The 54,363-nt window shown below is 38.5% G+C and overlaps 4 pseudogenes across 4 annotated transcripts; 1 reads left to right on the top strand and 3 right to left on the bottom strand.

The window, feature by feature from the left end:
- Window positions 1-12,572: 12,572 nt before the first annotated feature.
- Window positions 12,573-13,508, top strand: LOC306668136 (olfactory receptor 2L13-like; annotated as a pseudogene). Its single transcript has one exon. The product of its transcript is annotated as an olfactory receptor 2L13-like (transcript).
- Window positions 13,509-23,402: 9,894 nt separating this feature from the next.
- On the bottom strand, window positions 23,403-24,289 carry LOC306668910 (protein FAM220A-like; annotated as a pseudogene). The gene has a single exon. The product of its transcript is annotated as a protein FAM220A-like (transcript).
- Window positions 24,290-32,100: 7,811 nt separating this feature from the next.
- On the bottom strand, window positions 32,101-38,889 carry LOC306668909 (olfactory receptor 2AJ1-like; annotated as a pseudogene). The gene is made up of 2 exons: window positions 38,879-38,889; window positions 32,101-33,040 (listed from the first exon to the last, which is right to left on the bottom strand). The product of its transcript is annotated as an olfactory receptor 2AJ1-like (transcript).
- A 1,146-nt stretch (window positions 38,890-40,035) lies between these two features.
- On the bottom strand, window positions 40,036-41,671 carry LOC306668908 (STE20/SPS1-related proline-alanine-rich protein kinase-like; annotated as a pseudogene). The gene is made up of 3 exons: window positions 41,516-41,671; window positions 40,816-41,242; window positions 40,036-40,714 (listed from the first exon to the last, which is right to left on the bottom strand). The product of its transcript is annotated as an STE20/SPS1-related proline-alanine-rich protein kinase-like (transcript).
- Window positions 41,672-54,363: the final 12,692 nt, after the last annotated feature.

Below are 54,363 nucleotides of genomic sequence, written 5' to 3'. Positions count from 1 at the left end.
TAGCACCTTCAGAGACTGGGAGGAGGGTGAGCTCCATGCAGGTGGTCACGTGGTCAGGAGCCAGTCCCCAGTGGAGTGCCCAGAGTGCTCAGTCAGGGAATGGTGTGCAAGCTGTGGGAATCAATCTAGGTGGAGGAGATGTGTGTGATTTGAATGAGTGGGGAAAAAAAGAGAAATGTAAAATTGTTTGAAAGTGTTGTCCTGGATCAGGAAGTATTGATCTGTTGTCAGCAAAGCAATCCTTACCATGATCATAATCAACTTTTTAAAAATATAGAACAAAATTTCAAGACTAACACTTCCTGACCTATAGCACTTGATAACAGCTAAAATAATCACAACAGTGTGGTGTGAAATAAAAGTAGACACACAGATCAATGAAAATAGTGGAGTCAGTGGATGAATGCTCCTATACACCATGACATTTTTTTTTAACAAGGGATCCCAGGCCTCTCAGTGTGAAAATGACAGTGTTCCACAAATGGAGATGGAAAGACCAGATACTCAGGTTCAAAATGGTGAACCTTCATGTTTACCTTTACATCACATGGGAAAATAAAATAGATTAAAAACCTACATGTGGAAATTAAAATTATAAAAAATATTGAATGAAAAGTTAGGAGAAATATTGATGATTGTGAAAATTGGCAGTGATTTCTTGGGTATGACACCAAAGGTACAAATGACACAGAAAAAAAAAAAGAGAAACTTTAATTTTATCAGAAAAACAAAAAGGATTTTTACCTCATAGGATACTACCAAGAAGTGAAAGTGCATTGAACAGAATGTGAAGAGATGTATGTCAACCAAATCAGTTAAGAAATAAATATCCAGAATGAACTTCCTACACTCTCCCAGTCAAGAGTAAAACTGCACTGGACACCCCACAGCAGCCTGTGTAACAGCCCTGAGCCCTGTGTCCTGTGCCCCTGCACCCAACAGGAAGAGAGATCAGGCACAGCACAGCACCCTCCAGGCAGGCAGGCTCAGGCCCCTGAACAGTGCACATGAACCTGCTGGGGAGAATCCATAACAACCAGGAAAGGAGCATCTGGGCCCCAGCACTTCTGCTAGGATCCACATCTGTGAACACACACTTGACAGGTCAATCCTCATTCAGATGCATGGAACCACAAAAGACAATTCTTATGAATAACCTCAGGCAGTCAGTGGAGAACCTTGCACATGCAGGGCAGTACACCCCACAAAGGAGCTTACAGAGGGGCAACCCACAGACACTAGTAGACAACCAGTGAGTTCTCATACAAGCCAATGACTTATAACCCACACACTCCAGAGAGGGCTGAAGCCCTTCTCCACCCCCATGGGCCTCCTAATGCCACAAACAAACTATGATGCCTCTATTTCAGATCTCTGAACCCCCCACACTCCAAAATACACAGAGGGTAGCCCACATGGATTTTATAGTGTTGGATACATGGAGCTATTTTTCAAAGGGAACAAAAGACTAGAACCTCTATGGTAAATAACTAGGCTTCTAAGTCCCATAAAATTAGGGAACATCTCCTCTATCCCCAAATAAAGCTGGAAGAAACCTAGACATCAAGGACTCAAGGGGTCTCCCAGAATGGCATGGGAAGTGGGTTACTGTGGTCACTACCTTCACACTGAGGAAGACAGAGGGAAAGCAGAATAGTTGTGGGCATCTTCTGTAGGTCCAAAATCCTTATAAAATCCGAACCAGAAAGAGTCAATAAGAAATCTGTTCATGCCAATTTTGAATTAATGGATATACCCCTATAATTCAAAATTACTCTCTGCCCCTTTGTATATTTTCTAGTGTTTTAAATCATGAACTGGAATCATTCCACTTTGTTTTCCTAGCTCAGGTTGTCACGAGCTCTTTGATTCCTCTTTTCTCTCTTGCTTAACCTGCTCCTGCCTCGATCCAATCCACATGCATACTTTTCTTCTTTCTATTTTTACATTATTTGTTTCAAAATAACTTTTCTATTTCTCTTTTCCCCAATATTTTCCCCACCCTTTTTCAGGCCCTACATATTATAATAGTAATTTACTATCTTTAGTAAAGAATTTCTCAACCTGATCCAGAACATAACTGCAACTTTACGCCAAGATTAGAGGAACTGTGGAGAACATTTTCAACGAATTTTCTGTTGTTGTTGTTGTTGTTGTTTCTGTAAGGTTTATTCATAAGCGACTATAGTCTAAAATGATCACAGTCAATAGGGTTTAGGTATCCTCTCTCAAAGTGTTACTGATACTGGGAACAGCAGAAGATACACACTGAGTGAAAATATCAATACCTGGTGTACTTAGTAGGAAGAATCTCGCTAAATAGTCCACTCCATAAAAATAGAAATGATCATCATCCCAAAGTAGGGGTAGACATAAAGGCAATGTGAAAAAAGACACAGGGAACAAGCCGCACCAAACAACCCACAAGATGTCAACAACTTATCCCATTGACACCAAATTAGAGGAAAAGTCAGAGGAAGATTATCAGAAAATTCATACTTAAAATTTTCAGTGAATGAAAAGAAAATGTAAGGAATTAACCTAGAAAATACAGGAAGTGAAAGATCATTCAATAGAGAGAAAGTTCCTGAAAAATAATCAAACAAAAATTCTGGAAAAGCAAATCTCAGTAAATCAAATTAAAAACGCTATTGAAAATATCACCAATAGATTAGACCACACTGAAGACAGATTCTCAGGCCTTGAAAACAAAGGATATAAACTTTAAAATAAAGTTGATAATAAAGAAAATGTGTTGAGACCATGACTAAAATGTTCAAAATTAAAATCACATTAAGACACCAAATTTGAGAACTACTGGGGTAGAATAGTCCAAAATATAAACAAAATGATTGCACACATATTTCACTGAAATAAAATTTTAAAACTTCCAAATCTTAGAAATGAGGTGGAAATCCAAACACAAGAGGCATTTAGAACCCCAAACAGTCAATATTAAAAAAAAAATCCTCTCCTAGGTACAACTATTTATGTTGTCAATTTTTTGTATTGTTTCTTCTGTTTCAATTTCGTTGATTTCAGCTCTGAGTTTAACTATTTCCTGTCTTCTACTACTTTTGGTGCTGGTCTGTTCTTCTTTTTCTAGGGCTTTGAGCCAGAGTGTTAGGTCGTTTATTTGTTGAGTTTTACTTGTTTTATTAAATGCTCTCCATGAAATAAATTTTCCTCTAAGTACTGCTTTCACAGTGTCCCAGAGATTTTGATATGATGTTTCTTTGTTCTCATTTACCTCTAAGAATTTTTTAATTTCCTTCCTAATATCTTCTGTTAACCAATCATCATATAAAAGCATATTGTTTAATCTCCAGGTGTTGGAGTAGTTTCTGTTTTTTACTCTTTCATTTATTTCTAACTTCAATCCATTATGTTCTGATAGAATACACGGTAGTGTCTCTATCTTCTTGTATTTGCTAACATTAGCTTTGTGGAATAATATATGGTCTATTTTAGAGAAGGATCCATGTGCTGCTGAGAAGAAAGTGTATTCGCACTTGGTTGGATGGTATACTCTATAAATGTCTGTTAAATCTAAATTATTGATTGTGTTTTTGAGATTTATGGTTTCTTTGTTCAATATTTGTTTGGAAGATCTGTCCAGTTGTGAGAGAGGCGTGTTAAAGTCACCTAGTATTATTGTGTTATGGTCTATTTGTTTCCTAAAATTGAGAAGGATTTGTTTGACATACATGGATGAGCCACTGTTTGGGGCATAGATGTTTATGATTGTTATATCTTGCTGATTTATGCTTCCCTTAAGCAGTATGTAATGTCCTTCTTTATCCCTTCTGACTAGTTTTGGCTTGAAGTCCACATTATCTCAAATGAGGATGGATACTCCAGCTTTTTTGCTGAGTCCATGTGCATGGTATGTTTTTCCCCATCCTTTCACCTTTAGTCTATGGGTATCTTTTTTTATGAGGTGAGTCTCTTGCAGGCAACATATTGTTGGATCTTACTTTTTAATCCAATCTGCCAGTCTGTGTCTTTTGATTGATGAATTCAGGCCATTAACATTCAGGGTTATTACTGAGATATGATTTGTATTCCCGGTTATTTGGTTCATTTATTTAATTTAATTAATTAATTTATTTATTTATTTGACACGACTTGGTTCCTCCTTTATTTGACAATTCATTTAGGATAATTCCTCCCTTTGCTGATTTGCTTCTTTCTTTTTCATCTCTTCCTCATGGAATATTTTGCTGAGAATGTTCTGTAATGCCGGCTTTCTTTTTGTAAATTCTTTTAGCTTTTGTTTATCATCGAAGGATTTTATTTCATTGTCAAATTTGAAGGTAAGTTTTGCTGGGTATAAGATTCTTGGTTCACATCTATCTTCTTTCAGGGCTTGAAAAATGTTGTTCCAGGCCCTTCTAGCTTTTAGGGTCTGGATTGAAAAATCTGCCAATATCTGTATTGGTTTCCCCCTGAATATAATTTAGTTCATTTCTCTCACAGCCTTTTAAATTCTGTCTTTATTTTGTATGTTAGGTATTTTCATTATAATGTGCCTTGGTGTGGGTCTGTTGTAATTTTGTGTATTTGGAGTCCTATAAGCCTCCTGAACTTGATTTTCCATTTCATTCTTCAGATTTGGAAAATTTTCTGATATTATTTCTTTGAATAGATTGTTCATTCCTTTGGTTTGTTTCTCTAAGCCTTCCTCAATCCCAATAATTCTTAAATTTGGCCTCTTCATGATATCCCATAGCTCTTGTAGATTCTGTTCATGATTTCTTACCATCTTTCCTGTTTGTTCAACTTTGTTTTCAAGGTTAAATATTTTGTCTTCAATGTCTGAGGTTCTGTCTTCCAGGTGTTGTATCCTACTGGATATGCTTTCTATGGAGTTCTTAATTTGGTTTATTGTTTCCTTCATTTCAAGGATTTCTGTTTGGTTTTTTTTTTCAATATCTCTAACTCTTTATTGAAATGATTTTTTGCTTCCTGTATTTGCTCTTTTAACTGTTGATTGGTGTGATCATTCAATGCCTGCATTTGCTCTTTCATCTCATCATTCAGTGCCTGCATTTGCTCTTTCATCTCATCGTTTACTTCCCTGATCATTTTAATTATGTACAATCTGAACTCCTTTTCTGTCATTTCTTCTGCCATGCTGTCATTGGGTTTTATTGATGTAACATCTAGGTTTGTTTGGGGCATTTTCTTCCCTTGTTTTCTCATATTGTTCAGGTATCAGTGTACCACTGAGATATTACAGATTTCCTCTATTGACTTACAATATCCCTGAAGGTTTCTAGTATATCCCCTCTTAGCCTTCAGTAGGCTGAAGTCTTGGAGTAAGTTGATAGTGTTGTGCTCCACAAGGAAGCTGCCTCTCTAGGGGTGGTGGCCTTCAGGTGGGGTATATTCCCTGTTAGCGGGCAGAAGTGCCTCCACTTGTTGACCAGTGGTCATCTAAAGGGGAACTAGGTTGCGGGCTGAGGCAAGGCCTGTTTGGGCCTGTGTCTCTGGTTTTACCGTCTTTGTGGGAAAACCTCACTGGGCAGGGAAGACTCACCCATTGGGGGGGTCTTGCTGGTCAGTTCCCCTCCTAGAGGTTCCCCTCAATCTACAACTACTGCCTGCCTGGGCTGCCTTCCTCTGCAACGTTCCCAGGGGCCCAGACCTACCTCCTGTGCCTGGGCGCCTCACCCTTCACAGACGAGTCTCCTTAGGCTGCCTCACCTCAGAGAATCTGCCCGCAGTCCTGGAACCTTCACTCCGTCCCTAAGCGTGTCTCTGTGCGGCTCTTCCACCAAGAAGCCTCCTAGGTCCTGGGACCCTGCTCTGCACCTAATCGCCTGGCTATGTGGCCCCTCCTCTGAGCAGCCACCTGGAGCCCCATACCATCCTTTCGAGACCCAGCAACCAGCCGCACACCTCTTCCTCCGGACAGCTACCCGGTGTTCCAGAGCAGTCACTAGGAGACCAAGCAACTCACTGCGTGCCTCCTCCTCCCGCCAACCACCCGTAGCCCTGGGCAGTCACTCCGAGTCCAAGTGACCCGCCCCGTTCCTCCTTCTCCTCCGGGCAGCCCCCCGGGTATTCAGGAGTGGTCGCTCTGATTCACTGTGAGTCCAAGCGACCCACCGCGCTCCTCCTCCAGGCAGCCCCCCGGTGTTCAGGAGCGGTCGCTTTGAGTCCACACAACTCACCACTCGCCTCCTCCTCTGAGCAGCCGCCTGGAGCTCTAATGCAGTCACTGAAGTCCAAGCGACCCGCCGCACTCCTCCTCCTCCTCCGGGTCAGTCCCTGGTGTTCAGAAGTGGTGGCTCTGAGTCCAAACAGCTCGCCGCGCAGCTCCTCCTCTGGGAACCGCCTGTAGCTCTGGCGCAGTCACTCCAAGTCCAAGCAACCTGCCGCGCTCCTCCTCCTCCTCCTCAGGGCAGGCCCTGGCATTCAGGAGTTGTGGCTTTGAGTCCAAAGAGCTCACCGCGCAGCTCCTCCTCTGGCAACTGCCTGCAGCTCTGGTGCAGTCACTCTGAGTCCAAGTGGCCACGCTCCTCCTCCTCCTCCTCCTCCTCCTCTGGGCAGGCCCCGGTGTTCAGGAGTGTTCGCTATGAGTCCAAACAGCTCTCCTTGCAGCCCCTCCTCTGGGTAGCCACCCGGAGCCCCAGTGGTTGCTCCGAGTCCAAGCGGAGCAGTCTCCTCTAGGATGTTCCCAATTGTCTGAGTTCACTGCTCCAGCGGGGGGAGGGGTGTCTCGCCAGGCAGCTCTACTTCACAAAGTTCCCTGCGTTCCGGGACGACCGCCCCATCTGGGACGCTTCCCCAACAGGAGAGATTCACCCGGCTGCTTTGAGTTGGTCCCAAGTCTCTCAATATCTCCTCCTTTGAATCCTGAGTCCTGGAGCAACATGAAATGCAGCCACCCTCTAGTCTGCCATCTTGAAAATCCTGTCATTTTCTTATTACATATGGATTTTGTTGTCCTGGTTACAGACTGGAAGTGGAGAATAACTGAAGTGGAGTTCTTCAGGTAAACACAATGAGTTTGACTGTATACAGGGGGAGACAGGAGGTATCCACAAAAGAGAACAAGGGTAATGAAAAGCCCCTATGTATTTATGATAGATTCCCTGAGATTTAAAGCAATGGAACTTCTTTGTTAAACTTTGTACTTCATATTTCCATCTAATGGAGGGGTATAATGTCCTTAAGCTATGTTCTGATAAGAGTCTGTAGGTCACAAATAAGTAACCAAAATATCTTGAAATATACATATCTTTGGTTTACCAATCTGTCCTTTAGTAAGGTAGTAAGAGACCAGTATGTTTATGCATTCGTACTACTGCAACACACATTTTGTAGACATTTGGCATATATACATCCAGTTAGTTCCCAGAATATCCCTCCAATTAGTATTGTTTTAAAGATTTGGCAACAAACTAGTGTCTTATGAAACTGTCCCACTTCAATCTCCTAGTCAAGGGTGGATCTAGCAGACTAGACTCCTCTATTTTCCTCTAAATCCTCATTTTATCAAAAGATCTATAAGTCTACTTTCCACTTTAGTATAATTGCTTATACTAAATATAATTACATTATATTTTCATGAATCAATTTTCTACCTCTCCTCAAACTGGGGAAAGTATCTTGTCAGCATAATTTAATTTAGTCACAAACACCAACAATTTACTCTGGGAACCGTCCAGACTGTACAAGGTAATTGATTCTGCTCCAATATAACTATTTTCCAACTGAACACTCATATTCATTTTCTACATCTTGTTGATCCTTAGTCTCAACTTATAAAAGCAGAGGATTTTGATGAATATTCCTAAATATCTCTTGAAGCTAGTCATCTTGTTCTGTAATAGCTGGGTTTGTCCCTCCTGAGACTATTTCTGGGTAGCAGGCAAGAGCTGCATAGCTGAGCAGATTGGTGAATTTACTCTTAAGTTTGAACTGTGTTCATCTCCAAGTCTGCACAGTCAGGTGAAATGGCCTAGGCTTCTGTCCCTGTGGGCTTGGACATTGGGGATCAATTAGAGGAAAGGGAGGACAAGTAAGTCTTGCTGCATACCAGGTACAGTGGCTCATCCTTCTGTCCCCCTGTAGACCCTGAGGAAGTAAGTGTGATGTGTCTTATTCTGTTTCCACTTGAACAGGAGAATAGCAAAGGAAGATTTATGAGCAAAGCAATAACATGGGGAACACTGCAGAAGGTGAAGGGCTTTGTGATTTCAGCGTATAGATGATGGCTAGAGGTGGGAGCAGTGAGCACTGAATCTGAGAATTCCTTCTTGGTGGCTTTGACTTCTTACATCAGATGAGCTTAGTGAGGTCCAGAGCCTGCTGTTCAGTGGCAGAGTTGTTCGTGGCTGGTTGCTTAGCCTGGCAGATTGTGATCACTGCTTGGGAGTTTAATATTTTAAGGAATTCAATGGACTTTCAGTCACATATGTTGTAACTATGAAATTACTGCTCTCAAATTACAAACACAATAACTTCATACAAGGTGAGACTAGATGATGTTATTGAACTGAGATGATTTGTGTTAGATTTCACTAAGGGAAATATTTTGGAGATTGGTTTTCATATCATGAGAAAACACTCTGTTGCACACAGTATAGGCTATTTCATAACAAATGAAGAAGCTAAGAATGACCTTTAAAAGGGTTAAAATGTCTCTGATATGTGGACACTAACCCACAATAAGAGGACGGGGGAAGAATAGAAGTTCATTGGATTAGACAAGAGGAATTAGGGGAAAGGAAGTGTGTAGGAAAAGGAAAGACAGTAAAATGAATCTGACGAAACTTTTGTATGTACGTATATGAGTATACCACAATGAATCCTACCATAATGTACATTCACAAGACTGAGGTCCTAATTAGAGTAAGATATATTCCATGGTTGTATAATCCTATCAAGATGGATTCTACTGTTATGTATAACTAAAAAGAACCAATAAAATAAAATAAAAATGTATAAAATTTAGGTGATGTAAACCTGTTAAAATTCTACAAGGTGCTGCTCTAGAGAGGTGCAACCTTAGTTAAGGCAATGATTTCTCTGGATCTGAGTTTTTTCAATGTTAAAAGTATGGAAGGAAGAGAGGAGAGGGCACACATTCAGGAGCCTCTATGTGCTAGACACACAGAATTCACTTACTTTCATTTCTATGGTTTTCATTAGAGAATTTTGGTTTAAGATAGCTGAGGCCTAAAGAATTTGCTTACTGGTCTTGCACTGGTTATCCACAATACTTTTATCACTGTGTAATACTTGTAACTTTTGCAAGGTAATCCAGGGGTACAACACTTGTTATGATTACATGTATTAAGCCCTGTCTAATGAGGGTATTTTGTTATTTAATCCTGTATATTTAAGCTACATGCATTAGAGGAAGATCAAGGGAAGCACTAACCTTAGTCCCACCTTATAACCACCAGAACAATATTCTCCAAGAGGGTGTTGTTTCATGGGATAGTCATACATGAAATAATGTCCCATATCCAATGAAGAAAGTTGTTGGTCATCAATGGAAATAGATCCAATGTCTAACTCCAATATTCCTGATCCTAAAAGCTTCAAATCCTAGGTGTAGAGGGACTTGAAGATAACTATGATCATCAATTGCCTGACAAAATTAAAAATTTTAATTTAGGAAAATTGATTGTAAAAACTACCATCAACCTATTTTTACGGCATCCTATGCAGCAGAATGCCTGCCTTCAAAATGACTGGCCTGTGGATGTCATAAACTTACAGCAGACTGTGAGTTCAGGCCTTGGTATGACCAGAGATGCTGGCACCTTTCCTCCTCTGAAGTTAAACCTGGACTAAACTAAGGAATGAGGTAAATACCTAAGAGTCTCCATGCCCTGATTTCCAGGGCATGATAAAGATTGATTTATGAAATTATCTAGTACATTTGCTTAGTTTGGCCTGTATTACTAATTTACTTCTGAGGCTAATATGTGACTCAGTTAATCAGCAGATCTGCTGAGAGCTTACTATGCTATAGCCCCTGAGCCAGGAGGCAGAGACAGATGGTTCCATGGGTTCCACCATGTTCCTAAGCAGCACCAAGCTGTGCTAATGTACCCAGGCCTCACGGGTCCCTAGTATGCTTGGCTTCCTTTGCTTAACCCAGGGTAGCCCCTGCTCTCCTCATTGCCCAATAACCTGTCAGTGCCATACACTCTTCCTCTCACCTCTCTCCTCAACCAGAGTCTCCTGCCTGAGCTCCATGTGGGGACCTGACCCCATGACAAACCTACTGACCTCTCACCTGGTCCAGAAAAGAGTCTTAGTCCTCATTCCTTCCTACACACTTGCCCTAGTTACTGGACCTTCCAGAGCACTCTTGTCTCTGCTACTGTGCTGATGCACCAGGCAGGCTCCCTCCAGGGCTGGTCCTGCTCCTCAGTCTGTGTAGAGTGTTCTAGAACTTGAGGCTCCCACAGCTCCTCCTCAGAGTTGTTCTCAGTGCTTTGCCAAGCTGTCCCTCTGTCCTTCCTCCCTGCTCTATTCTTCCTGTTATTACTGATATCCACACACCTCACATCATGTATGAGCTGCTATTTTGTTTTCTGTGTCACCCACTAAATATGAACTCCAGCTTGTGGAATCTTGGATCTTTTAACTGCTGAAGCACCAATGAGACAAGTCAATAAGACCTGCTTCAGCACTGCCATTAAATGTGAACAGTGAACTCTTTTTGAATGGATGGATTGATCACAGTGCTAGTGATCTTGGGTTCATCTTCTCTGTGAGTCATGAGTGTTTGTTATCCACAGTGGTGGAAGCAGAGGAGCCTGGATCCTGTCCCACCTGCTGCCCAAGGACTCCTTGCTCCTGCTTGGTCCCAGGCATGCACTTGTCATGCTCAGTGTTTGTCCAGCATAAAATTCCAAATGTACATTCCCATTTGTTACAATAAGCTCTCTTTCACAATTCATGTTTATCACTGTTGTACAAAGTAAGATTTGCTTTTCAGTGACTAAATATGAATAATGGCAAAACAACTATTAATTGCTTTTTTCCTGTTGAAAAATCAATAATCCAAGTTAACTACCCAAATTAATATCTGGAACAGGATGTGACATCAGTAGTTCTTTAAATAGTAATGGCACAAAATTATAAACCAGAAAATCACACCAACATTTGATAGCTGAAGAAGTCAAGTACATATTTTGGAAATATAATAAATGTTATAATCAGAGTGTGTGCATATTTGAGAGACTAAATGAGAGAACAAAACAAGTGCTAGAAAGTATACATCTGCATAAGGAAGCCATCTCTGCTCAGATTCATTCCTAGGTGAACAGCTTAGCAGCAGAGTCACCTCCTGCCTTCATCTGGTGAAACTAAACTGCAGGACAGGAAGGGAAATGATCATCCTAAGATCTATTCATCTTGACCAGGTCTGAAGTTTGGAATTGGGCATGATCTTCAGGAGGACAGTAAAGATTACACTAGTTGAATCAAACGAGTTATTGTATGTGCATTAAAACACACAGCAACTAAGTTAAATACTTTGAAATGATTAGAAATATGAAGTAGGCCACAGACTCTGATCCCAGGCATTACTGTGTTTGAGAATACTATGCTTCACATCTTTGAATTCTACTTTAAACACCTGGGAAACAATGACAATAGTGACTAAAACCTATAGAGACAGAATATCTGAATGTGTGTATTTGTTTTATTGATAACTGTGTTATATTTACTAGTGCCAGTTTGATGCTCTGCAAAATAAAATGAAAAGTTTGCATATTATTTAATCTGTCACCTTTATCATGTGGGATTTGCTTCCAAAAACAAAAGAAAAATACATAACAATCTGTGTTTGATATTGAGTTTATAAGGCTTCCACAAATGGAGACCTCATTAGGAAAGAGACAATACTCAAATAACATGTAATAATTAGGGTGGATGTTATAGGACATACAATACCTCTACCATTAAAAAACAATGCTTTTGGGTGATGTTGCACATTTAGGACCAGCGGAGAAGCGTCTGTTGAGAAGGTGGGCAGCACAGCTCCTGGGGAAAGACCCTGGTTACTCAGTCGCAGTAGTGCCCATGCAGAGGGAAGAGCCGGAACTGAAGCTGTGGAGCAGGCAAGGTCACTGAGGATGCAGATTCAAGCACACAGGGAACTTCTGAGCCACACTGCCCAGGCCTGTGAGTAAACATGAGTGCTGAGTTGAAGAGGGCAAAGCAGGACCCGGACTTCCTCAGAAGCTTACACTGATGCATAGTCCTGAGGAATTCTTCGGCCAGGAGTAAGCAGGAAGGAAGACTCCAACTACCTCATGTTTGCTGCACATGGTTTTGGAGTTTGTATATTAAGACCTTATGTCTGTCTATGACTTGCTGAGATGTTACCAGAGAAAACTTGGTCAGGAACATTCAATTCAAGTCTTAAAATCATTTGAACAAAACCTACACTGTAGGAAGAAAAACAATTAATTCTAAACAAACACTAATACATGCATTTCCTTTTTATTCTCCTTTTCTGCTTCATTTCATGTTTAGTTCTTAGATTTTTTTTTTTTCATTTTCTTTCAAGGGAGTTAAATCATTACATTTTTATGGAGAAATGGAACCAAACAACACATGGTTTTATTAAGCTGTGGTTGTTACCCCAAAACCAAACTGGTCCACTTCTCTTGTTCTTGATTATCTTTGTATTTTTCTTGCCTTTTTGGGGGATTCAGGAATGACTGGCCTTATCTTCTTGGACCCCTGGCTCCACACCCCTATGTACTTTCTCCTCAACCAGCTTTCTCTCATGGATGTGATAGACATCTCCACCACTGTCCCCAAGATGGTTACCAACTTTCTCTCTGACCAGAACAGCATCTCCTTCCTGAGTTGTGGTGTGCAAATGTTCTTCTTTGTATCCATGGCATGTTCTAAATGTTTGCTTCTGGCCTGTATGGCCTATGACCACTTTGTGGCCATCTGTCACCCCCTCCACTATCCTACACATATGAGTAAGAGGATGTGTGTAAAGATGATCCTGGGGTCCTGAATGCACAGTTCCATCAACTCCCTGGAACAGACAGACTATGTTGTTCATCTTCCATACTGCAGGTCTAGGGCCATCAATCATTTCTACTGTGAAATCTCAGCTATGCTACCTCTAGTCTGTATTGACACCTCAGTCTATGAATACATGGTGTTTGTGAGTTCATTCCTATTTCTCTTCCTCACTTTCCTTGACATCTCTGCCTCCTATGAATGGGTCTTTCCAGTGTCTTCCATATGGGCTCAAAAGAGGGAAGAAGAAAGGCCTTCATCACATGCTCTACACATTTAACTGTGGTGACATTTTACTATGTGCCTTTTGCCTACAATAATTTCAACCCAGGAATCTCTGCTCACCAGCAGAGGATAAGAGTCTGGCAGTCTTCTACACCATTCTCACCCCCATGCTCAATCCCATCATCTACAGTCTGAGGAACAAGGAAGTCTTTAGGGCCATGAGAAGAGTGTGTGGGATGTTCATTTCCAGGAAGAAATGAGCATAGTTGTCCCCACTCCTCTGTATGACTTCTTACCATGCTAACTAGAACACTCTAGAGGAGCAGAGCTGACAAATAATAATTTAAGGTTTCCTAGTGACACATTTATAAGTAAAAATAATTTATTCAATATTATTTAAAACTATAATAATTATTAATATATTTATTTATTAGTAAGATATATTATAATTAAGGTTAATATTATTAACGATATCGATATTAATTTTATACTCTATTGAATACAATATATTATGTATTTTAACTTGGAGTAATATCAAAATAATATTTTATAGATTGCACATATTCTACATGAAATTATGACCAAAGCTGTATAGTTTGTTTTCATTCTATGAAAATGTCATAGTTTTGTGTGAATTTTAGGCTTAAAACACATATCAACTTGCACTGCACATGTACTAGTGTCCCATAGTCACATGGGGTCTGTGTCTATAGAAGTGCAGGACCATGGGTGACTAGTATTCATCTTCTTCTGTGCCACATGTGCCCACTTGTTCTGACTGTGACTCCAGGTCTTGGGACAAAACACTGCACTCTGAACCTTTATTTCTTTATAAATTTCAGTTGTAACTCTTGTAGATGTATTGCATTTTAAGCAGCTTCTATAAACCACAGTAATCCATATCTCCAATCATTCTCTTGGCATGCACTATGTAAAGAAGCTCTCCCATTGCCTTGAGAGCTGATTCTACACGTTTCTTACATTGCTGTTTTCAAATTCTTTGACCAGCATGGTCCCTGGTCCTTGACTTCACTGAGCGATTCTCCTTGGCTTTTATCGTCAGTGGCCTGCTCTTTGGGGTCTTCCTTCCTACAATCTGGGAAGTCAATGTAGTGTGTCCCTCTAAGGGTGCATGGCTTTGCTCTCCCAGCCTCACAGGCAGCCTGTGTCTGCAGGTGTCACTGTGTATCATTCATTCTCATCTGACTGCCTGGTCAGTGCCATGAGCCATCAGTCACTTGCCTGGTTACTTCCAGGAGGGAATTCTCAACCACTCTTCTCTCCACATTTTCACAGACCTGTGCTCTGTGCTGTCTTGAGGTCCCTTTATCTGAAAGTTCTAGAAAGAGCTAAAAATTTATCTGCAGCTTGACCAGGTGACATCTATATATTCTCTGTTGTGCACATGCTGGGCATTGTTCTTGGACTGTATACATCTACCTTGATTGCTGTGTGTTTCTGAAGATTTTATGGGAAACCAGATATCTCTCAATATGCTCCTTTTTGTCTAGATTATGATTATTTTGTGTTTTTTTTCCCCTTTCAATTAAGAACTTTGTCTGATAACAATCAGATCCTTCATGTCAGATTAAATGTGACTAGAAAATTCTATGGAAAGCAAGACAGCGATTGTCATGATGGAGGAGAATAATACATCTTTAAATATTTAGAGCAAGAAGGAAGAAAATATGTGTTTAGAGTGTGTCAGTGGGATGAAAGGGTTCTGCCTAAGGACTCAATATCAAGTAGTCTCTGATTAGTGGGAACCTTCCATGCAACTCTGCATCCCCTGCAATGCTCTAAATATGCTGTATTTAGTAACTGATAAAACACTTGCTCCAGATGTTAAGATTATTTAAAAATGAATAGTAGGATTGAGGTAAATCTTACAACGGGAAGTTAATCATTTATAAATTGCATATTATCACACTACTGAACCATAACTCTTGATTAGAAATACATTCATCCTTCAAAATATGAAGAAAAAATGGAGCATTGCTGCATGCCTCTAATCCAAGCAACTTAGAAGGCTGAGGCAGGAAGGTTACAGATTTGTAGTCAAATTCAGACCTCAGTGAGGCTCTAAGCAACTTGGTAAGACCCTGTCTCAAAATTTAAAAAAAAATAATTTAAAAATTGCTAAGAATGTGCCTTTGTTGTAAAATACCCCTGGATTCAATGTTGGGTACCAAAATAAGAAAAAGAAAAATAGAAAAGGATAAAATACTCATTTCTCTTTCCCTAAAGCAAACTTTCATAAAATGTTATTTAATAAAACTGTAAATGTACACAGCATGCCATGTAAATCCACTCAAATAGATAATGTGTGAGCATCTCATAGATGGAGTTTAAAAAATGAGTGTGAAGAAGTGCAAAATAATGACTATAGATTAGTGAAACATGGCCGTACAATTTGCAATGAAATGGAACTGGGGACACTGTAGGAGGAGATGAATTAGCTTAAGTCTCCCCAAGAGGCATCATTGCCAATATGCAAGATTATCTGGAGTAGATACTAATAAAGATGGTAGCAGATTATAGAAGTTTGAACAATGTTTCTTTTTCTTCTTTCTGCTACACTCCTTGTGATGTCAGGGGAAGGAAAACCTCTGGGTGCAGTCACATGATGGTGGGCACTAACTTTAAAATTCTCCTGAGCCAAAGGACCTACTAGGATTTCACAAAATCGATTCTGTCAGACTTGGAGTTCTCCATATTTGCTGGTAGTAAAGAGCTAGTGGCATGAAATATTAGATTTTCTCTGATCTTTGTAAGAAAATCACTGTGAGAATCAATCAAAAAAACAAAAATAGGGAGATATGTCACCAATAAAATTTTGTATCTGGCAATACATAACACGGTTTCAATGCAGAATACCAGTGCACAGGCTGGTGTGGACTCTGGCATGTTGAGAACACAAGGAAGGTTGAGGTGTTTATTACAAAGAGAAATCTGCACACACCATTCAGCAAGCAGGCAATCTCTGAAAAGTGGGTCTAGCAGTTATTTTGCAAAGCTAGTCTTAAGGTCATGTTTGGCAGTTCTCACAACTGTTGTTGTGAACAAAATGTATAATCTTGATAGAAAACACTGGTACAGAGAAGGTTATTCTACTCAACCCAAACTGACACTGTAGATGTGTGAGAATAGGAAGTAGAGAATTACATTGTCCATAAAAGAGAATATGACATCCAAGGTTACTGACTGATACTCAGGATGAAAATTTTTAATAGTGTGATTGTAGAAATTGCAGAATTGCCAGTTTTCTATCCCTGGATTTGACAAAGTGAATTTTCATAAGCTGTAATCAAAGTTCTACTAATGCATTTACATGTTTTTCCATGAAAACAGAGTTGGAACCAATGCCTCCTTGTCTTCCTGACTGCTGGGTAGTGCCACCAGCATCACCTTGCAAAGCTGTGGAGCACTTCCTGCAGAAAAGTCTATGGTCCCTTTGATGCCACACCTGATACTTCAGAATCATCAGTGTCCATGCACCTGCAGCCCTGACTCTGGGCATCTGTACAGGAAGGCAGTCCTAACAGTTTAGTTAGTGCTCAAATGGTGAAGCCCCCTGTGCAGGTACAGCCCCACATCTCTGTGCACACAGGGCACTTCTGGTTCTTTGCTGAGTGCCATGGAGTGATGGGAAAAGGGTAAAGCAGTGAAATCTTCATTTAGAAGGGTGTGATCCTTCCACTGACCTCTTTTCAATCCAGATGTACTTCTGGGATCTGGAATGGATAAGTGTATTATTTTTATTTTTTATTCTGTTCTGTGAAAAAGCATGGTCATTTGAGTTCAGGTGAATTCAATTACAGAAAAATAAACCTTCCCATAAGATTGGTGAGATAAGCTAAAATATAAATGAAATCAACATGAACCAAGTACAAATAAAAATCTGGATCATTATAACTTATCACTGAAGAATTCACCAACTGTTATGTGTGGACAGCAACCTCAAAGTACAGCTGGTACTGGATTTCTTCACAGAAGCAGAACTTTAAATTCCAGTTTATAGTTTTTCAAGGAAATCTGGACAAATAACCCACAGGTGTTTAATTTAATTATAATTCATTTTGACCCAAGAAGCTCTCTACATTAAGAAAGTGCTGCCTTGAACCAGTTCCCTCTTTTTTTTTTTTTTCCTTTTTGTGGTACTGGGTGAAAGGATAGAACCCAGGGCCTCACACATACTAGGCAAGTGCTCTACCACTGAGCTACATCCCCATCCCTCTCATTTTTCTACATATTCATATGCTTCCACATAAAATATTTGTAAAAGTAGGAGCAAATGAAGTCATTAATATTAGCATGTTTTCTTTAGGATGTCACAAATATCTCCATTATGTTGACTCGTTTTTATCACAAGTTAAAAAGTTATTAGGATAAATTCTGAAAGTATTTTGAGCATCTTAGCTGGAGCAACCCACACAGCTATCACAGTGTCTAAAGTAGCAAGGGAACTTGTCCTGTGACTGGGTTCTGATGTGGCAGGAGACCTCACTGCAGCCATGCCAGAGCACATTCCAAGATCTCCAGCCACAGCACAACTGCAACCAGCAGAGCTGTGTGGGTGGAAGTGACATCATCCACATGAGCCTCGAGTCTGGGTGGTGGATGCATTTTGATTCTGAAGTATCAAGTATGGTACTGAAGGTGAGAGTTCCAGGAAAGGTGGAACATATAGAAGATGACAGGGGCATTCCTCAGAACCAGCTTGGGTACAAATGATTCATACACAATTAATGGATCAAGTGAATAGTCATGATTCACAAAACTGGTCTTATCTGTAGCTGGAAAGGTGGAGTAATAACATTGGATGCTTCTTTTATGCAATTTTACTCCTTAGAATTGGTACAGAATGCTTTGTTTCAAAGAAATGATTAAAATGCTTAAATAAATATGAATGAAAGGATAACTGAGGACCATAAATAGGGACAATATAGAGGGAAAAATTACAAATAAGCCCTTTTAACGAAAGTTGACTTTCAATATTCATGATGCACACAATCTTCACATTCACATTTTTACACATACTGAATAATTCCTGAGGATTTTTCCCAGGGCTCCAACCACATCCTTATTTTGAAGACGATAGATCAAGGGGTTGAGCATTGGCATCAGAATGGCATAGAAGATGGACATGACTTTATCTTGGACTGAAATATGGGAAGAGATCAGTACATGAAAATGATGGTGCTATAGCATAGGCTGACCACTTTCAGGTGAGTGGAACATGTGGAGAAGGCTTTCTCTACCCCTTGGCAGAAGCCATATGGATAATGTGACCAGGATGAGTATGTAGGAAGCAAGGATGATGGAGAATGGAACAAGAAACAGAATGGTGGTACTGATCAACACCCCCATCTCATAGGAGTCCTCACAAGAGAGTCACAGAACACCAGGGAGTTCACAGTAAAAATGATGGATTTCTTTGGGTCCACAGAAGGGGAACCTCAAGGTGTAGACAGTGTGTGTGAAGGATTGAAAGCACTGCTCAATCATGACCTCAGCATCATCTGCCTGCAGAGGGGCCAGTTCATGAGGAACAGATAGTTGAGATGTTTGCAAATGGCCAGGTATTGGTCATCAGACATGAGTCCCAAAAGGATGAACTCAGTTCCACCCAAGGTCAATCTCAGGAAGATTTGTGTCTTACAGCCAGAAACAGAGATGACAGTCTTGTGCAGAAGGAAGTCAGACATCATCTTGGGGACAATGGCAAGTGTGAACAGGATGTTAATTAGAGAGAACTGCCACAGGAAAAAATACATAGGGTTGTGCAAAAGGAGGTCCACCAGGATCAGTGGGATCAGGAGGCTGTTTCCAATTCACATGATGAAGAACATCATGGAGATGAGTGCAAAGACACAGAAATGAGCTGGTGTGTATTGCAGCAGTCCCAGAAGAAGAAACTTGGCCAAAGTGTGGTTCTCCAAACTTGCCATGCTTGGAAGTTCGATAATGGTTAGAGAAAATACACCTAAGTATAAACACTTTTACAGTAATGCTGGACTATCTGGAAATTGACCCATGAAAGTATTATTCGTGTTATATACAATGGTTTCAGAAAAAAAAATGGTGACTCCTGTTGGTGTAAGTTGATCTAATTATACTTGCCTTGTTTAATAAATCCTACACCAGTTGAAGCCATTAGTTGATTTTTCCATGTTTTCCTGTATTTTAAGAAAGGGATTGCCATCCAGGGCAGCTGAATTGAAAGGAGTTTGTCTTTCTCACCAACCATTTGGGTGGAGACTGACCAGTGAGTCAGAGAGGTTCCCATGGACTTCCTGGACTCTGTTTCTGCAGGATTCCCATCGTGTCATGACTGGCATGTCTGCTGAGAGGCAAAGTTCTGTTAGTTGTCTAGTAAAATGACAGCACTGGGCATGGAGACAGCACTCTAGATGTGAGTACATGTGGGTCCGTGGTGGTTAGTGGAAGCTAAGTCTCCTAGACTGATTTTTTTTTCCAGATATGTTTCTTACTTGGTACTCCTACAGCATTTACACATAGTATCCCCACCAGTATTACTAACTCACATTCCCCTGAGAGACTGTTCTCCCATCTTTAAGAACAAAGGAGGACATAGAGAATGTTCCAGTAGGTGTTTCCTCTTGATGATGAAGACAAGGAGGGCGCTCTCCATGTGCATGTTCACCTGCCTGCTGTGGTCTCACATAGCAATGTGCACCTCTGCCTCAAAGGGAAAGCTGTGCTCAGACCTACAGAAGCTGCTCACAACAGAAGCCCCAGTCTCCTCACCCTTCAAGAAGTAGCCTTCAGGCTTCTTTAGCAGATAAGACAGACCTTCTCTTTACAGTAAACCAAAAGATATTACCAAACTGGTGAAGGTTTTATTAGGTCAACCCACCATTTAATACCATTGTGTACTATGTACCCAAATGATTCAATGATATAATTTGTCTTCCAAAAATCTGTGCATCTAAATCTCATAAACTCATCTTCTGGTTGTTTATACTACGGGAAGGGTGGGAGTTGCTAGTGAAGAATAAGTGGCAAATATATTCTCATGTCAAAGTTTCAGCAGTGACATGTTCCCAAATGTATTTGCATTTAAATATTTGACGAACAGTGGATGATCAGAACACACACACCCTTGAACAGTAGGGCAATTAGTGGGTACCTATTATAATGATGAATCTCATACACATAAAGCATAAAAATATAAAGAATGGCAACAGAATTGACAAACAGTATGAAAACAACTGAATACCTGGACACTAATGGAATAGTGGGATGCTCTGTTGCCATTCATCCAACAGCTCTTTCCTTATTGATGTTGCAGATTCCAATTAATCACATTAAAAAAGAAAAGTGCTAATACCAAGTACCAGTCACAAGTCTCCTGTGGAGGATAAATGCTGGATTTTTCACATAGGTGTGCCTTCTCTCAGACATCTTCCTACATGCCCCTTACATTTCCTGCTCTTTCATTTTACCAAAGGACTCTGCAATACTCCCAGTTGAATCACAACCCAATCTGCCACCTGCCTGCTACTGCTAAGCTTCTGGGAGCCTTCTCCATGTCCTGCACTAAGGAGGTCATGGTCACTATCACTCTCTTGCAGAGATTTGCTGCTTTATTGTACTTCATATTGTGAAGGATGCCTCATGTTTTGTTAGATGTCTGAATTCTACAATGGCACATGCTCACTCAACAGAGAACATTTATATTTTACAAACTCATACAGAGCAGCCATGATTAGATACATCTTTAATTGCACTTGTGTCAAGTAAGAGTGCGATTTGAAATCAAGATTTAGTTGTAATAGTTTTTTCTGCACTTGCTAGTTATATGTTCTGGAATAAATTATTTAATACAAGCTAAGTCTCAGTTTTAATCCTCAAAAATTCAGATTGTTGTTAATCTACCTCAAATATTTTCCACACATGAAGTATGTTAAAACATAATAGATATTTTTAAATTAAGTAATTCTTTCATTGAAGTCACTGAATTATCTTCATAATACTTCTTTGTTTCTGAGATCAAAGTCTGTCTTTCTATTGTGGCTAATTAGACCCTGTGGAGTTGTCCCACATTTTAGACTTCCCAACACCACCACTGCCTCTCTGTGCATCTCAGGACACCACTGGACACTGTCCAGGAACATTTACATGAGAACTGAGTGGCAGCCCATACAACACACATGGTTATTACCAAGCTGGGCTTTCTGCTAAAGGTAACACACACCTGTAATCCCACAGCCATCTGTGGTCTCTGATTTGGCATGAATTTGTGTTCTAGAACCTTAATTGACTCAGTCACAAAATGAGATTATGATCTCCAAATGGAAAGAAAAACCAATTTACATATAAAGACTTTTAGGGCCATGGCTGGGAGAAAGTTCCAACAGACCCAATGTTCTTTGTATTCACCATTGTAACCCCTTCCAATGGTTTGGACCACTTTATTGTACTGCTTTATTTCTTTCTTCCATTTCACTCTCCTATGATCCCCTCCATCACTCCACTTCCTTCCTTTCTTCCTCTTTCTGTTTACAAAAGTACTTAATTTAAAGATTTATATATTCTTGAAATTTTTTGTTAGCAAATTAATCTTCATTAACTTAAAATGGAAATGATCTCTAAGTTGCCTGCTCACGTGGTATGAGAAAATTCATTATGATAATGAGAAAGCTTGATGATGTATTAATTAATCTATTGAATACCTGAGTCATATACCCTAACTTGCATGTTGAATGATGAATAGGTAAGCATGTGGAACAATATCATAGAGACACAATTAAATGAAACGAACAATTTCAAAAAAGATTTGATTTCAAAAAGGATAGGACACAGAAAAAAAACAATGAAGCAAAATGTAAGTATGTTAATGGAAACACCTAAAATAGGTTGCTTTCCCCAGGTGTTCAAATAGAGGAATGTACATGTGATTATACAGTAATTTGGCATTTTCATAAATGATTTTTTCTGGGAATTTCTAGACAATGATTAATTGCATTCATGACTAAGTTTTTCATAACCATTTAATCTATCTTTATTAGAGTGAAATTACTCATTTCTATTGAAAACTAAAAGAACCAATTTATTGAATAAAATATTAAAAGTAAGGTTGAATTTGTTCCTTCACTAACACTGTGGTAATGCAATTGGAAAGATTTCTGTAGCCCTTACAGATGTAGTCAAGTAGGAAGATACTTTTTTTTAACATGTGTAAAATAAGACATTTACTATGCTAAAGAACAGATTTTATTCTCCATTTTCCCCAACACTAAAATAGCACATGTCATAGTAATGTAGCACACAATATAAATTGATATATGCAATCAGTTATCCCCCAAATAGCAGTTTTAAGTTTCGCATTGGGAGTCCTTAAAAACTTACACTTTTAAATGACCTTTATTAATAAAATCATCAATAAACAACAAAAAGAGTCACTTCAGAAAAATCTTAGTGTAAGAGACCTCAACTCTTAGGACTTTTGTAAAGGAGATTCTTGATTTGCCTCTGTACATCTGAGCCAGAGCAGAGAGTCTCCAGTTCCTTTTCACCTAGGGTAACACTGCTAGGGTTCCTAGTTTGAGATGATTAAATTTAATATTGCAACTTTCACCATAGGGCCTCCATTTAAACAGCACTTCAAGTGGAAGGAGTATGAGAAATCAAATTTTGCTGCAGACCAGAATTATTCTATGAGATGCAGAAATGGCAACAGCTTGCCATGAGCTCAACAAGGTTTAATGAAAATATAGTGGGTAGACTTTACAAATATTCACTTTCAGGAGGTGATTAGAGACAAGCTAAGGAGACAAGACATTGTCTGGGACAATAGCCCTTTGGAATGGGTAGAGATCTCAAGATACATACAGAATTTCATGTTAAATCACCATATGCTCATCTGACATTAAACTGGATGTATAAATAATCACCTGAAAGGGTTTCCCAATTCTAAGTGTCTTTTTTTTAACATTTTTTTATTGTAAACAAATGGGATACATTCTAAGTGTCTTTTAAGCACAATTTAAAACATGTAAAAAATTTCCTTCTGCATCATCAGCTTTTGGTTAGTGAACTCAGTTTATTCTCTGCCTGATCACACAAACCAAAACAGGATCTGAGCAGCTGAGCTGTCTGCATCCAGACTTAATGGGAAAGAAATCATCCTAAGTCAACTTGTAAAATAACATGGGCTTTAAATGGTCAAGGAAGACACATCTTGTCTCGTCCTCAAGGAGAACTTCAGGACTGGAGTGCAGTGTTGCACGCAGCACAGAATGCAGTCAAGACAGTTCCAACTCAGAGCCTACTCCCTTGTGAAGAGCACTTGGTGTTTCACCTTTAAAAACTCCCATTTCCCACAGTTTCAGATGGACTGGCCATCCAGACACCCAAGGCTCTCTTTTGGGGCACTGTCCTTTGTGGTTGTCTATGGCTCTGGGCCCACTTCTTAGCCAGTCCCTTCCCATAGCTTCCCTGACACAGAGGAACACCCCAGCAAGATGCTCTTCTGCAGGAGCAGAGAACAGACCCATGGCCTTGGTTGGAGCAGCTACAGGAGCTGAATTTCTTCCCATTGATTTCTTCAAATATGGAAGCTCTTTGTTGCCATTTTGAAGCAAGAGGTCAGTGTCACTCAGATCGTTTTTCCTTTCCAATGATAACACCTTATTCTGTGAATTTCCATTTACGATAGCCACAGACTTATCCATCCAGAAAGGTACATCTGCTGGGCAAGGGCTCCCCTTCTGCGTTCTTTCCTGAAGGCTACATAATTGTTTGTCCCAGTCATCTCCTCCCTCCCCCTTTACTTCTGTCAGGCAAGTGCTGAGGGTCCCTCCTCCATCCCTCATGCTTTTTGTTCTTTGATGCAGTGAGCCTGGGGTGACATCTTTTTCAATCAGGGAAGGGCCTTCAGTGGATCTCAATATGAACCTGCAGGCGCACGTAGAGCATCATGGAGGACGCGATGTAGAGGTAGGGGAAGTTGATGCACAGTCACCAGGCCAGGTCGAAGAAGATAAGCAGTGTGCGGGTCAACCCCTTGCAGAAGACCCCACAGGAGTGGGCCGCGGCCTAGCACGAGAGCCTGACAGCCAGGCCTGACAGAGCCGCCGCCATATAGAGACCGGTGCTCCCACTGCCCGCCCCACCTCAGTCCCTCTCCTCGCCGCATCGTCCTGGGCCTCTGCCCTGGCAGCTGGCCTGCGCATTGCAGGCTCAGGGAAAGAGGGAGGCAGTGGTGAGGCCGGCTGGTAGGCAGGCCACTGGGGTCCCGAGTCTGCGCGTCACTCTCAGGAAGCGCCTCCGGAAGATACTTTTTTTATGAAACAGAACCATCCTTATTGCAAGAACTTACAAATAACAGAAGATTCTAAATTTAAGTACTGAGATGTTGCAAAGTCATGAGTTTCACATTGCACATTTATAAAGGCCCATTGTATAGCTACTCACTTTTCTGCTGGTGAGTCATTGGTTCACAGAGACTGGGAAAGTAACTAAATATGAACTTCCACCTGGCTCTAGCAGGAGTGGGGAGTCCAGATGAAGAGATGGCCTCTGAGCATGGAGTCTCTTCAGTTTGCAGCTGCCCCCACTGACTTCTGGAACAAGAAGAGTCAAGTAATGACATACAAGGGTGTATACACAAGCATTTTATTTTCTCAAAATGACTGCATTACCTTGAATGATCTCAAGTGGTAATTTCACCTCAAAGAACACTGGGTGCCTGAGTGGAGGTAACTGTGGAATGCTTGAAATTGCCTCACCACCCTCAAGTCCAGATAATGAGTTTCAGGATCTAACCCAACTTGGGAAAGCAGTGGAATGAGTTTACAGACATTCACATGCATAATCCCTTGTGTTTTCATGGAACTCACAGCTGTTCTCGCCATGTATAAAAGGCCCTGATGAAAGTTTAAATAGATCTTCAGAAAATATAGACGAGAAGATATTTCTTGAAGGCTGCATTGTGCATGGCTTTCTTCTAATGAACTAAGCTCTGTACTGAACTTTGAACCATAGATGCTGGGCTTTTACTGATCTTCACAGCTTTGCCTTGCTGTTGGATTTAAGGGATTCCTCAGCTGCCAACATGACTTTGAGAGGACTGTAAAGATGCATTAAATGGCAGCCTCACAAAGGTCAAATCCCAGTTGTCTGCAATGTGAAGTGTGCTCTGGGACTCTTACAGCCTTTCCCCACCAATGCAACTGTGGGTTTTACAGACCTCCTGGAAGCATGTGCACCCAAGTTCCTCCTAAAGCACACCGTGTTTCTAGTTCTTAAACTGGTGGAGTTCTGTTCCCCAACATCAACTCCTTAACACAGAGTGTTCCATAGTTCTCCACTGTTTCATATATAAAACTCTTGAAAAAGTTAACACTGACCTCTGAAAAATATGCATTTGAAAATGTCTCTTAAAATAAGCATTGTTCTCTGTATTTTTAGTGAGTTGATCTCTGTAGCCCACCATGAGGTCTCAAGTGCAGTGTGATTTCAAGATTCTTACAGCTTTTTATCAAAATTATACTTAAAGTATTTTAAATACACCTCTTGAAATAAGACTCCAGAAGTGTCTCCTGAAAGATGCTTTGTGCATATCATTCCTGCAGTGGACTCAAGTGTCAGGAAAGTAATGCAATTCTTTCATGATTCTTTGCAGCCTTTACCACTGTTTAAAAGAACCTCATAAAATGTTTAAGAAGAGCTACTGAAAGCATGAATATGAGAATGTACTATAAGACTACATAAATAAATTGTACACAATTATTATTTCCTATCCATGTTATGATCAGGACATTGAATGCCAAGTGATATACATCTTAGTGTTCTCTGAGAAGTGCTGGCTAGGCATGCCATGATAAACACAACCAAAGTCAAACATAGACTCACTGTGAAAAACAGGCAAAACACAAGGTATCTCCATTTCATTTGACTGACATGAATATCATTGGGCTCAACTGGAAAATCATAGGAATGCTCACCAAGTATGGCTGACACATTTAATACAGAAGACTAATGACTTTAAAAAAATAAAACTTACTTTTATAAAAATGCTTCATTACATTCATATTTATTAATTATAAATTCACCAAGAAATTAATATATTAATATAAAGAGTTTTTAGTATCTGGACATCACTTAAAAGGAGGTAAATAAATGTGTTGTATTTCCTTGTGACAAGTCAGATATAACAAGGATTTTAATTGTGTTTCAATTACTCTGTGTAAATATTGAAACACAAAACTTGGATTCATCACAAACTTTTCATGGTCTTAATTAAAACATGAAGGGAGGGCAGATCGTTGTTGTTAGAGTTTGGATGTGATGTTTCCCCCAAAAGCTCACGTGCAAGACAATGTAAGAAGATTCAGAAGAAAAATGATTGGGTTATGAGAACCTCAACCCAATCAATGAATTAATCCCCTGATAGGGACTGAGTGTTAACTGAAGGCAGGCAGGGTGTGGCTGCAGGAGGTGGACATGAGGGGAGTGGCTTTGGGATATACATTTGTGTCTGGCAAGTGGAGTCTTTCTGCTTCCTGATCATCATGTGAGCCACTTCCCTCTGCCACACACTTCTGTCATGATGTTCTGCCTCAACTTGAGCCCCGAGGATGAATCTTGCTGTACATGAATGTGATTCTCAGATGAGAGAGACACAAAGAGGTCCAAGGGGCATAACACAGAACCTGGACTTGATATGCATAAATTTAGAAGAACAGGCATAAGGAAGTTATTAACCAGCACACCCAGGACCAGTGGAGAGCCCATTGAGGAAGGATTAGAAGAAAATCAGACTCTACAACTTACACCAAACACCAAAGAAACACCAATTATATTAAGTACAATAGCTTATATACTGAAATTAAACAATTACTGGAAAAAATAGAGATTGTTGTTTTTATTTTCTTATTTTCTCTGAGAGAAAGGCTATCTTTCTTAACAGGGCATCAAAGACAAACAGGTAAATTATTTAAATTCATATTCCAGTTAAGCTATTTGGATGATTTATGAAATAATATGTTTTCTAAAACAACTAGAAAAATAATCTTCTTTGAAACATTTGAGAATAAACACAATTATGTATTAATTGAATTTTTTAAAATTTTCAGGAGATGGAAATGCTAACCACCTTTGTTTGATTATCATTTTTGTACAGATGCATTGAATCATCCTACTGTGCCCATAAGTATGTACAATTGAAGTAATAATTAATAATAAAATTTAAAATAAATTCAAAAATATATATGGCAAAAATCTGTATTTATATAGAGATGAAACTTCTCAAATCATCATAAAATGAATCTACACAATTTTATGAATAATGAATCTACACAATTGCATGTCAGGAAATCCAAGAGGAGACACCATGTGAACTAATTAACTTATGGGAAGTTATTTAATCTCACTAAAAGTACTAAATTTAAAATGACAATGAAATATAATCACACTGCCAAATGCTTTAGCAATTGCCTGAAGATTTGAAATCACTGCTCTCTGGCCAAAGCATCCTAGAATACAGATTTCCAGGCTTTCTGGTAGTATAATTTAAATGTTCACATCTCTATTGGGTCAAATACAAGTTAGAAATTTATGAAATGGAAATATACATTTTCATTAATTTTTGCTCATTAAATTTTACAGCAATGCTCTCAGAAACAAAAATAAAAGTGGACAAAAATCCATCAGTCAACTTTTTCCACACATTTAATATTAATTTTGATTTTTGAATAACATTATCTTGTTTTATTTTATTTTATTGTATTTTTAAAAAGGAAGTGAATGTTCACACACACACACACACACACACACACACACACACACGAAGAGTTTGTTGGAAAAAGTTAGTATGTGCAACATAAAAAATACAGCTCTTGGCCAAAATAACTAACTGACTGCATTCATTAAAAGATGCAGTTCTACCAGTTCACATGCAGAGGAACCAGGGGTGAGAAGAGAGGCCATATCAAGGAAGAATAATCACAGCTGTTTCATTGAACAGATTGAACAACCTCTGATTCTTGGACTGAGCTTCCTAAATGAATGGTAAAGTGTTACTTGATTTTCTTCTAATTTTGCTAGTTTTCTATTTACAGAAGAAGTTATCAGAGAATGTCTCCTTGATGCTTGTGGAATAATAAAATGCTTAAATTCACTGGTTATTATCTATGTGGATGACTGTAGGTTTATTGTTTAATCTTAAAGTATCATATGTACCATTTCTATTTTGCTTCCCTTACAGTTTCTCTTACAATCATGTCCAATTTGGACCGTGCTTTTTATTTTATTTTTTTAACCAACTAAATACAACTTTTTTCACATACATATTTTTTCAGGTGTTTTATATCCCCTCAATCTCAGTATAGCCTTTTCTGTTTCCATATCTCAGTTGGAAAACTAAAGCTGTTAGTATTGAATGTTGTTTTCAGGAAAGTTGTAGATTGATGTGACTTTTAATAATCTCCCAACTCTGACGTCCAGATTTGAGAGTGTCCTCAGAACTGCTCAGCTGGTATTCCCATGCTGACAATATTAATATCATGATACTAAGGTCTTCCTGACCCCCAGCTTCATGCTACGGGACTCCACTTGGATATTACCATGAGGAGTAAAAAGAAGTTGTGAAAGTGTACATTGTATGGTACATCTGCTTTTGAAATCAGCTTCTCCGTGAACTTGGAAATCTGGCAACCATTTGCTATACTATCATGCTGCAAATTTTCCCTTTATTATCTAGTGAAATAAAACATCAAAACCAGGGAGGAATAATACAAGATTATAGGAAAGAAGGCAAGTAAGAAAATCCCAGACTTCCAAGCAGGATAATTTTCATTAATATATGACAACTGTGTATTATATTTCTATACAAAATTCATTAAATTATTATTTAAAAACAATAACAATCTACTAAAGATTCTTAGTGTTTATTGCCAGATTATTTATTTTAAAATTTTCTACCACATTTCATGCCTACCTACATGTTATTTATCAAATTCACCAAAATTGCTAACATTTATTATTATCCATTTAAAATTTCCAGTTGTGAAACAAAAACTACTTTTTGCCCATTGAAGTTTTATACATCTTCACATTTGCTTAAATGTTTTACACTATATATTTAACATCAATTTCTGAACAAAATATTACAGAATCGACTTGAACATTTGCCTCAATAAAATGTGATTTTCTGGATTTTGCTGTAAATAATGTTACTTAAATAAATTCTTTTTTCAGTTGTGAAATCTGAACAGATGCATTTATTTTATTCTTTAAAATAATTTTAGGATAAATATCTAGAAGTATTTATAAAACAAACACATACATATGTGAAATGAGATAATTCTCTGCGTGTTCTTAAAGAATATATAATATTAATTCTAGCAAAAGTAACTCAGTTTTATTACAATCTCTCCTTACCTCCCTACTCCCAAACTCCTGGTATCAACCATTCCATTCTTCTGTGGGATTGTTATATTTTCCATATCTGAGTGAGAGTATGTGACCCTTGTCTTTCTTTCCCTGGCTTATTTCATGTGACAGAGTAATCTCCAGATCCATCTGTGTTCTCATGGCTCACAGAACTGCACGTGTCTATGGCTGAATGGCATTTACTTTGTGTTTCTGTACACATTTCCTCTGTCCATTCTTCCACTGATGGACTCTGAGGTTGCTTCCATCTCTTGGTTATTGGGAGCCATTCTCTGATGGACATGGGAGTGCAGATGTTGCTTTGATAAACTAATTTCATTTCCTTTGGATTTATCTTTCCCAATGTTATTGTGTTTCTAGTGTTTTATGGAGTTCTATATGTATGAATTGATATTTAGTAGAAGGTGTATCTGAATATTTTAATTGAATTCCCACTTTTGTGTGTATTGGCTGAAATATTTACTATGTTAAATTGGAGATCAGTCCTCTGTAGTCTCAAGGCACCAGAAAATGCCTTGCTGTGTTAATTTCCTAGATAGGCATTTTTTGTTCCATTTCATGAGTAGAACCATAAAAGTTTTACTAAATATTCCTGAAAAGAAAGGGGTCAAACATCAAACTATTCCCTATCTACTGGATCATAACTCATATATTGCTGGGCATCAACATGGTTGGTATTTGCTCACCCCCTAAGACATAAGAAAAGAAAAACTCTAAATGAGCCAGGAAGCACTTCCCATGCTGCTTCCTCCTGGCTCATGGCAGAGCTGGCACAAGAAAGCCCATCTCACCTCCACAGCACCCCTGCAAGGGATAAATGGACTTCTTATGTACCAAATGTGCCAGCTGCTGGCCAAGGGTCTGGCTTTTAGCTGGTCTGACCTGAGTGCCAATGGGAAAGGCAACTATTCATTTTACATATTTTGGGTATTAAAATTTATTTTAATTGAGTGTATATTGATCGCCATCTCCAGGTTCAGACTGTACAACTATAGAAGTAATAACTGTGTATCTAAAAATCAAATAATAAACAAGACAATAATAAATACAAGGTTCTGCTTACTAATCAGAAAAGAACAAATCCACAGAGAGAGTGCTACCACAGTGCCATATAAAAATGACTCATCAACAAAGACTTCTCTGAGTGAAATTTAAACAGAGATCTGAACTTGAGGAGAAAGCAAGATGCCCAGAAGGGTACTGTATGGGATGGAATTAATTAGTGGCTTGAGACCTGGGGAAAGCAAGGAGATAATTCAGCAGAAAACCTGTGCAGAGTGGGCACACTCAGATATATACCCTGCAGTCACTGCGGTGGTATAGAGGACTTGGATTTATTAAGAGTTACTGGAAACTTCAATTTGGAGAGCTGTCATGTGACTGATCCTTGACAAGGACCCCTAGTGTGTGACTGAGACTCAAAGAGGGAAGACGACATAAGCATAGCAGTGATTGTCCAAACTGTGCCCAGGTGAGAGATGGAGGTCACAAGCTAGGGTCTGCAGAGTGTTGAAAGGGGGCAGGTCTGGAGTCTGCTCCAAAACCCCAGCCAGAGGAATTGGATGTGAGTTGAGGAAATTTATTTTTATTAGTGTGCTGCAGTTATACTTAAAAGTGGGTTCATCCTGTTTCCTAATAGCAAGAATATAAGGAAGAGTTTTCATCATTCCTGTACCTAGAAAGAATGTGCAATTTAATCCCAATTAAGAGGCACAGATCAAGACTCAGTTTCCAATGGGCTATGTTGTGAGGACTGTCCCTAACAAGTCCCCAATCCACACTGACCATATGTTTCCTACTCATCAAGATGTCGGTTTTTCCATGTATGGGTTGATTTCATTCCTCCATGGATAGGACTTATCCTGCAGGGGTGCACAGGTGGCCCACTCCTTTGGGTGTCACCAGGAGGCAGTAAACAACCTGGTGGTGGGCTCCACTGCAGAATCCAGTGACTACTTGGAACCGGCCTGCAAGGAGGGTAAGAGTTACCAAGCAGTCCAAGCATCTGTGAGTGTCATTCTCTTTGGATCTTATTCTTCAACTTCTGTAACAACCTTGAATACCCTCAGAAAGGATTTCCTGTTGTTAGTTTTCAACAGGGTACATCTCAATCAGTGAGTCTAAATGCCTAGCTGCACAGGAGAAAGTTGTGCCGTTTGTATAGGGAGTTACACTGGGAGGACGAGGGGTACTCATTATAAGGAGCACTAGAAGAAGCTCAGACCATGTGATTGCTAGGATGAATGTAGTCTCTCTAGAACTTTTGGAAAAAATCATTAAGTGTAATGCAGACACAACTTTTGCCTGGGTTTACTCATTCAGCATGTTTGTTATTTCAACTAAGTCTTCAATATAATAAAAATTTCAGTTTAACCTGAGAACTCATGAAGCCACAGTATTTAGTGCATCATGATTGAAAGAATACAAACCTCAGACATATTTCCTGTTTATTTTTTTATATAGGAAGCTACTTCTGAGCAGGTTTCTCATGGCCATTAAGACATCTTTGTTCCCAAAGCTATAGGTGACAGGGTTGGTATAGAATATAGCCAGAAACTTTTCCTGGCCTGGAGTGTGGTATAACTTAGGCCTCATATACATGAAAATAAAATGGTTCATATTACATTATGACCACAATCATGTGGAAGGAACAGGTGAAAAAGGACTTCTTTCATGCCTCTGATGACTTCATCTGGAGGACAAGAAGAATTTGCACATAAGATGCACAGATCATGGAGAGAGGTATGAGCAGAAATATAATGGCACTCATATCAACCCTTTATTCATAGCATGAGATGTATGCACAGGACAACTTCAACATGGCAGGAACTTCACAGAAAAAGTGATCAATGACCCTAGAGCTACAGAAAAGAAAGTGCAGTACCGGCCCTATATGGACCATGCTGTTGAGGATCTCAACCAGCCAGCACCCTACAACCATGAGCACACTGACCTTCTCACTCATGAGCATTAGGTAGCACAGGGGGTGGCAGATGGATACATGGCTGTCACAGGAGGTGGCACTCATCACCAAGCAGCATAAGGGACAGACATACCTGGATCCCACAGACTGAGAAGGAAATAGCTCATTTGCCTGACAGAGTCAGCAATCACTTTGGGAACGATGTTGGAAATGTGCAAGATGTCCATGAAGAAGCGGTGACTGAGCAGGAAGTACATGGGGTTGAGGAGCCACAAGTCCCTGTGGATGAGTAGGATCATGAGAGTGTTTTCTGTTACAGTCATGAAGAAAATGCCAAATAGGAAGGAGAAGAAGACCAGATTGGTGTCGGAAGAGGAGAAGAGCCCCAGGAGGATGAAGTCAGTGCTGGCAGTGGGGTTGTCAGGTCTTATATTTAATTCTTCTTTCCTACATTGTTGTTTTTCAATTCCCCCTCATGGAATATTTTCCTGAGAATGCTCTGTAGTGTAGCCTTCCTATTTGTAAATTATTTTAGCTTTTGTTTATCATGGAAGGATTTTACTTCATCATCAAATCTGAAGGTAAGTTTTGCTAGTTATAAGATTCTTGGTTGGCATCCATTTTCTTTCAGAACTTAAAATATGTTGTTGCAGTCCCTTCTAACTTTTAGTGTATGGGATGAGAAATACGCTGATATCCGTATTGCTATCCCCCTATATATAATCTGATGCTTTTCTCTCACATCCTTTAGAATTCTATCTTTATTTTGTATGGTAGGTATTTTAAGGACATTGTTCTTTTGTGTGGATCTGTTGTAATTTTGTATGTTTGATGTCCTGTAAGTCTATTGTATTTGATTTTCCATTTTATTCTTCAGGTTTGGTAAAATTTCTTATACTATTTCATTGAATAAATTATTCATACCTTTTGTTTGTATCTCTGTGCTTTCCTCAATAACAACAATTCTTAAATTTCATATTTTTGTGGTATCCCATAATTCTTGAAGTTTCTGTTTATGATTTCTTACCATCTTTACTGTTTGGTCAACTTTGTTTTCAATATTAAATATTTTGTCTTCATTGTCTGAGGTTCTATTTTCCAAGTGATCTAATCTGTTGGTGATGCTTTTTATTGAACTTTTTATTTGATTTATTGTTTCCTTCATTTCAAAGTTTCTGTTTCTTTTTCAAATATCTCTTTGTCGAAATGATCTTTTGCTTCCTGCATTTGCTCTTTTAACTGTTCATTGGTGCGATCATTCAATGCTTGTATTTGCTCCCTTATCTCATATGTTGCTTTTTGGATCATTTTAATTATGTACATTCTGAACCCCCTTTCTGACTTTTCCTCTACCATGCTGTCATAGATTCTTTTGATATAGAATCTAGGATTGTTTGGAACACTTTCTTCCCTTGTTTTTTCATGTTGTTAGTGTGTCATCCCCTCTAGCTGTGCAGATCTGAGGTATTGCATTTTATCTCCTGTAGACTTATAGTGTCCCTCCATGTTTCTACTTTAAAATGGGAACCAATATTAGCAGCACACCATACAAACAATGTGCATCCTTAACCCAAATAGTCCCTATTAAGGTATTAACAGTATTAATAAACAGAGATGATGAGTTTGATTATTATCTACAAGATACACAGGTTTGCAATAAGGACAATTTCTAATGGTGAACAAAGAGGATGGAGAGAATGTAATGTTAATGAGATTGGAACTAAGTCTATAGAGGTACTATGTGATAGGATTAGTGAAAGTGGAATTAAAAGAAATTGGTTGTGAACATGAGGGAGTCATTTTGCAGATGGCTACTGTTTCCTTAATGAAATGTTCCATCTACTGTTTACATTCTGAAATATCCCTCGCTGGTCCTCCAACCTAGGAAGAAGATGACTAAGATTCATCAGTGCAGGTGTCCTATCTAGTGGAAATGTTCAGAGCACTCATCCAGCAGGAGCTCAAGATTGGCCTCATACCTTCCCTGTAGAAGGGGAACACCTCCTATGTGCATGAATTTTTATATTCCTACCAAAATGTGGTCCATCCCCATAAGGAGTTCTAATTGCTGTGTAAAAGGTGTGTATCTCCGACAGACACTGGCACATGGCCATCTCCTGGCTTGGTGTTGGGAATGCGAGGAATCACTGTGAATCTTAGTCAACTCTAGAAAGTAGAGTTTTCAGAGGAGAACCCTGTCAGGGTATAAAGAAAACCAAGTAGGTTGAGCCCTAGGAATGTTTACCTGCTTTGGTTCTGTGGATCAGATTGGCAAGGGCTCTGGTCTTCCACTGTGTGCCTGTCGCCTGCTTGTAAGAAAGTTCTCTGCCTCAGGCCTCACTGGTCTGAGGCCTCAGGAAAAACAACTCCACACTTGAAAAGGAATCTGTGAATTGCATCTGGGAGGGTTGCTGACCTGCGTGTAGCAAGAAAAGGGAACCCTGGGGTGAACTGAGGGGGTCCTAGTCCTAGGCAGTTGGTGGTTGGGTACATTCATGCCTTAAATGTATGTGCAGCACCTAACATTGATAGGCATTTGAACTATCATTTAGGAAGCAGGGCAAACAAGCCTCCCAGGTCTCCTGAGCTGTGATTATCAGGAAGTTAGTCAACCCCACCAGGCGTCTAGGCAGATGAGGGGCACAGGATGTTAGAGGCGACAGCCTCCTGACCTTCCCTAGATATACATACCTTCATTCAGATATTGAGGAGTAACTTCAAGGAAAGAAATGAGTGATCTCTGGGCCAAGAGGGAGGGCCCCTGTCTTGAGAGCAGTCACTTGGGGAGCTTTGTTGAGAATGGCTGGGAAAACCCCAGGTTCCACCCTATGTGATTCCCAGCAGAGGACTGAGGTGTGGGGCTTACCCTACAGAAGGGACATAGCAAGATAATATGGAATTCTGGGTACCCAAGGAACAGAGTAGTGACCGGGACCTCAGAACAATGCCCTGTGAGGGTCCTTCCCCAGCACTGCCAATCCCAGCCAGGATTGCCCACACTTTTCTGTATAGAGTCTGGACAACAAGTGTGACAACCCCTCAACACACACATGTGCCTCACAAATTTACCCCATTTGCTCTGCTGCAAGTGACTTCTTGGCCACTCTTTGGAAAGTCCACCATGCAGGGAGCTTTGGGAGGTTCCAGCTAAAGTAGATGCCCAGCCCTTCATGGCTCCGTATCTCACTCCAAGCTCCATAGTATCTTCTGCTCCATTATTGAAATGTGGCTATACCTCTATTCATATTTTTTGAGTCTTCAGGAGTTGGACACCTGAAGCTTCTCAGGACCTCCCTGTTGCTCACCATGCCTGAATCGGAAGTGACCTTCCAAGTCCATAGACTCCTTACACACCTGGAGAACACAGATCCAAGTGAGTCTGAGCCCTCTGAGGATGGGGCCTGGGGTAGATTACTGAAGGTGTGTGCAGAAGAAACTGTGCTGGTGCCACTGGCATCTGTGCATTTGGTCCCAAGTCAGACCTGACATCCTGCAGGTGGTGGATGCCAGTCTGGAAAGATTTCCTGTTGTGGGGAGAGTGGTTGGGCTATTCTCAGAGGCAGGGTTCTTGTGTGAATTGGGAAAAGGAGTCATGCTGGGGCTGTTTTCTCCTGCAGCTCTAACACTACCTCAAGTTTCAAAACTGCTTCCAGTTTACTTGTTTGCAATTTGAGCAGCATATTACCAAATTCCCTGTGATGGAGGAAGAATAGCCCTTAAAACTGGAGGATGACCCAACTCCAGCACCATTCACACAGGGATAAATTGAGCCATTATTGGTCACTGTAAATTTTTAGGAAGAGGAGGCAGCTCAGCTGTCACTAAGCAAACCAGAGGATAATAGAACTCGGTCTTCCAGTTACTATAGATGGTGATCAAAGCTGCCAGCCCATCCTTTCAAAGAGAGCCACCTTTCCTGGCAGCAACAGAAATTTCACTAACAAAACACCAGACACAGAGGTCAAGAAACTATTAGGCCAGCAGCCATCCAATTCTGGAATATTTTCCTGCTGCCCTAGTTGTAAAGTTTTCTATTGCACCTTCCACTTGTGAGCTCCTAAGAATTATTACCCAGTGCCACATCCCCCAGCACAGCTATTCTTATCCTCCCCTCTGAAATGCTCAATTTTACTTTTTGTAATGGCAATTTTTTCCATTGTTTAGGATGGCATTGTAAGTATTAATAACAAGCATTTGTGTCAACATAAAAGTGCTCAAATATATAAAATATATACAATTTAAGTTAATTATCTAGAAAATGTCTTCTGAAATGAACACAACTAAATGCCAGTCAAAATGGGACTGGGTGCAGTGGTGAGAGCACAAAAAACCCAAGTATGTTATAAACCTCTCTCGATAAGATAGGGGTAACTGTATCAATAAGATTTATGATTATTTTATCAAATAAAATGTTTCATTCCCCAGTGTTGCTCAAAAATATTTTACAGCTACTGGTTATTTTATCTACAATGTTCAAACAGAACTTGCTCACAAAAATAATTTTGTCTGCTATTCTTTCTGATCATCTATATTAAATCAGACTTTTTGCTTTTCTTGACTTTTGCCTTGGAAATATTTGTTTTAGTTATGTAAACCCAGAGACTTGGTGGACAGAAGCAGGGAGCTAGCAACTTGGAGGCCAGCCTCAGCAACTTGGTGAGGCCTCAAGCAACTTGACCCTGTCTCAAAATTTTAAAAAAAATAAAAAAGGTTGGGGATGTGACTCAGCAGTTAAGCTCCCCAGATTTTTTTTAAAAAATTAAATTTGATATACTAAAATTGGATTATTCTCCCCCTTTTCAAATATGTTATTTCTGTCAACAGTAGTTACATATTTTATCTTTTGACTCAGATTTAGATGTACCTCATAGTATCAGTTAACCATAATATTTAATTTGTTCTTAAGTTATTCCTCTTCCTTAGCTGTTATTCTACAATGAAATCATTTGCCATTACTTTTTTAACACAAAATTTAAAATCTTTCTCTACTTTTCTCACCAAGCTCACAAAATACTATTTTATTCTTTGGTTATCTATCAATATTTGTCATAAGTGAAACACATTTGACTATAAGAAAAATAACAAAGATTTGGTCTCATGCCAAAACTCATTGAAAAATAAATGCAATAAAGATTTTTGAAGTTAATGCAGTAAAGTAAACCATGTAGCTGAGTTAGAAATTATTTTAAATTGTATTCCTGCTAGGATGTAGATCATCATGTTATTATGTGAAATATAAGAGTTTTAATTTAAGTTTGGAAAATAATCATTTTATTTGCTATTTGGGTATTTACTTGCTATTTAAATACCTGTATTTTAAATAAATTTATTTTACAAGTTTTTGTTTCATATTTTATTTCTCTGGGAAAAAGTAGAATACACAAAATTCTTTCAAATTGTTCAAGAAGACAAAAAAATAATTGATTAAATTGATAATTTTCACAATGCTAATGGGGTATGCTCCTTAGGTATTTGCTAGAAATAATTTTAATGTGTTTCTATATAATCAGGTCTATTGGTTTATCTTTATTGTAGTTATAAAAAATTTAATCACCAAAAATATGCACATAAAATTCATTTTACTAATTTGCACAATATTTACTTAATATTATTTTTATAAAATAATTCTACTCCTACAAATGACCTCCTTTAATGCAACACTATTTGTGTATGTGGAACTTGAAATATAGTATTGCTTTTTTCTTTTATTCAATAAAAGTTTAATACCTATGAAGTACACTTAAATTATTTTCTCTGAAATATTCTATTTTCTAAGTACTTAAACTTTTGTTATGGTTGACTATATTGCAGTGAATCAGTGTTAAATAAGTAGAAACTTCAAATTTTGTCTTCTCCACCTTACAAAAACAACAAAAAGTGATTCCTAAAACAGTCTAAACTTATTTAGTATACAAAGTGCACAGTGAATTACAGTATGAATTTAGAAATCTAAACCTACTTGAATTTATATAAACCTCCTAAAAAGGGGTTATTTGAATGTATACAATTTGTTTCTGTTGCAATTATATGTGACATAATGGTAGTTAAGCTAGTCAGGAATTAGAATGCAAATATTCTTATTTGTAATGAAATAATAAAAAATTATTCTTGGGTACCATAAAAATATACTGTATATTTCTATAATTTATCATAGATTTGATTTATAAAAACTAAGGAGATTTTAGAATTTAACCTATGTTTCTTTTGACTCATATTATTAGAAATGTTAAGTAGAAGGTTATGTGGGTTAAAAGTATTTATTCTTGAAACTTGGCAGCATTTTACCTTTCAGTCATTTTACGACCCCTATTATTTTTACTACACTTAGGTATTCTGCAGACTTTCAAGTAAAATTCAGGTTATGGTATTTTCAAGTTTATTACCTTTAGAATAACAAATACTATCTCTTAAGGATAGTCAAATCAGAGATGGATATAGTTAGCAACCTAACAGAATGACACCATGTTTTATAACATCCTAAATATTGCAATGAAGCGTACCTTACACATGCCACCTTATGTAGAGAAAATTTTAGATCTGAGACTATTCCAGAGGAAATCAGCCTCAGACACATTCTTCATGTGAAAGTTTGCAAGGCACCTCCCTCTCCCAAGAAACAATCAGATTGTGGATTGGCTTTTGGGCAAAAAAATCAAAAGAATAAGCATCAAAGTTCTTAATTCAAAAAATGGAATTTACAAGTACTCCACAGATAGACCTGAATATTTCATTCATTTCATTTAAATAAGAAGAGACTAACTGCAAGAAGCATATAATCAAATACTTTTGTCTCATGGGTAAAGTGTGTAACGCATAGAAACATGAAAAATAATATTTACAGTCAGTTTTATAACTAGAATTCAAATTTGGATAATAAATCTTAAATTTATAAGTGTATTGATTTTGAAATACAGCATGAAAGAGGCAGTATTGTCAGATATACAATTAAATTATTATAACAGAAATTACAACAATGAAAAGAGAAAGAGGTTTCTGATAGAAAATTTCTTTGTTATCAGTAAATAGGAACACCTGAGTGTATTTCAGATTCTTTTCATTCAAAGGTTATCAGAATTGACTGCTGAGAATATTAAATAGCTTCTGGAAAAATAAACAATACTCAGGCAGCTGAAGCATTTGCTTGGTCTCATACAGTGTTTTGCTAGAGAATAAAGCAGAACTCAGAGTGTTGCAAGTTTTAAAAATTAATTTTATCCCATTTTATTGAAGCTAGCCTCTTCATAATCTTCTGATTTTTCTGGGAATTGGAAGTGAGGGAGTGGAAGTGGACAGGGAGTGGGTATGGAGGAGGGCATGACAGATCATGGTGACAGCCAGGGACATACATCAGCTCACTCTGAGTTCAGCAAATCTATTAAGCTTCTGTTCACCAGGAATCCCTGACCCTTCACAGCCAGAAGCCAACTTAAATGTCAATGTTTTCAAAGCTTTGACATCATCTGCTGTAAGTTAGCAGCCTCTATAACTACATCGGGACTATCAAACCAGGCAGCAGAGAAGAGATCCTGAGATATACCATTATCCATCTCTTCATAGAGAAAACTCAAATCACATATCATTAAGTTCTTTCTGGAGTTTCTCAAACTTATAACAAGGCGCACAACACGAGAAGTTTCTCTGTAGTCTTCACTCACATTGGGCTGGCCCTGAGAGTTGTGCACAGAGGGTGACTCTGTTTGCCGGGGGATGCTGCTGATATTCACCAAGACCTCTGGATTTTCTTTTTAGCCTTCATGACTTTTCCTGAGAGGTGGCTGTTTCCCCCTCTTCACTTTTCTCATCCACCTTTTTGTCATCCATTCCCAGTTTCCACTTTTAGTTTTATGGAGGTGTCCACTTGACAATGGAACTCCTCTTACCTTCTTGGCTCTTTGGGCTGTCTGGCATCTGGTAAGCAGACTCTCAATCAGGTACTCTATGTTGTTGGATTTCTGGAAGTGTTTGCATTTTGAAAGTTCTGCTGCTGTGGGCCTTTTGCAAGGATCTTTTTGAAGACAGAGTGAACGTAATTTTCTAAGAACTAGCTGTAATTTTTCATCATTTATCTTCTACTTGGGTTTCTAAAGTGCTTGTAGAATTTTGCAAAGTCAACAATAACACTTCCATGGAAGGTTATTTGTGATAAGGTGCTGCTCTTGATTCTAATGCAATGGTGTAATTCCAAAACTCCACATGTCAGCTTTGAAGTCATAGTCTCTTACCAGTTTCATGGCATCAGGGTGCATCCAACAAGGCATGCCAAGAAATATTTTTTAACTTCATTCATTGCAACATCTCCCTCTGTTGCTAAGAAGGCCCTTATCTCCAAATCTGCTATTTCTACCAAACCATCCTCACCCAGAGGAATATTACCAATTTAAAATCCCTGTGAATCTGAACATTTCTGTGTAGATAAGTCTAAGCCTTCCACAACCTCTTTAAGAATTATTCAATTTTCCAGAACCCTGTTATTGTGCTCCCTTTGGTTGACAATGAATCTGATGATGTCCAAATTGAGTCTTCACTTCACAATTTCATGACCAGCCAAAGTTCATCTTTTACCACAAAAGAGGTGTAATAGGTCACTACACTGGGATGGTTGCACTGAGTCATGGCTTGAATTTCTTTTAATAGTTCATCCACACTGGTCTGTTATTTTGTCAGTTTGATAACTTTATTGCTACATATTGTTGCCTAGGCTAGCACAGGGCAACCTGAACCACAATAGTAGCTATACTGCTCATAACTTTCTGCAGCTTATATGCACCCCTGTAGATGGGCCAGCCCACTGTTTGTGCTGCCAGGGCCAGGGCCAGGCTGGGGCCAGCTGTGACTGGGGGAGGCACTACTGTCACAGCCACAGGAGCCTCTGACTTTCTGTCCCTTGGACTGCTCCTGGGGAAGCTGAATATGCATACTCACACTGCTGGACTCCACTATGATGCTGCCAGAGGAGAGCAGGAAAACACACCAGGCAGCAAACAACCTTTCACTTGAAACTTCCCTTGCCTGGCCACAGACACCTCTTGGCCAGCATACACTCTCCTGGCCTGAAACGTCAAAAGAATTATTGCTCATTCTCGTTGACACAGGCAATAAAATGTATAAGTCAAAGAGTGAGAGAACAAGCCATTCTCAGTTCAATGAAGGATCGTTACTAGGTTTCAATGCAAAAGTTAAGATATTGGAAGTTTTCTTTGTATAGGAAATGATCAATTCAAGAAAAAGTAGCTATAAATGTTGAAGAGTGATGTTATTCCATCAGGAGGGAAAATATCACCTTACTTTTATCCACTTATTAAAGTATTCTGCTGATCCCCATGCATTCCAATAAGATTTGTATTACTACTCTTAGGGCAACTTCATGAATAAGCAAATATTAGCAGGAAATAGTTTGCATTAAAACAAAAGAAAAAAAGCAAAACCAGGCATGTAATAAATTCATACTCAAAGATACTAAGAACATGCAATAAGAAAAAGGAAAATAAGACTTTGAATCCATCCAATTTATTGACTCTTGACTTTACTTTTTGCACTTTAGGGATCTTGTTAAATAAGTCAGATCCTAAGCTGACATGGTGAAGATTTGGGCCTATGTTTTCTTCTATTAGGTGCAGGTCTCTTTTCTAGTGCCTAAGTCTTTGATCCACTTTGAGCTGATTTTTCTTCAAGGTGAGAAATAGAGGTTTAATTTCATTTTGCTACATATGGATTTCCAGTTTTCCCAGTACCATTTGTTGAAGAGGCTATCTTTTCTCCAATGTATGTTTTTTGCACCTTTGTCTCTTAGGAAATAGCCCTATTTATGGGAAAATAATTACCACATTCACTTCATATAAAGCATAAATCTCCTGTATATATAAAGAACTGAGAAAACAATACACACAAAAACAAAAAAACAAATAACCCAATCAATAAATGGGCTAAGGAACTGAATAGACACTTCACAGAAGAAGAAATACAATTGATTAACAAACATATGAAAAAGTGTTCATCATTTTTAGCAGTTAGAGAAATGCAAATCAAAACTACACAAATTTTATCTCACTTAAGCCAGAATGGCAATTATGAAGAATGCAAGCAATGATAGGTGTTGGTGAGCATGTGGAATAAAAGGTATACTCATCCACTTCATAGTGAAACCACTCTGGAAAGCAACATGGAGATTTCTCAGAAAACTTGGAATGGAACCACCATTTGACCCAGTTATCCCACTCCTTGGTTTATATCCAAAGGACTTAAAATCAGCATACTAGAGTGACAGTCACATCAATGTTTATAGCAGCTTAATTCACAATAGCTAAACGAAGAAACCAACCGAGATGCCCTTCAACAGGTGATAAAGAAAATGTGGTAAATAAACAATGGAATATTACTCAGTCTTAAAGAAGACAGAAATTGTGGCATGTTCATGTAAGTGGATGGAGCTGGAGAATATCATGCTAAGCTAAATAAACTGATCCCAAACAACCAAAAACTGAATGTTTTCACTGATATACGGATGCTGATCCATAATGGGGGTATAGGGAACAATGGAGGAACCTTGGATTTTGCAGAGGAGTCTGAGGGGAGAGGAGGGATGTGGGGAACCAAAGGACAGTGGAATAAGACAGACATTATTACGCTGTATACATGTATGATAACACTATGTGTGTGAGTCTGCACCATGTACAGCCACGGGTTGGAGTAGTTGTGTTCCATTTGGGTCCAATGTGTCAAAATGCATTCTACTATCACATATAACTAATTAAAATAAGTTACAAGTTTTCAAGAAACAAAATAAAAAATTATGGGGAAAAAGAAACCTTAATTCTCTAAATGTAATGCTGTTTTATATAATAAAAATATATACTCTTTATAACATCATTGAGTTTTTGTATAATTAAAATTTATATGCTACAAAAACAAAAAAAGGAACAGAAAAATAAAAATTTATTAATATCCCAAGACATGTTTTAATCACACAAAAAAGTGAAACTTTGTAATAGCAGTTTCAAAGAAAAAAACCTAGTACCCAAAAAGGAAAACTTAATTAAAAGTGGATTTATTTAGGTAAAGTTACTAAAGCAATGGAAGCCAAAGAAAACATGTAGATATTTATTTCTCATATTTATTGTTTCACCCAGGTGTTTTCCCCAAGTGATTAGCTTTATTTCATATATTAAATTAATGTGGATAACAAATCATAGAATTTTGTGCTGAGGAAGTTACATTTGTATTTCAAAATACCTGTCTGTTAAATTCTCTGTGCATCCCTTCTGAGAGGTAATATATAAGAAAAGAAAAAGAAGAAAGAAAGAAGAGTGAATTATTAAGGATCAAAGCCAACACTAACACATTTGAATAAAGTAATATGGTGGAATATGTATATGTGTGAATATGAATATATTATTAGATTATTAGATTATGTAAATTTTACAATGATATACATAACTATAAAAATGCACATATGATTATACCATACATAGAGTGTAAAGTGAATGTTATATTACAAAAGTATAAGTGAAAATAATAAATATTAATATAAAGTATTTAAATATTTAAATATTTAAGTGGAGACTTCTGCTTGGGAGAGGCAGGCCCAGAGACCCAGGCCCAGCCCAGCCCAGCCTTAGCCTGCAGTTTAGAGTACAAACTGCAGTTGAACATCTGTCAACAAGTGGAGGTACCTCTGCCCACTAGCAGGGATTATACCTCACCTGGAGGCCACCATCCCTAGAGGGGGAGCATCCTTTTTGGGTCACTGCATTATCAAGTTCCTCCAAGACATCAGGCTTCTGATGACTAGGAGGTTAGAACAGTACAGTATAGTTTTATAGTAGATTTTTTTATTATTAGTAATATTACAATTATTCCTATTATACCTATGATTATTCCTACTTTTATTAATTTTTTTCTCATCCTATTTTCCTCTTATCTGTCTCCTTGGAGACTCTTTCTCCCTTTTCACATGCTGACAACCATTTTTTTCAATTCCACTTTCACTACTCCTATGACATAGTACCTCTATAGACACACTTCTTATCTCATTAACATTATATCCTACACCCCTCCTCACCCTCTTTGTCCACCTTTAGAAATCATGGTCCTTATTTCAAACCTACTGGCTAAACTGTAGATAATAATCAAACTCATAATCTCTAAGACAATATGGTTAATACCTTTAAAAGGAACTATTTGAGTGAAGGACACATATTGTTTTTATGGTGTGCTACTTATATTGATCTCTCACTCCAAGGTGAGGTATTTATTGGAAAAATACAGGAACACTGTACGTCTGTCTATAGGGGGGAAACTGCAATACCTCAGATTTGCACTCCTGGAGGGGAAGATACATGAACACTATGAGAAAACAAGGGAAGAAAGTATTCCAAACAAACCTAAACGCTACATCAATAAAATCCAATGACAGCATTGCACAAAATATGTCTGAAAGGGAGTTCAGAATATACATAATTAAAAAGATCAGAGAAACAAACAGTGAGATAAGAGCAAATGCAGGCATTGAATGATCACACCAACAAACAGTTAAAAGAGCAAATGCAGTAAACAAAAGATCATTTCAACAAAGAGATAGAGGTTCTGAAAAATAAAAGAAACAGAGGTCCATGAAATGAATAAAATAAAAAAACGAATTAAAAACTCCTTAGAAAGCATAACCAACAGGCTAGAACACCTGGAAGACAGAACATTAGACAATGAAGACAAAATATTCAATCTTGAAAACAAAGTTGACCAAACAGAGAAGATGGTAAGAAATCATGAATAGAAACTCCAAGAATTATGGGATATTATGAAAAGACCAAATTTAAGAATTATTGGGATTGAGGAAGACACAGAGAAACAAACCAAAGGAATGAACAATCTATTCGATGAAATAATATCAGAATATTTCTCAAATCAGAAGAATGAAATGGAAAATCAAATACAATAGGGTTACAGGATACCGAATATGCAGAATTACAACAGATCCACACCAAGGCACATTATAATGAAAATACCTAACATACAAAATAAAGATAGAATTTTAAAGGCTGCAAAAGAAAAAAATCAAATTACATTCAGGAGTATACCAATACGAATATCAGAAGATTTCTCAAACCAGACCCTAAAAGCTAGAAGGGCCTGGAACAGCACTTTTCAAGCCCTGAAAGAAAATGGATGCCATCCAAGAATCTTATACCCAGCAAAACTTACCTTCAAATTTAATGACAAAATAAAATCCTTCTATAATGAAAAGTTAAAAGAATTTACAAATAGAAAGCCAGCACTACAGAACATTCTCAGAAAAATATTCCATGAAGAAGAAATGAAAAACAACCCTGTAAGTCAGCATAGGGAATAACTACCCTAAAGGAATAGCCAAATAAAGAAGAAACCAAGTCAAGTTAAAAATCAAAAATAAGCCAAAATGACTGGGAAAATAAATCATATTTCAATAATAACCCTGAATGTTAATGACCTGAGCTCATCAATCAAAAGACTTAGACTAGCAGACTGGATTAAAAAGAAAGACTCAAACAATATGTTGCCTTCAAGAAACTCATCTCACAGAAAAAGATACCCACAGACAAAAGGTAAAAGGATGGGAAAAAACATAGCATGCATGTGAACTCAGTAAAAATGCTTGGGTATCCATCCTCGTATCAGATAAAGAAGACTTCAAGCCAAAATTTGTTAAAAGTGATAAAGAAGGACATTTCATACTGCTTAAGGGAAGCATAAATCAGCAAGGCATAAAAACTATAAATATTTTGCCCCAATCAATGGTTCATCCATGTATGTCAAACAAACCTTCTCAAATCCAGGAACCAAGTAGACCACAACACAGTAACACTAGGTGACTTTAATACACCTCTCTCACCACTGGACAATCTGCCAAAAAAAAAAAATTGAAGAGAGGAACCATAGATCTCAATAACAAAATAGATAATTTAGACTTAACAGACATATATAGAATATTCCACCCATCAGTGAGTGAATACACTTTCTTCTCAGCAGCACATGAATCCTTCTATAAAGTAAACCATATGTTATGCAACAAAGTTACTCTTAGAAAATACAAAAAGTTAGAGATACTACCTTGTAGTCAGATCATAATGGATTGAAATTAGAAATAAATGACAAAATAAAAAACAGAAACTATTTCAACATCTGAAGATTAACTAATATACTATTGAATGAGGCATGGATAACAGAGGATATCAGAGGGGAAATAAGAAATTTCTTAGAGGTAAAAGAGGAGAAAGATACAAGCTATCAAATCTCTGGGACACTATGAAAGCAGTACCAAGAGGAAAATTCATTGCATGGAGTGCATTCAATAAAAGAAGAAAAAGTCAACAAATAAACAACCTAACACTACAGCTCGAAGCCCTAGAAAAAGAAGAACAGATCAAGACCAAAAGTAGTATCAGACAGGAAATAGTTAAAATCAGGGATAAAATCAATAAAATTAAAACAAAAGAAACAATCAAAAAGACTGACAAAATAAAAAGTTGGCTCTTTGAAAAAATAAACAAAATTGATAAACCCATAGCCACAATAACAAAGACAAAGAGAGAGAAAATTCAAATTACTATAATTTTGGGATCAAAAAGGAAATATCATGACAGACACTATTGAAATACAAAACACAATTAGATGCTATTGGGAAAATCTATACTCCAACAAAATAGAAAATCCTGAAGACATCAACAGGTTTCTAGAGACATATGATCCACCCAAACTGAATCAGGAGGACATACACAATTTAAATAGATCAATTTCAAGCAATGAAATAGAAGAAGTCATCAAAAGTCTACCAACAAAAAAGTTTGAGACCAGCTGGATTCTCAGCTGAGTTCTACAAGACCTTCAAAGAAGAGCTCATTCCAATACTCCTCAAAGTATTCTATGAAATAGAAGAGGAGGGAACCCTTCCAAACTCATTCTATGAAGTGAATATCACCCTGATACCAAAATCAGACAAAGATATATCAAGAAAATTTCAGTTCAATATTCCTAATGAACATAGATACAAAAATTCTTAACAAAATTTTAGCAAATTGCACACAAAAACAATTTAAAAGTAGTGTATCATGATCAGGTGGGTTTCATCCCAGAGATGCAAGGTTGGTTCAACATTTGGAAATCAATAAATGTAATACAGCATGTTAACAGACTTAAAGTTAAGAATCAGATGATTATTTCAATAGAAGTAGAAAAAGCATGTGATAAAATACAGCACCCCTTCATGCTCAAAAAACTAGAAAAAATAGGGATAGTAGGAACATTCCTCAACATTGTAAAGGCTATCTATGCTACACACAAGGCCAACATCATTCTAAGTGGAGAAAAACTGAAAGCATTCCCCCTGAAAACTGGAACAAGGCAGGGATGCCCTCATTCAGCACTTCTATTAAATATCATCCTTGAATTTCTAGCCAGAGCAATTAGACAGACCAAATAAATTAAAGGGATATGAACAGCAAAAGAAGAACTCAAACTATCCCTATTTGCTGATGACCTGATTCCATATTTAGATGAGTCAAAAAATTGTACCAGAAAATTTCTAGAATTAATAGAATTCAGTAAAATATCAGGATATAAAATAAATGCTCATAAATCTAATACATTTTTATTCATAAGTGATGAATCCTCTGAAAGAGAATTTAGGAAAACAACCCCATTCACAATAACTATAAAAAATAAAATACTTGGGAATCAATCTGTCAAAAGAGGTGAAAGATCACTACAATGAGAACTAAAGAAAACTCAAGAAAGAAAGAAAACCTTAGAAGTTGGAAAGATCTCCCATATTCTTGGATAGGAAGAATTAAATTTGTCAAAATGGTCATACTACCAAACGTGCTATATAAATTCAATGCAATTCCAATTAAAATCCTGAAGATGTATCTCTGTTTCTATGAGATGTATCTCTGTTTCAATCAACAAATGGGCTAAGGAAATGAACAGACACTTCACAGAAGAAGATGTACAAGCAATCAACAGATATATGAAAAAATGTTCAACATCTTTCGTAATAAGAGAAATGCAAATCAAAACTACATTAAGATTCCATCTCACCCCAATTAGAATGGTGATTATCAAGAACACAAGCAACAATAGGTTTTAGAGAGGATGTGGGGTAAAAGGTTCACTCATACATTACTGGTGGGACTGCAAATTAGTGCAGCCACTCTGGAAAGCAGTGTGGAGATTCCTTAGAAAACTTGGAATGGACCTACCATTTGACCCAGATATCCCACTCCTCGGCCTATACCCAAAGGACTTAAAATCAGCACACTACAAAGATACAGCCACATCAATGTTCATAGCAGCTCAATTCACAATAGCCAGACTATGGAACCAACCTAGAAGCCCTTCAATTGATGAATGGATAAAGAAACTGTGGTGTATATATACAATGGAATATTACTCAGTTATAAAGAATGATAAAATTATGGCATTTGCAGGCAAATGGATGAAATTGGAGAATATCATGTTAAGTGAGATAAGCCAATCTCAAAAATCCAAAAGAGGAATGATCTCATTGATAAGCGGATGATGACACTTAATGGGGGGTGGGAGGGGGACAAGAATGGAGGATGGAGGGACTGTATAGAGGGAAAAGAGAGGTGGGAGGGGTGTGGGGGAAGGAAAAAAATAACGGAATGAATCAAACATCATTAGTCTATGTAAATATATGAATATGCAAATGTATGCTGTTACTCCATGTACAAACTGAAACAACATGTATCCCATTTGTTTACAATAAAAATAAATTTAAAAAAAAAGAATTAAGATGTCCACTACTTTGGGAAGCATGTAATGCTGGTAAACAACATCAGGCCTGGATTCCATACCTGCAGAGTCTTCCTTGCAGACATGGAGTGAGTCACTTGCTCCAGGGTGGGGACTTCATTCTGCAGGTTGTTATGAGTCCTAGGAAGAAAACAGCTGGGTGAATGTAGGAGAACCACACCAAATATTCCACTGTCTGCACACAGACTCAGAGTACTGAAAAGCACCACAGGGAAAAGCACCCATGGAATGCAACTGAAACTGTCATTCTGGCCAAACATTCTGCCTTCAGGACTGAGGCCCCTTACATCCTGAGGCAGGGAACCCTCCTTTCAATTCCCCCAAAGCATGCTCAAACTCTCATTTCCATAGCTGTGAGTTCCCCAGGCTGTTTGGCTTCCTATGTGTCATCTGGATGCTATGATAGTTAATCAATTAAAGGCTGGTCAGCCTGGGCAAGGTGCAGGGGATGGGTGTGGGACATGCCTTGCCTATTACTTAGGGGACAGTTCTATGATACAATCAACGTTTGAGACTGCATGGAACTTGGGTTGCACCATTGTCACAGCAGCACCACCAGAAGAGGATGAGCTACACCACCATGGAAGAGAAGGACCAGGATGTGGTCATTGTGTGGTTTAGGAGGTTCATAGTGCAGGGGTCACTAAACTGTCAAACGGTTTCTGGATCAACAAGAGCTTGGGGGAGACTTTTAGCAATATTTGAAACTCTTGGCACATGTCACATTTACAAAAGTTTATGCAATGTGAGCCAAGTAGTTCTGGGTGCATTCCCAGACTCTCAAACAGCCAACTGTCTGAAAAATACATGAAGAAAACAATTTATTTTTAATAGTATAAAAAATAAAATTAAATTATTAGGACCAAATTTACCAAGGAGGTGAAATATGTACATATTGAAAACCACAAATGATGATGGAAGAAACTGAACAAAACACACACATAAAAGAAAAGATGTCAAAATTTATAGCAACAAACTTTATAATAGTAAATTTTGGAATGAACCCAAATGTTCATCAATAGATGACTGAATTGAGACATTGCAGTATATATACTTGATGGAATTCTACTCAGTCATTGTAAAGAATGAAATTAGGGCCACTGCCAGTAAATGGATGAAAATGAAGAACATCATGTTAAGTGAATAAGCCAGAATCAGAGACACAAAAGGGGAATGTTTTGTTTCAGGTATGGAAGTTTAAGTAAATAAAGAAAAGGGGGACACAAGGATGGGATAACATAAAAAATAAATCCAACAAATTAACAGATGAGCTAAAGGAAGTCTAATAGAGTAGGGCAAGGAGAATGAGGGAGGCAGGATGGGGAGGAAAAAGTGTGATCATGAACTGTAATTGATTTCCATGTATGTAGGAGCTTGTCGGGATGAACCCAACTAATACGTATAGCCATAACGCTCTTAAAAGAAGTCCTGTGTTCATTGGTTAGAAAGTACTCTTTTTGGTCTTGTCAATTCTTTTTAATCCCACAGTTTTTATTGGTGCACTGTAGTTGTACAGACTGATGGTATGTGTTGTTACATATTCATACAAGCGCGCAATATAACAATACTGTTTGGCCACAGCACTTCTCCTCTCCCTACCTCCTCACCCCAATGGTCCATTTCCTCCATTGCTCTCCCTTTGATTTTTGGGAGATCCAGCCCCACCTTTCTTTTCCCTTTTCCTCTCTAACTTCCACAAGAGAGGAAACATGACCTTTCACCTTCTGAGTTTGACTTTATTTCACTTAACATGATGGTCTCTAATCTATCCATTGGAAAACACCCTTAAAACATCCACAGTACCCTTAGTAATCCACAGATTTAGTGCAGCCACTATTATAATTTCAATGTCACTTTCCACAAAAATGGAAAGAAGATACTAAAATTCTTATAAAACCACAAAAGACTCCAACGAGCCAAAGCACTCATGAGCAAAAAAGAAGAAATCTAGTAAAATCACAGAGCCAGATTTCAAGATATATTACAAAGCTAAAGTCAACACAGGCTGACCAGAGGGACAGAGCAAAAGTTGAAGTAAACCACACAGTTACAGGCCCTTGAGTTTTCACAAAGCTTCCAACATTCACCCTAAGGAAAAATCAGTCTCTTCAATAAGTGAGTATATCCACATGCAGAAGAACAGAATTTGACCTTTATCACACGTCATATGCAAAAAAAGAGATAAAATTTAACTCTCTAAAATGGAAGAAGAATACTTACAGTAACTGCTCTCCAACACTCCCCTGGGTACCAATTTCTTGCACAGGATCCCCAAGGCACAGAGGCCAAAACCAAAATGACGTTGCATCCCATAAAAGGATTCTGTACAGGACAGAAATCAACAGAGGGAAGAGAAAGCCATGGATAGGAGACAACTTGAAAACTACATATCTGCAAAGGGGGTAATATAAAACAAATGCATAAGCAACTCACGTCAATGGCATGAAAGTACACAACCCAATGTAAAAGTGGTCACAGGACCTAAACAAGGACCTTGAAGGAAACCCAAGGCATGGCCAACAGGTCCAGGAAGAAGCCTCACCACCTACAGCATTCCAGGAAATAGGAGGTAAGCCTTGTCTTGTTGAAGGTTGTCCCTCAAAGGGCAGGGGGGAAGTGCTGGTGAGGATGGGGAATACCAGGCCCCAACTGTAGGGGGATGTGAGCTCGTATAGCTAATAGGGAACAAGATGGGAGTGCCAAGAAAATTAAAACTGAAACTCTCTCATGATTCTGCACCCCTGCTACATGATTCTACACTCTTGTCACCAGTTGCAAAACAGCAACTAAAACTAAAGCCATGTGTCAGACCTGAAGTCCCGCAATCACTAAAGCCCCATAGGGTCCACAATGCACTTGACCTCAGTGCCCATCCATGAATGGTGTCAATACACAAGGGAAAACTGAGTCTTTTCTTTAAGAAAGGAAGTTCTTTCATTCCCACAGTGCAAAGAAACCTAGAAGATGTCATTACAAGTGAAATAATCTAGAACCTGAAAGAAAGTTTCCACAGACTCTTAGTTATATGTGGACAATAAAGAAATGGAGCCAATGAAAACACAGAAGAGAATATTGATCTCCAGGGGCTGGGCTTGGAGGCCCCAGAGGTGTTAGTCAAAGGAGGCAGCTTTGGTTGCACAGGAGGAAGCATCTCAAGAGATCAACTGTACAACCTGGTGACTCCAGTTACCTGCGCTGTACTGTGTACCCATATTCATCTCTAGATGTAATAAGCTTGTGGCTTAATTCTTACCTTAATTAGCTTGATTTAGCCACTTCAGGCTATATACATAGCCTTTTCAGGGATGTATATATTTTAAAATATTGAACAGTATAAAATATACAATTTTATGGATTAACTAGAAATAAATTTATTAAAAAGTTATTTTATTCTTTAAAATTATCTTTTTTATTTGCTGGAAATGAATGAAATTTATCTTGGTATTTGATAGCATGTATTTCATTAAAATCAACATGGATTCTCTCTGGTAAGATGTATTAGTATTTCACCTTCTTTAATTTTCTATTTAAGTTGAATATTTTAAAATTTATTTTGACATGGTCAATTGCATGTGACCTCAAGTGATTCAACTTCCACATAACCTTTGTGAAAGTACAGTTTTCATATTGAAAGTGATACTTTGATTTTTTAACCAGGGATTGAACCCAAGGGTGCTTATCCTCAGCCCTTGTTATATTTTATTTTAAGACAGGGTCTCACTAAGTTGCTAGTGTCTCAGTGAGTTGCTAAAGCTGGTTGAACTTTTGATCCTCCTGCCTCAGCCTCCTATGTTGCTGAAATCACAGGTGGGCACCACCATGCCTGGCATGAATTAACTTTTAAGAGATAAACTCTTAAAAGTGATGTGATGGTTCTAACCAGTAATTCTTGCTACTCAGGAGCTGAAGCAGGAGGAGGGCAGCTCCAGGTCAGGCTAGGCAATTTAGCATGACCCTCTCCCTACTATCCAGCAATCCTGATACCAAGTACTCAACCAAAGGAGATGAAAACAGTGTGCGGGAGGGGCAGCCCACTCCTGTGTTTGTGGCTGCACAGCTTATAGTGGCCTTGATGTGGGAACAGTCTCAATGACCATCAATAAACAGACACATAAAGCAACTGTACACAGTGCAACACTGCTCCACAATGAAGTAAGGGACACCCTGCAGTGTGGGCATGTTGCACTAAGTGAGGAAAGGCAGGCACAGAATCACAGACCCCACAGGAAGGTACCCTCTGAGGGGTGTGAGAAGATGGTCAAAGGGCAGTGCAGAGCAGAGGTGGGGGACGTGGGGACCATGAGTGACTGGGATATACTGCCAGGTAAGTACAAATTAGGGAGAATGAGTTCTGTGTTCTGCTGCACAGTGACCAGAGTAGTCTAAGCAGAGTCACAATGTCTATTTCAAGATTACTTGAAAAGATATTCTGAATGTCCTTATGAGGAAACGATGCATGTATGAAGTAAAGAATATGCTGACCATCATAATTTGTTCATCACATACACATACCTGTATTAAAACATTACTCTGTACCTCATAAAGAAGCATAGTCTTGATATGTAAGTTGAAAATCAAAATTAAAAAAAAAAAAAGAAAAGATAGAAGGCACAGGAAAACAGAGAAGACAGACTGAAATGAAGACAGTCCCTGAATGTTCAGGCAGAGGACATAAGAGCTGAAGCCCTGGCCATGCTCTGTTGAATAAAGTACTCTCCAGATTCCTGTGCAGGACAAAGCACAGGACAGATGTCCCCTCTTGCCACTCCCCTGCACCTAGCCAGTAAGCAGAGGTAAGCAGGATTGAGAGCAGAATGGTCTTCAGGCCTGCATGCAGGAACTGCATCCCAGCAGATGCCTCCAGGTCTGAGAGTCAGACCCTGTCTTCACAAGGGCCACTGGACAACCCTGGCCTTTGACTCACACTACGCCTCTCCAGCAGAACTGATGACAGGACTGTCAGG

Source organism: Sciurus vulgaris, assembly GCF_902686455.1.
Source record: "Sciurus vulgaris genome assembly, chromosome: 8".
Classification (NCBI taxonomy): domain Eukaryota; kingdom Metazoa; phylum Chordata; class Mammalia; order Rodentia; family Sciuridae; genus Sciurus; species Sciurus vulgaris.
This window is presented reverse-complemented; position numbering and strand designations above follow the sequence as displayed.